General features: G+C 37.3%; 7 protein-coding genes and 2 long non-coding RNA genes across 15 annotated transcripts; 5 read left to right on the top strand and 4 right to left on the bottom strand.

Moving 5' to 3' along the window:
- Window positions 1-2295: 2295 nt before the first annotated feature.
- On the bottom strand, window positions 2296-7422 carry LOC113683427 (uncharacterized). Its single transcript, XM_027200669.2, has 3 exons — window positions 7279-7422; window positions 6055-6545; window positions 2296-4553 (listed from the first exon to the last, which is right to left on the bottom strand). The coding sequence occupies exons 2-3, from the start codon at window positions 6517-6519 to the stop codon at window positions 3276-3278; spliced, it is 1743 nt and encodes a 580-aa protein (XP_027056470.2). The 5' UTR covers window positions 6520-6545; window positions 7279-7422; the 3' UTR covers window positions 2296-3275.
- A 1340-nt stretch (window positions 7423-8762) lies between these two features.
- Window positions 8763-11168, top strand: LOC149047376 (uncharacterized). The gene is made up of 2 exons (XM_089205723.1): window positions 8763-10191; window positions 10938-11168. Exons 1-2 carry the CDS (start codon window positions 8763-8765, stop codon window positions 11120-11122), a joined length of 1614 nt encoding a protein of 537 aa, XP_089061849.1. The 3' UTR covers window positions 11123-11168.
- Window positions 11169-13923: 2755 nt separating this feature from the next.
- Window positions 13924-22641, top strand: LOC113683389 (uncharacterized). Its single transcript, XM_027200623.2, has 14 exons — window positions 13924-14352; window positions 15748-15888; window positions 16205-16455; window positions 16883-16967; window positions 17198-17455; window positions 18270-18343; window positions 18611-18784; window positions 18909-19082; window positions 19219-19386; window positions 20048-20158; window positions 20806-20989; window positions 21545-21602; window positions 21753-21864; window positions 22012-22641. Exons 1-14 carry the CDS (start codon window positions 14206-14208, stop codon window positions 22091-22093), a joined length of 2019 nt encoding a protein of 672 aa, XP_027056424.2. The 5' UTR covers window positions 13924-14205; the 3' UTR covers window positions 22094-22641.
- Window positions 18624-24817, bottom strand: LOC149047375 (uncharacterized). The gene is made up of 4 exons (XR_016186423.1): window positions 24586-24817; window positions 23122-23452; window positions 22250-22471; window positions 18624-18758 (listed from the first exon to the last, which is right to left on the bottom strand). It is a non-coding gene; the product is annotated as an uncharacterized LOC149047375 (long non-coding RNA).
- LOC113683571 (uncharacterized) lies at window positions 23258-30908 on the top strand. 4 transcript variants are annotated; one of them, XM_089205720.1, is made up of 13 exons: window positions 23258-23401; window positions 24475-24615; window positions 25197-25447; window positions 25665-25746; window positions 25921-26169; window positions 26532-26584; window positions 27240-27416; window positions 27556-27729; window positions 27921-28064; window positions 28763-28876; window positions 29327-29516; window positions 29619-29676; window positions 29805-30908. In XM_089205720.1, the coding sequence occupies exons 1-13, from the start codon at window positions 23258-23260 to the stop codon at window positions 29969-29971; spliced, it is 1944 nt and encodes a 647-aa protein (XP_089061846.1). In that variant the 3' UTR covers window positions 29972-30908. The 4 variants fall into 4 exon arrangements, with proteins under 4 accessions (XP_089061846.1, XP_027056627.2, XP_089061845.1 ...); XM_027200826.2 differs by having other exon boundaries at window positions 26532-26605; window positions 29333-29516; XM_089205719.1 differs by having other exon boundaries at window positions 26532-26605.
- A 3274-nt stretch (window positions 30909-34182) lies between these two features.
- LOC113683504 (histamine H2 receptor) lies at window positions 34183-46562 on the top strand. 4 transcript variants are annotated; one of them, XM_089205722.1, is made up of 3 exons: window positions 34183-34249; window positions 38905-38962; window positions 44568-46562. In XM_089205722.1, the coding sequence occupies exon 3, from the start codon at window positions 44817-44819 to the stop codon at window positions 45834-45836; it is 1020 nt and encodes a 339-aa protein (XP_089061848.1). In that variant the 5' UTR covers window positions 34183-34249; window positions 38905-38962; window positions 44568-44816; the 3' UTR covers window positions 45837-46562. The 4 variants fall into 4 exon arrangements, with proteins under 4 accessions (XP_089061848.1, XP_027056554.2, XP_027056556.2 ...); XM_027200753.2 differs by lacking the exon at window positions 34183-34249 and having other exon boundaries at window positions 38712-38962; XM_027200755.2 differs by lacking the exons at window positions 34183-34249; window positions 38905-38962 and adding an exon at window positions 43357-43635.
- On the bottom strand, window positions 36242-54316 carry LOC113683502 (vacuolar protein sorting-associated protein 45). The gene is made up of 16 exons (XM_027200752.2): window positions 54077-54316; window positions 53403-53537; window positions 52371-52431; window positions 51876-51955; window positions 51340-51408; window positions 50668-50805; window positions 50224-50334; window positions 49789-49881; window positions 49000-49041; window positions 48775-48885; window positions 48035-48202; window positions 47189-47347; window positions 42273-42383; window positions 41607-41728; window positions 40789-40920; window positions 36242-37336 (listed from the first exon to the last, which is right to left on the bottom strand). Exons 1-16 carry the CDS (start codon window positions 54167-54169, stop codon window positions 37228-37230), a joined length of 1734 nt encoding a protein of 577 aa, XP_027056553.2. The 5' UTR covers window positions 54170-54316; the 3' UTR covers window positions 36242-37227.
- A 236-nt stretch (window positions 54317-54552) lies between these two features.
- LOC113683580 (ER membrane protein complex subunit 2) lies at window positions 54553-56397 on the top strand. The gene has a single exon (XM_027200835.2). The coding sequence runs from the start codon at window positions 54582-54584 to the stop codon at window positions 55485-55487; it is 906 nt and encodes a 301-aa protein (XP_027056636.2). The 5' UTR covers window positions 54553-54581; the 3' UTR covers window positions 55488-56397.
- Window positions 56398-57050: 653 nt separating this feature from the next.
- LOC149047374 (uncharacterized) lies at window positions 57051-58877 on the bottom strand. The gene is made up of 2 exons (XR_016186384.1): window positions 58706-58877; window positions 57051-57499 (listed from the first exon to the last, which is right to left on the bottom strand). It is a non-coding gene; the product is annotated as an uncharacterized LOC149047374 (long non-coding RNA).
- Between the last annotated feature and the right edge of the window lie 11255 nt (window positions 58878-70132).

The following is a 70132-nucleotide window of genomic DNA, read 5'->3' as shown; positions in this document are numbered from 1 at the left end:
TTTTATATACGGTTTACAATTAAACGATGAAAGAAACTATTGAGTGTGGCATTGTCAATCCATCGAAGAACCCGCGTTTAATGGATTGAAGCATTTTTAGCTGCAGTACTTTAAGGTGATACGCTTAAATTCTCCAGCATTGTTTTATTCACACTCTCCTGTTTAATTTTCGTGCGCTGTTATGGCCAAAATTAGCATGCGCTCTTTTCTAGAGAGATCGAACAGGACTTATCCATTGGTTAGGAGAAGCAAAGAAAACAATAAATTCCGAGCTTAAAATTTCCATGTTTATTATACGTTATTAAAAATATCTAAAACAGTTTCAAGCAGATTCATTTTTCTCTAGAGAAAACTAGCCTCATTTCCTGCTCCCGACGAAAATTACTATTAGCCGCACTCGAGGCGTTGGTAGTAAAGTAGACAACTTTCCAAACTATTCTCCTTAATTCAGAGGATGTTCCGTTCTCTAATCTTCTTGAAATCCGCCTTTCTTTTACATATTTCATTTTATTTTATTAATAAAAAGAGGTACGAAGAGCATTGAGGCTATCAAGCTGTCTATGAAGCTTTCTGTGAAACGCATGGGATATAGATAAATCATATCACCAGTATCTTCACTACAGAACGAACATGTAAAAGAAAAAACGTTAGTGGCTCTTTGTTGATTGATACACATACTTACTTTACTTCAACTCTAAATACTATCCCAAAAGATTCTCGCAGTCGTGCGTATTTTTCATGTTGAATAGCAATTTGCGAGGGAAAAAAATCCATGTTAAAGCTGAAGTTTTCGATTTGATGACAAATGTTTCATCAACTCATATTTCTCTTAGATAAACGCTGTATCTATCACAGGCACCAAATAAGACTACAGTGTTACGCACACATATCAGAAAAACTCATACCAAAGTATTGTTCCAACTCAGCTCAATGATTAATTTTGGAGATCGGCAGATGATGACAACAAAAACCTGCACTTGATCTCATTGGGTGGACAAAAGTGGAAACAGATAGCCAATTGTAGAACGCTATTTTATAAGCGCTGCTTATAAAAGACTTTTTGATTGAAGCAATAGTATAAGTACAGTGTAAGTAATCGAATAAAGAGATGAGTGGACTTCGATGTAATAGGTAACATTAAACAAAACAACCATTAAAAAAAAAAGCAAGTAAGTAAAAAACATATTGGTAAACTTACTACCAATTCTGACACCAGAAAAACTCTTGAGCAACTCCTACCAGAGGATTTCGGTGACGTATCGCCGATCCGAACAACAACGGATCAATGAAGTTACGAGCGTTAATTTACAGAGAGAAATGTGCATCAAGAAACGTGTTTTCAACAGGTTCTTCATCCTTATTGCTGATTCCGTCCTTTTGTGTTGAAACAAATGGGAAGATTAGCTTCCCTATTTGGCTTGTGAGTTTCTTTTTATGTCCGAATTCTCGAGTATTAAACAATAACTTGATATGAAAAATACAGAAAGACTTCATTGTTACGATCAGATCCGGCTTCTTTCAGTTGACTTGAAATCGCTGGGAGATGAAAGAGTGCGGCAAAATAAGCTGGCAGTTATTAAATTGTGGTAAACCAAGCTGAAAGTAGTGTTTCCTTTTCTTTATCTTAGAGCAAAAATAACAAAAAATTTGGAAAAAATCTTATTATGATAGATAAAAATTCCGCATCAGTTTTTTATAGCAACAGTTCCAAGAAAACGTTTTAATCAGGAAGGAGGAATTGAAGGAAAACGAAGCAAAGATAAAGTTAGTCCTTGTTTGCGAAACGACAATGACTTCGTTAAAAAACTAGTCAGCGTTTTATTAAGTTAGACAGGATTGAAATTGTTTCGCTTTATTGCAGAAATTTTATGATGCACGTTCAATACGTGTAGTGATATAGTCATTAAAATTATCAGGAAGCCATTTTATAACTATAAAACTGGCGAAGGGTAAACGTGAGATTAGCCGCCAGAAAATCTAACTGAATGCTTCAGTTCCTCAAACTCCTACTAGCAGTTTCCAAGGGAGTGACTCATTGCTCAGTAATGATGAAAGTTACTTTGTTTTCGTTCCACTCCCAACAAACACAGTCATAAAAATGTTAATACCTTCAGCTCATTAGACTATAAAAGTAAATGCTAGAGACGAACGTTAGTGGGGCGGAACGAGTGCAAGGAGTGGTGTTTCTTCGTTCGGTCTTTTACGAAATGTTTAAATTTTCAAATCTGCGCTGCAGCTTTTCTGTTCTCCTTAATTCAAATGATGTTCCGTTCTCAAATCTTCTTGAAATCCGCCTTTCTTTTACATATTTCATTTTATTTTACTAATAAAAAGAGGCACCAAGAGCCCCTAAGCTATCAAGCTGTCTATGAAGCTATCATGAACTCGTTACATGTTCTTTTAAATTTTAACACCTCGCGATACCATTGGCATACCACGCTAAGGCCGTAACAGTTAAGGATGTTCCGTTCTCCAATTTTCTTGAAATCCGCCTCCATTTATCATATTTCTTTTTATTTTGTTATAAGAAAGGAGAGGTACGAGGAGCCTTGAGGCTATCAAGCAATCTATGAAGCTATCATGAACTCGTTACGTGTTCTCTTCAGTTTTAATACCTCCGCATGGAAACACAGTGAGCCTCTAATATAAACAAAAAATAGAGTTGCAGTACTTTTGTTGAAGTTGTTTTCTTTGTTTTTTACATCTTGATCAAATCGTTAAAAATCTATTATTTATGGAGAGTGCTCATTATTCCTTTGACTATTATTACTTAAAATTAAAGTGCAACCCTGAGCGATATCATGAGCCATGCTTCAAGTACTGCATTCTTTTTCGGAAGGAAAGAATGGTTAAATCCGATGTAAGAGTTAGGAGCCAATTTTGATTACAAAAAGGTTGCAATATAAGAATTTGTAGTTTTTTTTTCCAAATTACAATTATTTATCTTCCCTAGCTTATTTGTTTCGATATCTAGAATGCAAGGTCTAGTTATCCCGAGAAAAATTGATTAAAAAAATTAAAGAGAAAAACAACAGGTATTCGGCCTTAAGATCTAAACGCTCGACCGTCTATCCTATTTTCTAATCAAAAAGCAAATAATAAAGCAAATATTTATAACGTGCCCATATGTTTCATTCCAAATTTCCTGTTACAAAAAACAAACAAAAAAAGTATAACAAAACAAGAAAAAACAATTAAATTAAGCTTAAAAAGCCCTACAACAAAACTTAACATCGGCGAAACCCTTTATTTGAAACTTTGTTTTGAACTGTCCTTTACTTTGCAATATATGCAACGTGGGCACCGTAAGGATTTATTGCTTGCCATTTGTTGTTATTGCCTCCCCAGCCATAACGCAGATAGAACTCGTATTTGCTCTCTTTCTCCCACCGACAGTTTCTTCTTGTTCGTCTGCCCATCCACCATCCAGTCGTCCTAGTTCGACACCGACGAACTTTTTTGTACCCTTCTTTATATTTCGTGGCGACGGCTGCGTGGCCACTTTTGGATTCCACGTAAAAGCTCATCACAACAGGATAACCGATCTTAATGCAAGTCTGCGCAGCTTTCCATTGAATCCAAGACCTGTCACCTCGTCCAACGAAGCCTCTCCTTTTACGAGACTCTAGGTAGCTGGATGCTCTTGCTTTGGACCCTTGTCGAGCTTGGAACCAGGACTGGATGCGATGATGGCTGTTCACATATGTAGCGCCTTCACCATTCTCGCAGAAAGTTCCGAGCGTCCGTCGAATGCTCTCTACAAACTGTTCTACGCGATAAGTCATGTCCTTAGGTAATTCCGTAGTCTTATCTCTGTATATGTTTCCACTGAATATCGAGTTTACATATCGGTCTGATCCAAGGCTGTCGTAGTAACGAAAGATTTGAGCCCAGGCCACGGGACTGCATCCACTCACACAGCCACAACAGTCGTGTTGGTCATAGTCTGGCAACTCATCCTCGTGGGGAATGACTACGGTACTCACCCAACCTGAGCCACTAGGTTTCCACGCACTACGCCTATGCCGTTTGGAATGTAAATCCACAGAAAAGTGTTTCCTGACCACTTCACCATTGCGTTCTTTGATTTCAACAACAAAACCAATTTCTTTCCACTGTAAAGTATTTCCCACAAAGGTTCGATTCTCGTGCACCTCAAGATTTAGGTACAATAGATGATTTGGTGTTTCCTTTATTGCAGATGGATTGATGTTCGTGCTCCCGTCCGGCTTACACGCGTCGATAAGCACTTTACAAAGCCTTTCTTGCCATTTTGATTGTGAACCAGCCGGCAGGTCTGACTTGCCAATGTTAGTTGCGTGCAAATGAACAGATTGGAAGCGTTCACCAAGTGCGATTCTAACTAACGATTTCGGTGATAGGCCTTCCTCGGCAAAAGCTTGATCTTCCTTCACATTTCCTTCTTTGTAATGAACAGAGGTCGTGGCCCAGTCTGACATTGATCGCCCCTCTGCTGCTCGCTCTTGCCATAAGCTCTTTAGCCTATCGAGGCTTCTGTTAACCATTTGGTCCAGCTCACGCCAATTCCTTATCTGTTTGAGACAGAAAAATAACAAATTTTATTTCAGGTGGAAAAGCCAAGAACCAAGGGTTTGCATTTAATTCATTCTATCCCACCATTTTGAAACTTGAAAGCCGTTACTTGTGACAAAGCTCCTCCCTGCTCCATCGATCGATGAGCAGCTTGACTTCCGGCGATGATGACTTCCGTTAAGGTTATTGGCACGTCAGTCACTACTACCAGAAACAGCCCATCTCAGGACTACTCCAAACCAAACGATCAGACTACTCGATGGAACGTTATTTACTGGGTGGAGTGCAATTTGTATGGGTGATCACATGATTTCCAGTGCAATTTGGGATAAATTGGCACGAGTGACATATTTCAAAGGTTAACCAAGTAACACAGACCTATAGGGTGAGTGCTATTTGTTGTCTTCGAAAAATTTACCAGTGCCTATTTATCCCAAATTGCTTGAGAAACATCGCGTGATTACTTGTTAATAATATACATGTGAAACTATGACTCTGTTTTCCTCTTTCAGTAGTTCTTTTTATTATGTGTCATGGTCAACAGGTTCGGCTGCTTGCCTTTACCTTCTTGCTGCAGTAGTCTAGCTTTTCCCTCTAGGAATTTGGTTCGTACTTTTAAACTCTCCGTCACGAATAATCAGGCGTTTGTACTCTTTCTCTGATAGGAATTGATAAAAAACAATAACCAGTACACGGAAGGTATCACGCACTTAATATTCTTTGTCTTTTTAACGAGCTTTTGAGTAAAACTCCTCGAGAAGTTCGTTCATGGCCTACGAAACATACTTTTCAATACCCAACACTTCCAGCCTTTTCGCCAGTTTATTGATCCAGTACTGAGCTGGTTTGCGAAAAATTGGAAACGTTGTCTTACATTTTACTGCAATTTGAATGGTTCCTTTAAACAAGCCTTCAAATCTGATTGGTTGTTGTGTTATAGTAGAGCTTTCTCATCGGCTGGGCAAAAGATATGGTGCGATTCGTCGATAAATCACACTGATCATTGAGAGCCAATCAGATTGCAAGGACAAATAGTGATTTAAAAATTGATGTATTAAAGGAAATATTCTTTCCTACTCTAATTACGCACACGCAACTTTCGACATTGTTGATCCTAACATTACGCAGGAAGAATTTTACTTATGGACCTAGTATTTATGTATATTCCTGTAGAGTCTCTGTTGGCTGTGGTAGAACGGCGGAACCAGATATTCATAATGTACTGGTTATTGTGTTATGCGCAATCAAATATCGAGCAAAGCTATCGTCTACGTAAATAATTAGGAAAACAAAAACAAAAAGAGAAAAAGAAAAATAAAGACTAGAGGAAAAAAAAAACAAGAAAATAACAAAATCATAATGCAAAGATACTTCTTATAGACAGAAAGGATTATTAATGGTTAAAGTGATAAATTTGCAAATTACTTATGCCATAGAATTTGTGTCCTGGTTCCTACAAACATTTTTGATATTAAACATCATTAAAGTCTTATCATCTACCTGTGGAACATTATTTGTCCAGTTATAAGTTGCTGCAACGAACGTTCCATTGTCATTTGTACAAGCTGTCAATCCCAATGGTGATAGCCGATAAAACTTCTCACACTGCTCGCCGTTATCTTCAGCTCGTCGCACAAGCACATCAGTGGGTCTTGGATCCGGGCCACTCTCCACTTTTCGGTAATCTCCAGTTTGGCTTCCGTAAGCTAAAACGACATAGTCACTTCCCATGTCAACCTCGTAATAGGCAATGAAGTTTGGATCAAGATCGAGTCGGTAAATGGGACGAGTAGGGCCCAGGTCATCAGAAATATTGACTCGGTTGAGGTCTGCGAAGTCTGGATCGGCATCAGTCAACTCCATGATGGTGTCTAGGACCTCATAGGGTAGCTCTAAGGCGTGTGGCCTGGATGCCAAGATGATCAAGGAGATCACAAAAAGAAAAGCTTGTTGCTTTTTTGCCATTGTTTTCACGAAGCCCAGCAATTATCCTTTAAGGAATAAAAGCAAAACCACATAAATGAACGAATAGATAGATAATAAATAAATGAATAGGTGAAAAAAAATCCTATAAAGAAAGACAGTAAATAAATCAGTGAATGATTGAGGCGAGGAAAGAAATTGAGATGCAAGAATGAATGAAAAATATAAAATGAATAGAGACATAAATGGAAAATGCTGTGTGATGATTGACTGTAAAAGGGAGTTCTAACGTTAAATATTTATACAAAAGCGTAAATTGATCAACGTACGAATTTATCACCTCTCTCATGTACGAAATATTCTCTCAAATGTTGTTCAAAGAAGTAAGATTTAACCATCACTTTTCAATTGCACCAGATGGCACTGGCTGAGCGAACGTAATTTTACAAGACAGAAAAAAAATCGAAGACTCATTTTTCAGATTTATGAAACCATTCAAAAACAGCTACTTTGCTTATGAAGTGACAAGCGCCTGAAATAAATGGCGCAATCTTGACTTGACCTTAACATCTCAAAAAATAGACTAACGTATTTTTGCAACTCTTTACAATTCTACTTTATCGATCGGCAGACAGACAAATTAAATATTGTTGAATTTTGCAAGACGAACCACTGAAAATGTTTTACTAGCAGACTAGAATATCTAATTGGGTTCATATTCCCTCGAGGTAAGGAAGCTAAAAGTTCTTCTTCGAGTGCGTTGTCTATGATTGTATTATTTGCAAAAAACTCAAAACGTACCTCAAATCTCCCTCTTAACCAGTTAAATATCCTGATGTCCAGCAGAAGCAAGGCAGTGACTTCTCGCAGATCTAATCTGGTCTATATGGATAAGGCCAGGTGCTCTACTTTATAGCTGCCATCGCACAAAAATAGAGTCGAATTATCCAATGTGTTCCTGTTTTCTCTCTTATTATCTTTTGTGTTGAAGCAAAAGGAAAGATATGTAACGGAAACAGTTTACATTAGTTTCCATTCATCATTGAATGCACGCCAACCATAAAAAATACGTTACAATGATTGATGAAGGAAGGCTACTTCGATGGTGAAAAATGAAATACCACAGTGAAATGAAGAGTTTGTCTTTAGTGGCAAAACGAGCCAAAAGTGTGGTTTCGTTTAAACTTTTCTTTGAGTAAGTAACTTGCAGCGGAATTCAGACAGATTTCGAGTCGCGACTAAAATGGGTGATTTTTATTCGAGGTCGGCTAGGCTAAAGTTGCAAAGAAAAGGTCCTGTTTCCAAAGTTTCCATTTGCTATTGAATGTACGCCAACCATAAAAAATGACTGTTTAAAAAAAGCTACTTCAGCTTCCTTCTGTCGATGGTGAAAAATGAAATACTACAGTGAAATGAGTGGTTTGTGATTATTGGCAAAACGACCTAAAAGTGTGTTATAAACCCCTCTTTGAGTAAGTAACTTGTGGCGGAATTCAGACAAATTTCGAGTCAGGACTGAAATAGAAGATTTTCATTCTGGGTCGGCTGGGCTAAAGTTGCATAGAAAAGGTTTCCTAAGTTGGAATTTGATCTTAAACAAGAATTATTAGGTTCCAGTAAAATTCAGTCAATGGAAAATGAAAGAGTCATGACCGATGAAGTGGTTATTTCAATACAAGGCGAAGGCAAACGTCACGCCTGACGAAACCTTTCCAGAGGAAATAAGCGCTATTAAAAGTCACGCCGAAGAACAATACGTTAGCGCCCTAGTGCGCTTCCATCAGCGTAGACTTGTTAGTCACAAGAACAAACTTGAAAAGGCTAATATTGCCAAGTCTCGATCGCAATACAATGTAAATACACGTGAAAGATCACGTTCGCCCTTGAGGAACACTGTAAATGCTGATGTCGACAGGATAGACAAAATAGAAAATCAGCTTTCAGAGCTGAAAGATCTTATATGTACACGCTTTCAGAGTGATAATAAACATGTTGAAAAGTACAACAGTGTCATCTCTGAAAAATCAGTCGCCAGACCCATTGCAGCAAAAAGGCTATCCAAGAATAATAAACGCAAAAAGCGTAGAAAAAATACACTACACAAGCGAGTGACTACAGAAAGGGAGAAAAATGAAAAATACCTTAAAAACCTTTCAGATAATACATTAACTGATCACCAAGTCACCGTGTTAGCAAAAGGGCTTAAATTTATTGAAACACCCGTGACAAATGAAAATAAGATCAGGCAACAATTGTTGCGTGACTTGGAACAATTCGCTAGGCGAATGAGACTTAGATATATATTCCACGGGAATGACAAGGAACCACATCCTTTCCACGTCAAATCAAACTGGATATCACCAGTACAACCTTCTATTGCCCTTGAACGCTACTTCGAAAATATCAAGTCAAGCCTTGCTGAAATAGAAATAACAAAGCCAAAACACAACCTGTCATACAACGAACACAAAGCAGTCAAAGAACTGCAAAACAATACTGCCATCAACCTTAAACGTGCTGACAAAGGCATCACAACAGTGATTCTCAACAAGAGGGACAAAATTCAAGAGGCCCAGGTTCAGCTCGACAACAGAGACCACTACCGACCTCTTGAAAACCCCATGGTCACTGACACATTAAAAAAAGTTAATGAGCTTATTGCTCAACTGCACAATGGCAAACATATAGACGATATGACAAAAAAGTGGCTTTCACAGACTCCCAATCCGCCCAGAATACCGATTTTCTACACTTCAACAAAAATCCACAAACCTTTGCCAGTGGGTAGACCGATTATATCGGGCTGCGAAGGACCAACTGAAAAATGTGCATCCTTTGTGGATCATTTATTACAGCCTATTGCTCAAAAGCAAAAATCGTATCTCAAAGATACGACTGATTTCATCAACTTTATAGAAAAAACGCAAGTGTCAAATGATACTATTTTAGTATCAATGGATGTAACAAGCTTGTATACAAACATCCCACAGGAAGAGGGTATCACAATAGTATGCCAAGCATACGAAAAATACCACAATAACAGCCCTCCCATTCCGTCCCACTACTTAAAACAAATGCTCGGGCTTATACTGAAAGAAAATTCGTTCCAGTTCAACGGAGTAAACTATCTCCAATGTTTTGGAACTGCCATGGGAACACGAATGGCGGTTGCTTTCGCCAATCTCTTTATGGCAGAAATTGAAACAAAACTGCTTCACCAAAGCAGTATCAAGCCGAGAGTATGGAAGCGTTACATTGACGACGTTTTCTCCCTGTGGGATGTTCGTAAACAAGACATTGATCTATTCATAGAACAAGCTAACACGTTCCATCCAACTATAAAGTTCACGGCTGAAATCTCAGAGACTGAAATCACATTCTTAGACACGGTTGTCTACAAAGGTGAAAGATTCCAAAACGAAGCTATCCTCGACGTCAAAACTCACTACAAACCGACCGAGACCTTTCAATATACACACTATTCATCTTACCACCCGTCAGGTGTTAAGAAAGGCTTTATTAAAGGAGAAGCTATCAGACTTCTCAGAACAAACTCCTCGGAAAGAAATTTCCAGGAGGCCATGTGTAACTTCAAAACACGACTTGAAGCACGTGGTTACCCAAAAAGCCTAATTGAAAAAACGTTATCTGAGGTCTCGTTTGCCGCAAGGCAGTCGACACTTAAAAAACAAACCAAAAAAACTAGGATCATGTGTACTATAGGTGGCCTCGGTCGACATATCGGCCGATACATCAGCCGATATATCGATCGACTATCGACCGACTATAGGTCGACTATCGGTCGACAGTCGACCGACTATCAGTCGATAGTCGACCGACTATCGGTCGATAGTCGACCGATAGATCGGCCGACAGTGGACGGATATATCGGCCGACAGTCGACCGATAAATGTGCACATATCGGCTGATGTATCGGCCGACAGTCGGTCGATATATCGGTCGACTATCGGTCGACTATCGGTCGACTATCGGTCGACTATCGGTCGACTATCGGTCGACTATCGGTCGACTATCGACCGATAGTCGTCCGATAGATCGGCCGACAGTGGACGGATATATCGCCCGACAGTCGACCGATAGATCGGCCGACAGTGGACGGATATATCGCCCGACAGTCGACCGATAAATGTGCACATGTGGGCTGATGTATCGGCCGACAGTCGGTTGATATATCGGTCGACTATCGGTCGACTATCGGTCGACTATGGGTCGACTATCGGTCGACTATCGGTCGACTATCGGTCGACTATCGGTCGACTATCGGTCGACAATCGACCGACTATCGGTCGATATATCGGCCGACTGTCGACCGATAAATGTGTACATAACAGGTGATGCATTGGCCGACTATCGGTCTATATATCGGTCGACTATCGGTCGATTGTCGGCCTATATGTCGACCGCGGCCACCTATAGTACACATGATCCAAAAACTAAAGGCAAAATATTGCCTTTTGTGACAGCATACCACCCAGGGGTTAAAAATTTAAAACAAATACTGATGCAAGAATGGAACCTCATCCAAAATCAGCCACTGCTGAAAACAATTTACAAAACGCCTCCGATTATATCATACAAAAGAGGTAAATCGCTCAAAGACATACTCGTCAGAGCGAAGCTTTAATTAAAGGCTTTTGCGTCGCAAACGTAAAACCACACAGGGGAGTCTGTGTAGGGCTGTCTATGACCTTTTCAAACAGTCTTTTCAATTCAATTAGAATTTGATCTCCATGCGGAAATTTTAAGTGTGTGTCAGTGTTCCCGGGTAATCTCAGTTGACCGTGTATGCTCGAATACAACGTGCATACAAAGCACTTAAGTCGTTTTATTTTGTTTAAGGGAGTTTGAAATCTTCCTTACAGCGGTTAAGGGCAATAAAGAATGAGTGAAGCTCGCCATAGATGTCTCAATTTCGGAAGAGGGAGAGACTAAGTTGGAATTTGATCCTAAACAAGAATTATTAAGTTCCAGTAAAATTCAGTCGATGGAAAATGAAAGAGTCATGACTGATGAAGTAGTTATTTCGTACTCCCGAGCAACCACACCCTACAGAGCTTGTTCACCTTAAACTTTCTAAATGGGATTTAAGTGGTTTCAGTTTGTTTCAGGAACTCAGATAGGTGCTACATTGTAGCACTAACAAATGGCCAGGGTTGCAGTCAATACAGTGCAATAATAAGTCTGCAAAGCAAGACGAACAAATACAGGGTATTCAATTTAATTTGAATTTGACCTCCATGCAGTGCAGAAATTTTTAGTGTGCGTCAGTTTTTCCGGGTAATCTTAGCTAACCGTGTATGCTCGAATTAAACATACACAGGACTTACGTCGTTTTATTTTGTTTAATGGGAGTTTGAAATCTTCCTTAGAGCAGTTAAGGGAATAAGGAACGAGAGAAACTTGCTATAGATGTCTCAACTTTGGAAAAGGGAGAGACCGAAGAGATCCTTCAGATTGGCTCTTTTGTCAATAATTACCATAGCTAAATCAATGTAGGTGTATGTCTTTCGTGGGCCCACGGCGGTTCTAGTGAAATTTGTGTCATATTTCAGCAAAATGTCAGTCGAGTTTGAGTTTAATTTTCAGCAAACTTGTAGCTATTTGCTTTAAGGCAGATCTCTATTGCGTTACCTTACCAGACCCATACAATTGGTTGAGGGACAGTCATCAGCTCTTCAATCTGATGCCTTTGTCAATACCAAGGTTGTTGTCATTGTTTGGAAATTGCTGCCTTTGAATAAAGGGCTCAAGCAAACAAAGGAAAAAAGCGATTTCTATTTGCAGCCCATGCTAGTCTCGGAAAAAAATGCACTGTTGAATAGTACAATCAAATCTAAATTCACACCGAATACAGCACAGTACATTGTTGTAAATTCAGCGGCTAAATGCTGTTCCATGCAATACGAGGTCATAATTTTTGCTTTCTCATTTCTGTAAATCTTACAAAGACTTAGAATAAAACATTCAAGGTTAGCGCTTCTTTTCTGTCCTTTCTTTCCTTATCGTTATTAATTTTTTCGGCTCTTCCCTTGCTTGCGCTAAGCGGCTTACTTCCCTATAATACAAACTTTTGTTATTGCTTTTTTTATTATTTTTATTTATTTCAACCTATATTACGACGACATTAAACTTCGGTGTAGCTCTCTTTGCTAAAGGACGTATTTTTCCTGACCCCAAACAGAAAAATTTCACGTTGTATGCAAATATGAAGAACAAAACGTGTTGTCGAGGGAGATTTACATTAACGAGTGTATCAATGCGTGTGAATATTTCATCGTCTGCCATGCGCAGCTCAGCAAATCTGAGTAGGTTTGAATTTTTTGGTTTTTGACACTGAATTTGGGTTTACTAGATATTCTCCACGTTTGGATGCTGTTGGTATCACTGGAGGCGAGTGACAGCAAAAGGTCATCGAACACTTCATATCAGCCAAGATTAGTTTTATAATGACAATGAATATATAGAAATCATATTGTGACTTATGGTATAAGAAATGAGTAGTCAAGAGACGGTACGTCGACTGTCGTAAAGATTTAAGATTCACTGTATTTACTTTCACTATCAATTAGTGTATCAGCTGAACAAGAAAACGTTCTCAGTCCGCTTTCGTGAGATTAAAAACATCACTGTATTCCTCATCGCTATGATGCTTAGCCTACCAGCTGAATAGATCGAAAAAAAAAAAAAGAGAGAGAGTTCACTTTCATGAGAATTCATTTCGATACCAAATGTTCAGATACTTTTCAGCATAAGATAAAAACAGTTAGTCGTGAGGATACGAAGCTCACTGCATTCAAATATATCTATAAATAATTAGATTTAACAATTTTTCACCTCAGTTTCGATGAACAGTGATGGATATTTACCCAGCCGCGAAGCGGCGAGGGAAATATCTACCACTTTCAACGAAACTGAACTTAATAATTGCTCCAGTATATACTACACAGATACACAAGAAATAAGTTTATTTCTTTTAACATACAAAAAAATGGTCGGAAATTGAACTCTTGACGCGTGATTTTGTCTGATCGGCTACTCGGAGGTGAATAGTACTTGCTATTCACCTCACTGCAAACTAACAACCAGCGCGCGAGAAGCACTATTCACCTGTTTGGTATATATTAATATAAAAATACTTAAAAATGTTTTTCCATGATTAAAATGCATTCTATGATTCATAAAATCAGCGACTTGTTTTTCTAGATCAAGAGAAGGATATGATATGTTTCCTACTCTTACACATAGCAGTAATCAGCAAATCATATACTCTCTTTACATTTTCAAAACAGTATACTAGACGGTTTAATTAAATTAGAAGAATTATGTAGTAAGACGAATAGTTTTTTTGTTTAACATAGAATTTTCATCACCAGCCCACTAGGAGTTGCATGATTATCATACGGGGAAATTACTTTTAGACCGTAGAAGTTTAAGACTTAACAACAGAGCTCTTGGTTTTTATGGAAATAAGGGACTGATTGGCCTGAGCTGTGTTCGATTGTGAACCACTACCATCAAGTCCGCTTGATTCTCTAAGCGCTGTTCCTCAGCTTAATCAAGTTTTGCTTATCCAGCTGGAGTAAGAGGTTGTAGAAATCGTCTTATTTCTGCTGAAAACAGTGAGCCACATTTTATGAGCTTTTTGTTACTTGAAAGATAAATGATTTATGAACTGATGGTTTTGTGCATGTGTACTTCAACTACAAAATGGAACGCAGAATCTCGCCTGACGATTTAATTCTTCCAAGACCAACCTGTGAAGTCGCACAGAAAGGAATCGTAAATGGCTTAATTTTCTCACAATATCGGCAGGCAGTAGCCATGGAGGACCTAGATGAAGCATTTTATGAATCGGTAAGTCATAGCTTTGATCCATAAAGAACGTTGGTCTCTTATTAAATCAAATCAAAGAGGCTTTTTGCTCGATATGAGCAAGGGAAGCCTTTGTAAAAAATCACTATGTTTTGTAATATCTCCACGCATGAAGTAACTTTCTGCTTGCTTGCTTGAACCTTCGAACATTTTTTATCAATGTTACCAACGATGCCGATCAACATGATTCTCCCGGTTTTTCTTCCTTTTGTTTTGTTTTGTTCTCTATTCTAAGACTCAAGCTTTAAACAGAACACTTGATCAAGTCAAAGCGTGAAACGAATCTTGTTAGGTGCTTTTTTTTTCAGTTTTACTCATGAAAGGCAGCACTCAAAAAATCATCACTGGTAGAATCATGAAAAAACACACAAAAAAACTATTTCTTGTGGTTAAAATATGGGTCGCAATTTTCGAGTTGGATTATTAACTTCATTTATATTTCATGCTGCGCTAGCAATTTCAGTTCATTCTCATTATCTTTTGGAGGGAGAATAAAATTGGGAATGTTACACGTGGAGATATGTAATGACTTTTTAGCCGTTATCTTTTAAAAATGAGAAACATATAGTAAAGCTAAGTAATACATTGGTCAGACAGAAAACAGACGTACAAACGGTCAGAAAAAGTTATATCCTCACGCACACTAATGAAGTAAAGTTTTGTTTGGACAAAGGAACACTCTTAGAGAACAATTGAAGATAATATAAAAGATATATAAATATATGTACATAATTTATGTTTTCTTGGCTGTGCTCATCTTTTAAGTTTCTCTTGACCCTTTAGAGAAGGTACCAAATTGAGTTCTATAAAAAAAAAATTAAAAAAAAAACAAACCAATATTTTTCAACTTATAAAAAACGGTGAAATTGAGTGGAAAGACATAAACAAGACATGACTGGGACATAACTGAAAAATTAATTTGTCTTTGCTAACAATACCTTCCAATCTCAAGAAATTTACCTTCCCTTGTTTTGTAAACAGTGTAGTAAATTAATTAAAAACTGAAGGACCTGTCTAAGAGCTCATCTGCATACAGGTGTCTACTAATATGGCGGTAATTCGAGTCAAGTTCAGGAAGGAAAGATTGTGAGCGCATTTTTCCTTGTAGGACCTCATGATAAACAAGAACATTTGAAAAAATATTTGTGAAACTTTCTAGCCTAATTAATAAATCAAACATTGAGAAGATTTCACTCCAGACGAGGGAAGAAAACGTGTTTTATTTCATTTGAAATAATATAAATAATAAAACAAATAATAATGACACAAATAATAACATTCCCATTCCTTTCCTGTCATTTTCCCTTCGTAAATACCTCCAGTATGGAGTTGATAGTTTTAATAAATGTATCACTCCCGAACGCGGTTGATTTAAAGGTTTCACAAGAAATGAGAGAACAAGGAATCGAGAAATCTAAGGCCATGGACTTAGTTCGAATAAAGAGACTGATAGATGCCTGTGACTCAAAAGAAGATACAGCACTTTATTTGCTTGAGGAATGGAATTACGAACCACAGGTGAGGTTTTGTACTTTGATTTTTGTTTGCTCCTCTTAACCTACTCCGAGCCATGTACTATGTATGATTTTTGAAATTTTTGCGTGTGGATAGCAATCGATTTTATTCCCTGTACCTATGGGTACAAATTTAGGAATATCGTTTATAATTTATTGACATCTGAAATGATCTATAGATTTTTGTTGTTTTTGTTGATGTCGGTGCTTACTGTGTTATTAAATTAATTTATGTCTTATGCAAGGCGATTTGAAAAAGTCTATCCCGTAAAAGACCATTCAAATAATTGTCCGGGATGTAATTAAAACATTCTTTTAAGGTTTCAAGATTCTTACGGCTACTCAGTGACCTTGGCGTAGACTTTGAAAGTGTGAAAGACTCTCTCCAAAATACTCCTTTACACATGGCAGCTAAGAAGAACTATACCTTGGTAGGCGACTATCTAATGGACAGATTCCCTAGTATGCTACTGACTGCTAACGCTCAAAATGAACTTCCGATCGAAATAGCCATAAGAAACTATCAAGATGACATGGCAGCATTCTTAATTCGGAGAATGGATCATAGAAGGTAGGTAGTGGTCGCTTGGTTGGCGTTGCAGATATTTTATTGCAGAAGTAGATAGCTTGGATTCCCGGCAGTAGTTGCATCGTGCAAAGAAGAGAAAGGCGAAAAAGTCAGTATTGTAGCCAAGTGGCCCAAATAACGAGAGATTATCCCCAACTGTAATGCGTGAAGTGACTAAGGGCACTGCTTATCCCCCCTTGGATAGCATGTTATCCTTAGCAGTTCCTCAAAGCTCGCCGGTACCCTTTTAAACTCGTGGGTATAGCTTGGTTCAAGCATTTTGTACAAAGACGACACCGCTCAGAGAGATTGAAACGACAAAAAATCAATTTTCATTCATTTCCTAGCTTTACCTATTATTTCTTATCATGTTCTGCCCAAGAAATGGGTAGGTAATGTGCATTTCGACATTTGTGCCTTTCTCTCGCAGGGTTAAGGACTTGTTCAGTGGCATAAAACAACAAGGAAAAGATATAGTGAGCTTTTTGAAAATGACAAAAGAGTTTAAGATGCAGGTTTGTAAATGGAGAATTGCTTCCCTACCAGCTTTTACTTTGAAATATGTGGGACGTTCGTAGCGTAGATTTGTTTAAGTGCCACGATGAAAACTACTGTATTTAATTTACCAGTAATTGTGTCGCCCCTAATTTGTCACTTGTTTAATTATTCAGTGCCTTTTCACGGGGTGGTTTGGGTCATGAATTTTGACACACATATCTACATACTTTTTTAATGGCATTTAAAGAAAACGATCGTGGCCGTGTTGGATAGTCTCATTTCTCCTCGTTGGCCACATCCGCCGAGTCTGCCGTCCGATATTCTACCGTGTTTATCTTGGGAACAACTACCAGAGACACCCACTCATTATTACGTGGCTTACGACATTTTGGAAAGTGATGACAATGGAAAATTCCCAGATGACCCTAGTTATGAGCATCCACACCAGTCTTGTCTGTATAACTTAGCCAGTCATTGGCACAAGAACCTTGACGAGACAGCAGAGGTAGGGAGCTTAAAAAACTCTATCATGATTAATCTTTTGGACGTCAAACTGACCTATAGCTTTTTACATATAATAATAGAGTGCGTGAGGGCTGGACATGTATCGCGGCGGAAATACACAACGAGTTTAAGAACAACGGAGAACGTCACTAGTCTCTGGCACAACAAACAATGTGGACCTTTCATCTTGAATTACTGCCTTATAGCAAGATGTAATAACCTACAATACATAATGAAGATTACATTGCGAAGCGAAACTCGAAACAGAAATTATCTAGCAACTTACCATAAGATAAAAAGACGACAGAAGCAAAAAATTCTTAATTTTAGCGTACCGTACACGAGCGCTCTAACGCGCGCGATTGAGAAGTGAACAAGTTAATGAAGCATTATGGTCTTACGTAATCTTTATCGAAAAATCCTGAACCGCGGAATGAACTTCACCTTAACGACTTGTTGAGGAATAGCCTCAACAGAATGGGAAGGGGAGGAAGGAAAGTGATGTGTCTATTTTGACTTTGGCCAAATTAGCGTATGCACTGCTTTAATTTACCTTCATATGAATATTTTTTCAATATGTTAAAACTGTGTAGTTCTATTGAGTCGCAAATTGGAATATTCTCAAGCAACTTGAGCCAGTGAGCCACATACAAATATGTGCCCTTTTTGTAAGGACAGGAAATCTGCTATTCAAAGGCTGTTTGCCTTTCTCGCCAAAGTTAATGATAATTGACTGCTAAGGAAACGAGATTTAAAGGAATCCAATAAGTGACAGTGAGAGAGATAGCACATGATCTGCGATAAATTCTATACAGGGAATCATCAATCATGTTGTCATACAGCTGTTGACCGAGAGAAAGTGGCGGAAATACGCCTCATTTTGGTGCAGGTAAGCAAAAAACACCTGTCTTTTATTTTTTAATTCTAAAATTAAAGTTAATGTCATGACCGTCTACTTATTTTCAAACCCTTCAGTCTTTTTATATATACTTTGATATTACCCCAACTGCCCTAATGTTAGTGATGAAGATTTCGATTACCCATCAACAAAGAAAAACAGTTTCCTAGAAGCTAACTTCTTCAATCATCATCATCAACCAACCAACCGAACTTTTGTACCATCCTGAACTTTTATATAAAACTTGCATATTTTCAGGGTTCGTTCCTACCATTACATGTTCTTTGTTTGTGCACTTGGAGCCTCACTTGTGTATTCGGTAAGCCTTGACGAGCCTCTTGATTATGGCTCGTCCTTCAGAGCAGTTTTTGACGTCTTGATACTGTTCACCACATTCTTCTTTATGCTGGAGGAAATAATTGAGCTCAAAAGGTGAGGTTGATTTTACCTGAAATGCAGGTCTGCAACTAGTTTGTCTACTTATGCATGAAGCTCTGCTTACGCATCAAAGTCAAAGCATTAACCTTAGTTTGCTCTTTTCCTTTTCTTTTTTCAGAGAACCATTCATTTTTGTTAAAGATCCATGGAACTATTTGAACGTTAGTGGATACGTTCTTATCTTCTTGACTTTTGTGTACAGACTCCAGAAGAGAAACTACCAATGGACCTTTGCTTGCTTTGCGTTCTCAATCAACAGCCTGGGTATTTTTAAACATACTAGCAGAGATCGGTAAGTAAATGTAATATGGCGGAGGTCATGCTAAGCCCTCGAGTCTTGGGTTGGACATGACGCGTAATCCAGCTCCTCATATCTAACGCGCGTCGTATGAATTGTCATATTGTTAACTGTTATCCTCTCTTTTTAGATATATAGGTGAATACGTCAAATGCCTTTACAAAGTTATCTACAGAGACATGCCTAGATTTCTGTATGTGTTTGGTATCATCCTCTTCACTTTCACTGTGTCGTATTACTTGGCGCTTCAAGCTCATAAAGACTTAACCTTATTGAACGGTGAACTGGTAAACAATAGGTACGTCTTCACTTAAATAGGAGTCTTCCATGGACAAAAAAAGTTCACGCTAATTATGACATTTTAAAGCCGGTTGTTTAGGAAGTTCTTATCGTAGGCCTCGGCTGTGGACAATCTATGTTATTATACATTAGATTTAATTTGAAAACTGATTGTTCGAGAGCACACAGTCAGTAAACAATTATTGGATGAAGTTTGGTGATATCCAGAAAAGTCAAGGTCGAGGTAAGGGTTATCAGCCGAAGCCAACCATACCAAGACCTTGATAATTCTGGTTATTGCAAAAACCGAATCTAATAATTTTTTCATCGTACACTAAACCAAAAAAAAAAGGGTCATGACGGTAGGTGGAACTGATAATTTATTTTTAAACGGGTAAAAATATACAAATCAGCAAACAACACAAAGCGTACGAACTTAACATGATTATCCTTAGAATTCATGCACCGCTGTTATACATGACATGATTATCCTTGAGTGTCCTCGACATCATTATCGTATAATCAGCAGCTAAATGATGTCCCAGGCGCCCTGACCTCACCCAAAAACTGTGGCCGCAAGGGTTGTTTGAAGTAAATGCTGTTTGTTTAGAGTTTGCGTTTCCTCTTTCGATCCTTGCTCCCTTTGTTTTTTCAAAAGGTTGCATTTTTATGTTTTTTAGAACTATTAGGGGTGACATATCGTGTACTGGTAAAATATGGTGCGTGATGTTAGCAGGACTGTTTGCTTGGCTGGAAGGGACTTTCGTCGTCAACACTTTTGAAGATGTTGGGTAAGCTAAATACCTGGATCAAGTGCAATTTCTAAGATATCACAGAGGGATTTGAAGAGAGAATTTCTAGAACTCTAAATCCCTCTCTTTGGTGGCTAAACGCAACTGTCTTTTAATCAATACATCTGCGTTTCATTCTGCTATACTCTGAGTGGACATCACCCCTTCGAGTCAAAAGAAGCGTCTAGGCCATCTCATGACAAAGAAAGAGATACATAAGGGAAAGGAAAGACGGTGGGAAGAAAAAAGTTAAAAATGGGAAAGTTGGCGGAGGAAGTCAAAGAAAAGTTATATTAAATCTACATTCTAATTTGTGTACGTAGCCTCACAGAGAGGAACAATTCAGATGATGGCCTTACTACTCAACTTGAAAGTTATGAAATAATATTTGTCTCGATTTCGGCATACTGATGGCATTTATCTATATCATTTTGAAATGTTATTTTCTTAGTGCTGATTTAACGTAACTTTTTTTTTAAAAGGAGGCTTGCAAAGTTCTCTGGAAAACAAGTTATAGTGTTTTTCAATTTTGGCACAGATAACTATTTTAAATTATGGTAAAAAGTTCATTGATCGAGATTCTAATTTTTTTCAACCGTTTCTGGAATCACTGACCCTAACGCAAATGTTGTATACTTCTTTGTCAGTATTTTTGGAGGATTTCTGATCCTTGCTTTCATGTTGAGTGTGACTATCATCTTGCTGAATATTCTGATTGCTCAGCTGTCACTGACTTATGAGACTGTTCAAGAGGAGTCACAGCATACGTTTACTGCGATGAGAATGCAGGCCGTGGCTATTGTCGAGTGGGGAAGTAGGTTTAGATTCTGGGTAAGTTAACATATTTTTTTTGGAAAGGAAAAGTCCTTAAATAAATATAAAAATAGAAAGACCTTAGCACTGTTTGAACGTTCGTTTTCGGGTATAAGGAATATTACTTTAAAAAGAAAATATATTCTTCACTTCATCATTGACGTCAAAGTTTAGAAATCATTCGATTTTTATCTCTGCTGTTAGCAATTGAATACAGGTTACAATATCTACCCAGGTTTGAATTTCCAAAGAGTTACGTAACCTCCTCTTTCGAAAACGTGGGACGCCGCCATTTTTTTCCGAAAGGGCCTAGTTCATCTCGTTGAGCGTTATAGGACACATCCCGCGATAAAACCCCTAATACAAAGAATTGGTGGCCGAGCTATAAATTCTAAAGTTACGTCAGCTACAACTTCACTGACGGAAACCAAAAAAGCAAGAAGAACACAAAATCTTAATTACTGTAGCAAAAAAGGAGACAAAAAAATAGCAAACAAACAAAGACAAGAGAAAAATGCCATTTATAATGTTGTGTCAATACGGATTTCGATGAAAATGATATTTTATATTTAGAATGTCCGGAAGAAGTATTATGTGGCAGGTGAAATTAGGCCGAGGGAGGAGATTGAAGGTAAAACCTTTTCTGTTGGAATTTGATTTTTTTCTTTGGTTATTGTTTAAGACACTTTGAGAGCCTTACATGTAGTTATCTTTAAACTTCTTTCTCATGAATGTTTTTTTTTAAGTCTTCTCTCCTCTTTTTTGTTCACCAAATTCATAGCAATGCTGCAAAAGTGTAGAGAAAGGTCAGAATCGAACAAGTCAATAACCGATCATCTCAAGGAGATCTGGGAAAGATTCACGGCAATGGAGACAAATCTTCAATCGTTGAGGTAAAGAGCGAAAAACAGACTCCTCGGTAATTGTCATGCACGAGCTGGTTTTTTTTTGGAAGTTATTTTCCGGTCAAGGAAATGATAGCTGAAAGTATTCGTTTGTTGTGTTAGTGGTAAAAGCAATGTTTTCTATCTGTTATATAGATGTGAATTAGAGTCTGTCATTCAGAAAAGACAGGATGAAGTAAACAAGCAGACGACTCAGGGATTTGACAAAGCTGTGTAAATTCTGTTATTTTACACACCATTTGATCATTTTTGTTGTCATTTTTTTTCGGTAGAACTCGGCTTGATTCGAGTTGTCTTAAATACCGCAAAAGCTGGCCTTTAATCCCTACATCCATTTCACTGATAGTTAGATAAATAACTTGAGTTTACTTACTTTTCGTTTTCTTGGTTGACTCAGCTGATATCTTTGGTTCTGGTAACTTTTGCTTTTCGACTCTTTGCTGACTCCTCACACAATATTTTTTGGAGGTCTCCCAATTTGTAATGACCACTTTTTTATTTTTTTCCTGCAACGGCGTCTAGTTTTAGTCTTGGGGAACGTACCAAATGGTTCTCCGCTTGAACAATCTGTAAATGTGATGAGTCTTACAAGAGGCTGGTGATGGATGTACAAAAAAAAAAAAAGAAAAAATGGAAACATTGTTTTGAAATGTGTCGGATCAGAGCTCAGAAATTGATAACGGTTATAATTTAGCAAACTTTGCTATCTATCTGTGGCGGGAAGATCGTTTATAAATTTAAAAATAAAATGGTCGATTTGTGAGAGACATTTGAGAATTAGTTACTATTACTTATCAGCATTACAATTACCCCGGATGGGAATATTTAGATACGATCGAACACATGACCATTGGGAGTTATCACATCCCCGTGATCACCTCAAATCAGGGTAAATTGTTCATAAGAGATAAATCGGTTATTTGTACGCCGCGTAGATGGGAAAATTAAAAAAAAAAGGCCATATGACTGAAGTAACCAGCCAGACATCTAAGAAAAAGCTTTAGTTATAATACCACACAAGAGAATGATGCTTTACGTCCACACTGATTGGCTAATTCGATAGTGATTAGCTAGCATTATTCACCTCCACATCGGTGAATTATTCAAGAGGAGGCCACCTATTGTGTTCAGTTTTGTTTGGCACGAACACGATAAAGTGCTTAGAGTAACTGATGAATCAAATGAAGGAATAAGGCGTCACATGACTTCTGGCCTGATGTCAAATATAAGAATAATAACAGGCACCTGCTGTTCATGTTCAAATCCAGTAGTTTTATGTGCATCACATTATAACGCCAATGCCCTCAAGTTCTGTGGCGGAATAAACGCGATTTGCGCGCCCTTGAATATTCAAAATCTGATCGCGACCTGCCGTGGCAAAATGATTCATCGAATCTCGGCAGAAGACTTGATTCTTCAGAGAAGTGCTAGTCAGCTGGACGACAGTTGTTCAATAGCCAGCTCTTTTACTCTTCAAGACCGCGTGGAGGCAATCCAGCAATCCAGTGAGGAATTTCACGAAATGGTAGGTTGAAGAACCATTGCACTTTCTCCGAAATTCTCTTATGTTATAAACCTATGAAGGAAGGATGGAATTCTTTTTAGTGTCTCGCACATTAACTAATGAATTTTCCTCAAAATGGTTTTGGTTACGTAATCCCCTTACTTCCACTAAGGAGTCAATTTTTTGATGAAAGAGGAACCAGTTTCAAAATCTTAACTTTGAATCCAGACGGGTTGAGCTGCTCCTTTTACGTTCGTTTTTCTCCGAAAAGTACAAGTTTAAATCTACTAAAAGCCTACTTTATCATTTACTGAAAAATTAAAGAACACACTGTCGGAGAGCGAATCGTCTTAAACCATCTCTAATTTAGATGTAAATTTGTTGATTAAATTGATGGAGTCTACGGTAATAATGAGCTCTTCATGTAAACAAAATTTAAGTGAATTGAAGGAGCAAGTGCACTTTGGGGCTTTTCATCTTCAGTAAGGTCTCATTTTCAAGCTTTAATAGATATAAAAATGTATTTTATTGACATCGTTGCTCCGTGCTACTGGTTCAGAGCCTTTATCCGGCGACTAAAGAGAGAAATCAGAACGTTATCTATTATATTTGCTTTTGATAAAAAGTGCTGTAGTTGCCTGAGGATTAGAAATACATTTGCAATTTACTTACAACGACTTTGTTGTGCCCTTTTATATAAAAGCTTTTTAGCTCTTTTCATAAGCTCACTTTGTTTCCACAAGAGGTTTTATTATTCATGCAAATTTATTTTTTTCAATTTCACAGTACCGGAAAATATCCAGAATCTAGAACACCTCTTTTGTTCCCTTAAAAGTTTATTTACCTAGTGATCTTGAAGGTTTTTATTGAAATGCTTCCTCTATTAAAAAACTCTTTGTCAGAACAAAGACTTCATAATAACCTCGTCTCCAGGGTGAGGCGACTGGAAGCTTAGGTTAACGGTACGTAGAAGGAGTCGAAAACAGTTAGACTGAACCTTAACTTAGTGTTAATTACATCTCGATGAAAAATTTTAAAAAGTTTAATGGGATTTTACTGAAATTACCAAAACAAAAAGTGATTACTTTCCGTAGGTCAAAAAAGAAATGAGAGAAAAAGGCATCGATAGAAGCCAGGCAATGGACTTAGTTCGCCTTCAGAGACTTATAGATTTCTGTGATACCAAAGAAAATACAGCACTCTACCTACTGCAGGATTGGAATTATGAACCTCAGGTGCCGTAAGACCGTTGCCATAGAGAAGAGATGAATATTAACGTAGATGCCTTCCTCACGTAAAGTCTTGATCTTCCGTTGCACCTCATCACAGCTTTATTTCCCAATTTTTAACCTAAGAAACAGCCAGTAATTCTTTGCATTTAAAAGCCTGCAGCTTTTAAGCAAGATAAAATTTCACCCCCTTGTTAATTTATGTCATATTCTTGAGAGCTACTTAATTTCCCCATTTTCATCTCCGTCGCTTCCGTGATTAGAAGTGATAACATCAACTCAATTCACGCGTCATTGAAAAGTTAAAAGAAAGGCAACAGGAAATTTCTTGTTGACCAATAAACATTAGCGCACAAAACCAATTATCCAGAGGAAAACGAAACGGCCAGTGAATTGATCTTTGAACAAACAAGATGCAATCAGCAGTTCTCCATTCCATCCACTCTAAATTTCCTCATAAACTAGTCAGTTATGTTCTAGAGAACTTTGCGTTTGTTCAATATATCTTTCAGTAGATAAGTGTCTCAATTTCGGTATAGTATGTGTAAAATTCTCCTTTACCTCGTCATTTATTCAATTTCATGCAGGTTTGCAGATTTCTTAGGCTTCTGTGCAGTTCTGGGGTGAATTTGAAAGATGTGGTAGATTTCCTTCACAATACACCATTACACATAGCTGCTACGAAGAACTTCATTTCCCTCGCCAAGTTTTTGATTGACAGCTATCCTTACATGCTCATGGTCATAAACGGACAGAGCGAGCTGCCAGTTGAGACTGCTATAAGACACAGTCAGGATGACGTGGCAGCATTCCTTATAAGGAGAATGGATCATAGAAGGTTAGCGAGTTTTTGTTGTTGTTTCGTGCAAAACGGGCCTCAACTTCAAAAAAGATTTTTTGAGTTTGAAAAGAATAAAGGAAAAGGATGGTCGATGATGGAGAAAACTCATTTGTAACTCATGTAACGACACAATTCATTTCATGCCTTTTTGTTAACGACGTTAGCTTTAACCCTAAGTAATGCATGGTACGGCTTGTTTGTTCCCTATTTTCAGAGTCAGAAACTTGTTCAAAGCCAAGAAGGAAAGAAAAGCTGCAATAAGTTTGGTGAAACTAACCGAAGAGTTTAGGATGCAGGTAATTAATTTGTGATTATTAAAGAAGGAGGTTTGCCTGTCTCGGATGTCTTACGTGAGCCAAAAGTTTTACTTTAATGCAAAAACGTCAAAGAAAAGAGCCTCCTATATGCTCCCTAGAAACCTTCCCTAGTGACAGCCATGCTTTAATGTAGTTCCTTTTTAATTCCCTAAGAAAACAATCTTAGCTGTTTTAGACTGTCTTATTTCACCCCGATGGCCACACCCACCCTGTTTACCGTCTGACATTGTGCCATGTCTGTCATGGGAACATCTACACGACAAGCCTACTCACTTTCACGTGACTTATGATATCCTGGAAAGTGACGTCAATGGGAGATTCCCGGATGATCCAGACTACGAATACACACCAAAGTCTTTTTATTATAACTTGACAAAGCACTTCCAACAGGATCTAAACAAGGTAAATTTTGATATTTATTCATATGCCTGTTCATGATATACGACTAATGCAATAATATAATAAGATTTAATGGTCCTATTGCTCAAATTTCAGCTTTACAGACCGAAACATTTATAACAGAAACGTGCTTAAATTTACCGCATAGTTTTATAGAATCAGCGTTCGTTAAATATTTCTTTTAGACCTTAAAACGGTCAATAAAGGCACAAGATAACGAGCTTGGCTGTGGACGATTGATTGACGAAAGATAAAGGTGGTTTCACCAGGCCAGCTAAAATTCATGCGAGTAGGCAAATCTCTGGGAGAGAAACTCATCTATCCTCTAATTTCAAATTAACGACCACTACTCTATTTTCCCACAGGAAATTTTAAATCACGTTGTAATCAAGTTGCTGACGGAACGAAAGTGGGAAAAGTATGCCGCGTTTTGGTTCAGGTCTAGTATCTAGAAAACATGTTTTGATTTATTATTAAGACCGATTATATATTCACTTGTCATCAATTAATAAACAACTTTCTGTTTGTGTGCAGTAAACGCTTAAAACTTTCCCCTTCGCTCCCTCCCTTGAAAAAATCCTGCCTCTTACCCCTCCCTTTGGAATTTGGAAGTGCTCACATAAATTGTAGTGTGAGCGATATGTGACCCATATGGAAACGTTAGATGTTACTATTTGTTACGAAGATTTGACGCACATGACGGGTAAGTAACGCTTTAGGATAAGTTTCACTTATTTGAAAGCCTGTAGTGGTTTCCGTTTCCAGTATTGTTAGTGTTTCAAGCAATTGAAGCAACCGCGTGCGCATTCATTATTAGCGTTTTGGCTCCTCACGAGCCCGTCATTTGAAAGGATTGGGTATTAGGAAGCTTCCGGGCGGATATATTAGTAATACGGTTTTCTTTTAATATTATACATGAACGATTCATGTTGCTTCTTCGCATGTAAATGAGTTTTGGGTTTACTTCAGGCATTAAAAACATTCGTTAAAGACACAAGTGCAAGCTGCAAGCCTGATTCAGACTGAATTTCGTGGATATTTCATCACTTAAATGTGCTGTCCGTTGATTACAGGGTTAGATTTGTCAATTATTTGGTTTTCCTGGTGGCTCTTTCTGCGTCCTTCATGAGTGCTGCAACGTCAGACGATCCGCTGGATTACAAAAGTGCTCCTGGTAGAAAAAGTCTGGAGATATTGTTGAGCTTGATGACATTATGGTTCATTATTGATGAAATTTCCGAGTTAAAACGGTAAGTTAGCTTGTATCTGACTTCATTTGCATGAAGCTATGAGAGTTTTTCGTATCCTCCCTTCGAAAATGATTTACCACCTGCTACAGTGGCGTACATGGATCAAAAAATATCATCCCTCTCACCCTTATATCTTTAGAGAACCACTAGCTTACGTCAAAGACTTCTTTAACTACCTGGATCTGTCTGGATACTTCTTAATTGTGGCGACATTTGTTTTCCGATATCCCGGAGGTGATGCACAATGGATCTTTGGTTCTTTGGCAATAATGATCAACTTTGTAGGGATCTTCAAGTACTCAGTTGGGGACAGGTACGGTCGCAATATTCCTTTCATTATAGCTTTTATTGTGGGCATAGGAGTTGGGGGTAGGGCGAGAGCTAAGGGAAAGGATTCGCTAAAACACAAGTCTTTTTCTCTTTCACCTCTTTTTAATATAATTCTGAGTCCAATGCACAGTTGTGAGGCCAGTGCATTGATTTATTTTCTTCTTGCCTTTGAAGATACATCGGTCTTTACATAAAATGCCTTGGCATGGTCATCTACAAAGATATTCCAAGGTTTCTCGTTGTGTTCACCATCATCCTGCTAGCGTTTTCAATCTCATTTTACATTGCACTTAAGGCTGGCAACCTCAATCTCAAAAGGCAAGTAGAGTCTGAATTTTTTTTTTTTATCTTTCTAATGTGTTCATGATGGATGAACCAAATAAGTAAATAAATGAGAATTCGGATTAAGCGTTGAACATCCGCTAAGTGTTTGATCTTATCCATTGTTTTTAAGTTTGCCTGGGCTGTACCCTATTTCTCAGCTTTTGTTCTGAGCCACCTATTACATAACATGGAGATATTTCAAAAAAGGGAATGGGGATCACACTGTCACACCTAGAACATTTACCGACCCTCATTCGACTTGACCTCCTCGCTGTGTTTTACTTTGTAACAAAGTTGCCATATAACGCGCATCCTGACGTCATGACACAGAGTAGTGGTGGCACGCCATCGACTGATTTGTACAATTGCCGACGAATTCCCGGACTTCCCTCTTAGGATTTTCGTTTACGTTTTGTGTTTCCCTAGCTACAATGCTTTTGTGGCCGCTTTTTGTGTGTTCTTCATCAAAACAGAGGAAGCAGAGTACAGTCGAGGCTTCTTATGTTATCTAGACGTCACGTAGATACTTCAGATCGCGAGTTTTAGTCACCTGAATGACATGGTTTGTGCGTAATTGAATTCGGATTAAATCATCTCCTAAAGAGCAGTCCACGGCTAACACAAGAACTTCCCTTAGCTACACCCCTGAATAAACCTCGACTTAATTTACATTTCTTTCTCTTTAAATTAAGTGCGCTGGGCAGCGAATTTGCACTATGTAAAAATGGTGTAGGATGTGTGATGTTGGCTGGTTTGAAAACATGGCTGGAAGGTTCCTCTGTTGTACGTAACTTGCCAACTGCTGGGTGAGTTCAGCGACTTTAAGTTTGGAGGCAATCAATTCAGTGTTCTTTACGTTTGAAAGTGTTGTAAGTTTTTCTTCCACGACATGGTGAAATATCTTGATATCTTGTGATCCTTTTCTATCCTTTAATGCCATTGGAACTTTTCTACACGGAACCAAACTCAATATAAATGCTTTTTGAGACAATAAATGACTAAAAAGAGGTAATTCTTGCGTTATTGTTGCTTTTGAATTTATTCAAAGCCATCGGTGTTGACGGTGCATCCTTATTTTTTTTACTTACTCAAAGCAAGTCTGAGCCAGTGGTTGGGATGCAATTAAACTGTTCTCCATCTTTTTCCATATATGAAAAGAAAAGGTCTAACGGAAAGAAAAAGACTCTTCCGTATTCCCTGTGTTCAGCTTTTTCGTTATTAACACACTTGATATCTAATATTGCTTCTCTTTCGAGATCCAGTTGGCTTGGGGCATTACTGGCAATATTTTTCATGATGAGTGTCGTCATTATTCTTATGAACGTGCTGATCGCTCAGCTCTCGTTGACGTATGAGATGGTTCAAGAGGAGTCGCTTCTTTCTTTCTCTGTGCTACGAATGCAGTCTGTGGCGACTATTGAGTGGCAGAGCCGCTTTAAATACTGGGTGGGTACATAGAAAAGAGTATTCACCTATATTTTTGGTCAAATATGTGCTTTGCCGAATCTTGGCTTGAAATAAAAATGTGTTTAAACGAATTTCTTGCAGAATCTCAGAAAGAAGTATTACGTACCCGGGGAAATCAAGAGCAGAGAGGAAGTCGAAGGTAAAGTGTATTAAGATGACAAGGCATTTCTTATCATGCTGTGAAAATAAGGAAATCTAGAGAGAGGCTTCAAAAGTGACGGGCCACTGGGTGCGTAAGAACTAACGCGGTTTTGTAACTTTCTACAGAAATGATGAAACAGTATCGGGAAAGCACGAATCCGACATCAACCACGGCCTATGAAAAGTGGCACGTTCAAGAGCCGAGCAAAGTCCACGTTTTTTATGAAGGCCCTATTGAACATAAAAATCTCTTCACTCCAGTACTAAAAGAAACCGGATCACTCCGACATTAATTAGTAACTCGACTATTATTTTTTCGGAATTTTTCTGTAGAGAGTCGAAGATCATCCAGGGAATAATCGTGCTAATCTCTTGTCCAATCCTCGGAAGTGCATTTCTTTAAGTTGAACTTTTGCGATGGTTTTCCGTCATATTAACTTTAGTCTCGACTGGCACTTTGTTTTTGTCAGTTAACGTCACCTACTTAAGAAGCGCCAACGGGCTAAAAAGTTAAAAAAAATTCTGGAGGGAAATAATACTTAATAATTATAATCATCTCAGTAATGGTTTAAAGGGCCTGACTTAAAATAATCGGTCCTTTTTTACCGAACCAGCAAAGGCGGCCCAAGTTCCAGCTGTGAGATGATCATTCTGCAAAATACAAGAGTTTATAAAGGAATATTTACGACCGCTCTTAGGATGTAAAAATACAGTCAAATTCTCCATAACAATACCTTACTTTTCTATCACGATGTGTTGCTTGTTTTGTGACCACTTCCTTTGCTGCGACGAGGCCGTTTTAGCGAGTTATCCATTTCTTGGTTTACTCTCTCTCTTAGGAGTAGTAAACCTAGAAAGGAATAACTCGCTAAAGTGGCTACTTTTCAACATAGTAAACGGCGGTCAGATAACAAGCGATGCACTGTGGAAGTAAGGTAAGGTATTTTTATTGAGAACTTCACTCTTTTTTTACTTCTAAGAGCGGTCCTAAATATTCTCATACAAACTTTTGTATTTTCGCCACGACTCTTAATTCACAAGATGATCATCTCACAGCTGGAGCTGCCTGTGAACCGATTTTTTTTTGTTGGCATTTTTTGGTTGATAACTTGTAAATTAGCAGTGTTCTGTTTTTAGTTTTCAATGTGACCCGTGCGATGCGGGCTATGTAAGTTACACACGCGGACATTTACATTAACGAATAAAAAACGCACCGAGTGCATTGTTAAGTTTTATAAGCACGCGAGAATTTTTTAAGAACACTCTAGGAGTGCGAGAAACACCTTTTATAAGAACTTTAAAGCCAAATCTTAACGTGCAATCAGACTCCACTCGGGCAAAAGTATTTTCAAAATCTTCGCACCCTCTGATGTTAATTCTTCGCGCCAAAATCGCTTTAAATGCTGCAATAGGCTTGATATTGTATATTTTACCTTGGTAATGGCGTCATTACGACTCCGAAACTTCGGATTTTATCGTTCGTTTTTACCGTTTTCAGTTCTGGTTGACAGCTGTATTGAAATTAGAAATAATCGACCTTAGCGCTTAGCGAGTTCTCCTTGACCACTTTTTTGAGCATTGAAAGTACGATTTAGCGGCCAGAAACGCAAAACACCGCAGGCGAGAAACCGTCTTTGTTAGTCTTCGTCGAAATCTTCATTTGATGCACGTGGTTCTCCTTCGTAGGGCTGAACCGTACACTTACATTTCTTCTCTACTTCTTGAGTACGATGTATCACAACTCTCGGTAGAGCTTGCTGAAGGTTGGTATACATTTCTATGTATATGTGAAAAAGTATGTCAACGCTGACTGATACAAAATTACAAGAGAAGTGAGAGATATGTAAGTGTCAACTAAGAGTTTTCACAGTTTTCTGCGTCATCACCCGCTAATTCGTCACCAGTCCACGGGACACTTTTAAGACAAAATAAGAGCATTTTAGGGCCCGGAAAAAACCGAGTTTTAAATTTTTTGAAATTTTTATTCTATCGGAATTGGTTTGTAATATGATAAGCTTGATATTTACGCAAAAAGTTTTTCGTGCCAAAGGCACTTTTAAGCCATTCGTACTGAATTACTTTACATTCAACTCACTATCTCTTTTCTGATTGGCCGAAGCCTACGTCGAAATCTACGCCTGGGACGTCATCTAGCTGCAGATTATACAATAATCAAGTCAAGGACACCCAAGGTCACGGGTAATCATGTCATGCAAGACTGCGGTACAGGTATTCTAAGGCTTATCAAGTCACGTTCGTGTGCTTTGTGTTACTTGCCGATTTGTATGTTTTTACATAAATTATCAGTTCCACTTTTTTTTTCTTTCAAGGGTTATTCTCGATATCACAAAGACCTCATCCAATATTTGTTTTTATTTTTTCTCAGAGGGCACGGTAACGAATCCTGTTATATGATTGGTTCTTCGCACGGTCCGTATTTTCCTATCTCTGCCCAGGGGCAGGGTAACGTTTTCGTGAGTCGCCGAGTACATCCCTACCTTCACTACCATTTTTCATAAATATATCTCGTTTTTCCGGCTGGGCAATATTTTTAAGCAAAGACGTCGGTCACAACCTCAAGCCGATAAATAACTTATCATTTCTCTCTTTTCTCTCTCTCAAATCGCTTTGGTTGTCAGAATAATGTTTGTTGCAAAATGAATTTGTATAAGCAAAAGTGTCACTTGATTGGTTGACAATCAGCCTAAAAACCGTCTGTAATTAATGTTAATCATTCACAAAAAGTACCTAGAAAGTTAAAACGAGAGGTATTTGGTTACAATTGAATTAACGATGGAACTTTTATTCATTTAATATCTGAATTCTCTCAGACTTTTTGTCTGTAGTGAGAGGGCGAGCGAAGTTTTCAGTTCTACTACGAATACGCTTTCGGTGAGTCTTTCCAAGTCCGTTCAATTTGGGCATTTGTATCGTAAATTGCACAAAAGAAACTGAAGGAATTCAATGGGAAAAAGTCGCATTAAATCTCCTTGTGTCTCGTTGAAGTGCTTATTCGAATTTAGTTTTTGTAGAGGAAATTAAAGACCAGGTTTACACACGCCATTGTCGCAAACAAACGAGCAAACTCTCACAACTTCAAAATAAAAAAATTTGATTTACTTACAATTAATTTCCTTGTTATTTTCTTTATGAACAGAGGTAAATCTTCGTACGTTAATCAATCGTCGATGAGAGTGAATAATCTTCCCGTAAGATCATTGACTGTTTTTGAAGAAAACATTGTCGTGACAGTCCTTCTTTCAAAAGTGTACATGCGCTTTTTTTTTTACGCGCTCTCTAAATTACCGGTGTCAAATTATGACAAATACTCGTAAAATGATGTTTCAAAGTTTGTCTGGAAACCTTTTCAATCACCTTTATCATTACATGAAAATGAAAATGTTTCGGTGAAGTCTCTCTTTAATTTGCATTACCTCTATCTTAACTATCATTTACTCGTTCAATAATTGTTCAGTTTATGGAAGATCTTGTAGTAATTACAGCCCTAAATCATTCGGGTTCTTTCGAAAAGAATTTCTTTAAGACCTCTGCACAGTTTTTCCTAATACTGACCTCCCGGCTGGCGAATAACATGTATATAATTAGTTAATAGTAATCCGACAGTTCCAAAGTACAAACTTCAATAACAACTGTACTTGTAATTTTAGCCACCCGTGGGAGGGATATGATTTCCTTCCGACGCAAAAAATCAAATTTTATCTCTTCCTCTGGGCATGTTTATTTTTTGAACGGTGTTCAGGAACATATGATCTTGACATTGAAGAACGAGATAGTGTTATACCTGATATCTCTTCAAAACACCAGTGATTGGGAAAGTAACTATAGTTAGCTTCACTTCCTGGAAACAAAACTGGAGAAGAATCAGAGAAAAATCTGAAATATAATCAAATAGCGTTGTAGCACCTATTGGCCTCTTCATCATTTATATTAGCTCATCCAGCTCAGAGATCAACCAATAAGTTCTCAGCAAAACAGAAACAATTTTTGGTCATAAAATCTTCGCTCGTTCAACAGCGGCAGTTTGCCAATTAAATTATTTGTGAGAGCACCCCAGGTAAACTATAGTATTATTAAAGACATTAGGGCAAAAACCTTTTGGCAAATTTATCACATTAAAACCTTCTTTGTCCTAAAGGGCACTTTATAAATCACTGATGCTTTTGAAATCTATTCTTCTGACAACTGAAATAATATTTTCAATTTTCAAATTTCAAATTCTCTTTTGATATTCATTTTTAAAAGATTCAAATTGTTTGAACTGCGAGTATTCAGACTACTTCCTTTAACTTGCTGAAGACCAATTTTTAGAATAGATACTTGATCTGTTTTAAAGTCAAGAAAAAAGTCCTTTTTTCCTCTCTCACATGTACCATGACCATTTTGCATTAATTTCGTTAATAGCCGCAAGCAACGGAAATGATTATTTGGATTTCCACCTATCTAACTCGGTCCAGTTTTAATATCGACCATAGGGGCCAAAGCGGTCACTGTTCAAGCCAACGATCACAGCAGAATTTGTCCGTGAAGAGTCTTGATTTCTTCTGTTCAAAGTAAGGTTATAAAGTTGTTATGAGAGATCTGCCGCGGCTTTACTTTAACATGTCTTTTTCCTTTTTTTCGTCATTCTTTTTTGACAGTGGCTTGCTCGAAGCGCGCAATATTTTCTAGTTGATCCAGTTGTAGTCTTTAGAATATGCGGCAGCCTCTCTCTCGTACTGGTCCAGTTTATCAAATCTAAACCAGTTCTTGCATAATATAAGGCACTTTTCTATCATGTTTCTCTTTGCTTAAATTTCCGTACGTTTAATTTTCCGAGTTCTATTTTTCCAGCTTTCTGAGGTTTTAGGAATAAGGTGACGAGTAATCTTTAAAAAGTGCTGACTGTGATTCGAGTTTATGCACGTCTTTAAATCGTAAAGCGTCAACAGAAAATTACGCTACATAAAGCTGAAAGCCTTGAATGAATTCTAACTGGAATTGCGGCAAACCTCACTGTGTTTCTTAAATAGCTAGACTCTGTATTTCAACCAAGTCGCTTTCTCGTTTGGGGTCAATTTCGACAATGCTGTACGTGACCAGGTGAAGCGAAACAGGGAAGTATAGCCAGATGAATCAGATTTAAAAAGAGCAGGAAGTGCAATGATAGCAGATGGGTTGATAATTCAGAATAAAAAGTATAACTTAGAATCAAATACGATTTTTCACTTAAGAAAAAAAGAAAGTTTCATTTTGAGAACGATAGCTGAGGGGAGAATGATTTCTAGTTACTTGTGCGAACAGCCTTCGATATCTTTTGTTTAAATTTGAAATACTAAACTTGTACCGTAAAATGCATTAAGAGAGAATCTTTTATCTGCATCAGACGGCTTCTGAGCAGCGTCACAGTGGAAACGATATCAGCCAATGATTAATCAAACATATAAGTATATATCTCACTGACACCACAAGATGAGAATCCGTCTCCGAAACCGACACCAAGCGTAAGTCTCCAAATACTTTTTTTTCAGTACGTGGGGAGATATCATCTAATGGTCAAGTTTCTCTTTAATTTCATTATCAGCCCTTTCTACGACATGTTGTTACCGTCTCTATCGGAGGCGCTGAACATTTGAAAATCTGCTTGATGGCTGCCCTTTCTAAAATCGAAGGGCAAACTAGGCTGGTAGTCTAACTCAAACCCATTGTGCCCTCGGCTACTTAAAATGAAGCATATGCATTTGCGTTAAAGCAGGAAAAAGCTAACTGCCCTCCGGACTAGCGGTCATTTTTAGCCACAGATTTGCCACAGAGTGACCAATCGGAGAAGAGATAAGCCAAATGAAGACATCCGTTTCCGAAAATTGTACTTATCACTTGAAAACTCTCTAACAATCTTGAGGTTTCTGCTTCTGATATTGATGGGTTTTTTAAAATTTTTTTTTATTTAAGTATTAAATCACAAAGGGAAGAAAGAATCACGATGACCCCATTGACCATAAACACGCGTTTTTCGACAGATTGTAGGAAAAAGTAATGTCAAAATGTATGCCTTGGCGACGTAGCGACCCTAAGCAAACCATAACGGCGACGAAAACGAGAACGTGACAAAAAAAAAAAGGATCTAATGAGCAGGAAAATAGCTCGGTTCGTGCGTTTTAAAAATTTTGTAACTTTCTCCACCATATTCTGCAAGACAACGACACTAAATTACCAAAAATTGCGTGGTTCGAGGACAAAACCCTCATAGAAAATTGTTCAAGTTTCCATTTGGAACTCAACGGTGTTCAAAATACGTTAACCCTTTAACTCTCATGAGTGACGAAGACAGAATTTCTCCTTACAACATCAATACAATATCAACAAAATAAGTGATGAGAACAAAGAAAAATACCAATTTGGGGATAATTAATTGATCCAATACTAAATTCTCTGAACTAACATAAAAACAATTATATGGTTGACAGTAAGGAGAATTACAAACTTGATCTGGGAGTTAAAGGGTTAAGCTGAAGTTGAGGTGTGGCGTCGTAAAAGACGGTAAACATATTCAGGCTTTCGCAAAATTCTACATAAGAATAGAAATTCCTTTTTTAATCAATATCTTCCACGGCCCTTTCATTCTGACTACTACAGGTGCCGATCACTGAAAACAAATTTCTAAACTTAGCAAGTCATCAGACGAGTTTCCCGATAACTCTACCCTTTAATTGTACAATGAAGCCACTTGAAATGCCTAGTTCCTCTTTCAACAAATTAAATGAAACGATACAACTTCTGGCATCTGTAGTATTTTGTAATTTCATATAATAGCTACATAAAGGTTGGACGTAAGACAAGCCTTCTGATTTTTAAAAAAAATGATTTTCAGCTGAAACCGTTCGGATTTGAAACATAAAGTGAAGAACGTTTTAAGCGAAAAATTACCAAAAATCAGATACACTGTAGGGGATAAAGTAACCAAACATTACATTCTGATGGTAAAGCATAGATTAAAATGTCCTTTTGAGAATTGGAGCAGCTCGACTAAAGCTTCTAACTCAAACACGTGACGCTTCTTAGCGATTGGTTCAATCTACTTAGACACTAACTTTTACGCAACATTAACAGTTTAACAGTATAAGTAACTCTCCTTCTTTCGCCTATGAATGACAGGAAGTCCTTTAAATATAATTTTTGTTGATAATGGCTTAAAAAAGTTGATTTAACTACATTAATAACTTTGTTGTTTTACGAGAGGGGATCCTACGATAGTTTTATCGTACTTTTCGGTTGTAATGTCAAAAGAATCCGGAATTGTTTTGGTTTCTCATTCTTCTCTCAATGATTGGTCTGGAAGACTCGCGCCAATCTTTTAACAAAAAATTAGTAACTCAAATAAGATCAATCGCTAATCAGGCAGCTACATTTTCGCGATTCAGTCAGCAAGCTTGATTTTATTTAGATTTCTTATTAGCTTTTTGTAATATTGTTTATTTTCTGATCGGCTGTTGCGATTTATACGCTAGAATAAAATGCCATCTTGCAAGAATTCATGTGTTGTCGGATCACTTCAGAAAAACGAGGATGAATATGAAGATCTGTAATGTGCTCCACCAGAGGAAGCCCGGGCTCTAGTAACAGCGCCTTGGCCAGTGGAATGACTTACTTCTTCAAGAAAACTGCGAAAAAAACAAAAGTGAATATTAAATGTTAGACGTATCAATCATGACATAATAGCTCTGTTTCCACTAGAAGAGAATAACTAATAAATTTGAAACTCAAAAGACAGAAATTTAGGTGACGTTTTCAGGAAAATGAGAAAAGATAGATCACCAAATGCGGAAGTGCCAGTATAGCTAAAACGAAAGCAATAATTTGCCATTGAAACGATAGTGGTAAATTAGTTGTCGAAAAATGCCACATTTAAGGCTATCCGGTGTGGTTGCTTATTTGAAGTTACGTCACTACATGCAGAAGAACGCTGAACGATTTGTGGTTAAATTATTCCTTCGTTTGGAATGGTTAACAACTGTTCACCATAGTGAAAATGAATAGTGGTGGATATTTACTTTTGTCTCTTAAAACTTGGCGACCTAATTTACAATTACAGGCAAATTCAAACAATCCGGCTTCTAAACATGTACGAATAATTATAAATTGATCTTTTTATCCTTTTACTCAATATTCCTTTCAATCATCATTTGAACAATTTAAATCAAACCCTCTACTTTTGACTCCGGCCAATATTTTGTAGAACGAACAAGCCCCAATTTACGACAGAAAAGAAAAATATTCAAAAAAGCTTCTCAAAAACTTTTTCATTCTTCTTTCGTTTCTTTGCCTATTCTTCTTCCTAATTATTGTGGATTTGGTTACGTGAGAGAGGAAGCAAAGTGATCATAAAATTTTCCGTCTCTTTCTTCGTGAACATGAAAGCTGACAACTATTGCCGTGACTTTGGTTTGTAATCCAAAAATAGCATCCTAAAATTCGCACGGATATTAAAGTGTATTGGAAATGATCCAATTTACGTGGTTAAGTTTAAAAACTCCTTAGAGGAAGGTGCAAATAAAAGTGTAAATCAATCTAACGTTATCTTTTCCTTCAAGGTACTAGAGTTACTAGCGCAGCAAAACGAATATATTGTTTCCTTGAGGACAAGAGTGGGTGCGACTGTCACAAATGGATACAATTTCATTATAATTCTAAATAGAAGCCTGAAATCCTTGACCAACAAAAAATTATCAAAACTAACAGCAAATTTTATGCTATGGGCGACCCGCATGTTTTAAAACTTCGAACGAATCTTTCATCGAGAAAGAAAGAATATCCTCACAATAAAGAGGGTGACAAAGGCCTTATACGTGATGCGTGATCGAGGCCAAAATCAAGATGTGATAAGTGAATTTTACGGAAAGGTGAGCACGATTCCTGAATTTATGAAACAGTGTGTGGCGGGATCTGGCTCCTGAAATACGTGACCCGTAAACTTTTCCTTTCAATATCGTTTTCGCGATATTTGCGCTCTTTGAAATTGTTACGAAAACCACTGAGCGGAAGATCCTGGAGAGATATTACATATTCTGTTGATTTAGAAACAATTTCGCATCCACAAGAAATGACAGTTGTGTCATAATTTTTCCGGAATGGTGCGAGACATGCACAAACGAGATCAGTTTGATGTGTACAGTGAGTACGTCACGAGAGGAGATATTAACAACCTGCCTTTGTTTTTTATCAATCACAGATGTCGTCAATACTGAGTGAGACGAGGAAATTTTAGGCACAGCTCTCACGTTCTCGAGGTAAGAATCTTTAACTTTTGTCAATAAGATACGGGCAATTTTGCTTCGCACTCTGGATGCGCAACATGAATCGTTTACCATAATTCTAAGGGAGTAACTTTTAGCTATTCTTTCGTTCGTACATTTACTATTTTCAAGAAATTCGCTAGACAAGAGAACGTGGAAACTTTGTAAAACGTTCAACGGCGCCATGCACAGAATTGACTTACTTTATCTCCAGGATTCAGCCAACTCCCAAATCTGGCGCAGTTTCCCACAAAATTAAAAAATGGTTCATTTCTACGATCATCTAGTTCTGCGTTTCGGTAAAAGGCTTGTGCAAGCACACAAAGAACAATTTTTTGCTAAGTATCATTAACGCTTTTACATCACTATCTAAATGTTGCATATTTAATGAGAGTTCTTGTTTTCGTTTCACTTTGCAACGCCAATATTAAACTAAGATTTCTACGTCAAATTACGGGGCATAATTAAAGGGTAGGCTGCTCATATTCTTCCTGGAAAACCAATACACTCAAGGTTGGATAAAAAAAGAAAAACATCAACAACAACTCAAGGCCTTTTTCGGGTTACAATGATAATTTTTCCACGGGTTACTACTTCTGCATGCAGAGGGCCAGGTAAATCTCAAACAACTGATTCAACATGGATTCTGGACAAATGCCATAACAGGGGAAAATAAAACTAATAATAATAATAATAATGATATAATAGTAACAAAAATAACAATAAAGACAACGAAGGAAAAAATATGGTCTAAACCTTGCTTCTACATCGTGATTTCAATGATCATAAAATTAACATAGAGAACAAAGCTGAGAAGAGTCTCTTGGATGCTTGAAGTGTTCTGATCTGCAAATTTACATTAGTTAGGAACGGCGCCTTTTATCCATTGGTCAAAATACAATGAGTTAAAGTGTTATTAAGTCTCCCACTTCAACCTTAGCAGAATCAAAGACGTATTCATTTTCGTACGACTATAGTGATGTCGATCAAACGCCGTTGAAAGTTGTGTATCTTAGTGTTCCCAATCGAGATGACAGAAAGCTTGAAAGGTAATTATGATCTTTGAGTTCGTGAAGAAAGAAAATAAACGGGGTTTAAGTAAGTCTCAAATCGAACACACCGTACATAAAATCAAAGAAGGCTCATATTCACTCGCAAAGTTAAAAAAGTATTTACTGAGAGGTGTGGAATACTGTATATAAATCGAAGTTAGCGAATGTTTACACAGCTGTTCCGACTTCGCATGTATAAATTTTCGCTCTCGGAAAGGGACAAAGGTTATAAAACACGTCAAAGTCTGACTCTGTCGTCTTCGTTGTTCACAGTCACAGAGCCGAGTTAAGCCAACCAGACTTGACACTTAAATTATACGAAGATAAAAGGCTATATTTTGAACGCAAGGTGGAATACAGCGTTATCGTATTATTTCAGATAGGATAACATCTTTTAGCTATTTCATGGTTATCATATGAGTATTTATTTTAATATTAATTTTAAGGTATTTGGAACTATTAATCATAATAGTTATGAAAATGATGATGATAATAATAATAACTAATAACATCGATTAAAAAGACTGAATTTTGCAGAGATAATTTATGGCTTGTACTTAAATCTGCGATTCTCGTCGCAGGTAAACGTTAAACAGAACCAAGTGCCACTTTAATTCTTGCCCTCACTGTCCTAAACGAATTTACGAGCAAAGCCCTCGAGGACAAGTTCATTGCAATCACAGCTGAAGAAATATAGTATTAACTTACACAGCGCCATTTATCGCTGTTATTTTAAAAGATTGGGATAGAAAGAGAGGTTAAGGGTACCTTTTGCAGTTATGAATTGTGGTTCCTCCAAGAACAATTTTCACTCCAGGCAATGTCTTGTTTAAGTTATAAACAGCATAAGCCTCCTCGTAAGTTGCTCCACCAACCATAAACAAGATAATTTCTTGGGGCCTTTAAAATAGATAGTAGTAAATCAAAATTCTACTCAGTGAAAAAGATTGCAGATTCCTAGCTCGGTTGGATAAGATATAAAGAATTTAAATCTTAGTTAGAGTACTCGCGGGCGACAAAGAAACCCTGGAGGTTTTTCCCAAGAGATAAAATCCTGTACAATTGAGATTTCGTGATCGGATGCTATTCCAACCTTTCTATGGCACTGGAAAGGAGAATTTGTTTAACAATTAAAAGCTTCTTCCGTCAGCGATGAGTCCTTTTATTCTCATACTGTACTGATTGATTCAGCAACGATACTGTCTAGAGAAAAGGGCTCAACGTTGAAACGAACGCTTTAAACAGAGAAAACCTAGGACTCGGTGTTTTGTTATTGTTTCATTGTAAACGAGTGTTTTGTCAATTCAAGGGTTATAAAAACCTTGGTGACTTACCAAACAAAAAGAGGTTCTAGACACTACACGTAAGTGTGATTGAATGTATTGCATATGCCTAAATCCTCACAAATAAAAATCTCAATCAGCAAATTTTCAGAAAATCAGTTCTCGGACTAAAAGCTTTGCACTGACTTGCAATTGTACTTGTACACGAACTCTGACTTTTTTGGGGGTTAATATTTTGAACTTCAAGGCTTTTCTAGATGAGAGTCTGTAAAAATTTGGTAAAGAACTGTAAGTGGTTCCTACCTGTCTCGCAGCACTGACGAACCAATGTATGGGAACTGCGTGTCCTTTAACTTTCCTTTCGCTAAGCTGTCCAGTGTTTCAGAGATCAAAGGAGTATGCTGTGTGTAGATGTTTTCGACTCCCTGAAAATACAACAGGATTACCGGTTTCTCTTGCAATCAGGGGGAACTAATCAAAATAATCATGAAAAAAACCTCATTACATCAAACACTGAGGGGACTATAGAAGGAATCCTAGAACAAAAGATCATTTGTTTGCGAGGCTCAAAAGCGAGTTTTAATAGCTGCCGCAAATCACTATTTCGACGTAATTTATTTAGTTCAGTGAGTACTGTTGAAGAGACTGTGTTGTTTCCCATGAAACGGGAAATACCCCTCATAAAGTCCTCATCTCCTGGGCCGAGTAACGAAAATTCAACACTGCACGCACTTGTCTCCAAACGAAAATCTATTTTTATTTTATTTTCCCTATTTTTCCTTCTCGCTAATCATAATTGAAAAGCTATTGTCGGGGAGCCACGTCAAAAATCTAATCAACAATGTCCGTTTCTTTGATCTTTCGTCGTAACCTTCTCATAAAATACAAAGCATTAGTTTAACAAACAGCCCAGGTTTGTATTTTAAAGTCATGTCCCTCCATCGTAATCAAAAACACTAAAGACGCTACCTTTAATCCCTTGAAGAATCTCCTCGTCAAAGACATCGGGGTTTTATTTTGCCCAAAGAGATCACTACCCCTGACACTCCTGCCGCCATACTGGATTAGAGCCGTCACCGTCTGAGCATACAAGACAAAAAATGTTTGCTAAAACATAATCGTTTTAGTCTATTTGTTTGTTTATCGTTTGTGCCGCACTTTTTCAGAGCTTATAATTTGCATTGCTGTCTATTTTCCATTCCCATTTTTTATGTATTGAACATTCATAACCCAGTTCATTATCAAAAAAGTAAAATGTCGATATTAGGGCACTTTCGTGATAATTGTTTTTCGGAACTTTCTAAATGCGCGCAGTTATATGAAAGGTGCATTATTCGCGACTCTTTTTTGAACGAAAATCCTTAAGTAATACGTTGTTTATAGAACACATTTTGCAAAAGGAAATTTTAGGGATATTGATCTTGATATACAGAAAGTATAGTGAGTTGTGGACTGCTGTTACCAAGAATCATTTAGGAAACGCCCTGATTATACAAAGACAATATGAAACGCTTTTCAAGGCAAGGCAAATGGTCTTTAAATGACTCTCCCGTTTTGCTGATCTATAGGGACTACAAACACTTTATTTGATTTGGACTTAGTTGGTCTCTTTTTTAGAAGTGGTGATCCGGACTTGTCTCCTAAATTGTTTATTTGAGTCTGTCGAAAGAACAGTATATAGACGGTTATAAGTACGAGTGTTACACGCTTGAATCACTATATTGGGGCATGACTGACAATATAGATCCAAGTTCCGGCGATTTTATAACATTAACACTATCAGTTCTAAACCGCAATTTCACATCGTTTTCTGAAAGCTCTTTTTCTTTTGTTTATCTCTCAGGGCTTTTTGAAAGATTCCTGTAAAATTGATAATGCGAATTTTATGTCTCAGAGTTTGTCTTTCTTGGGTTCAAATCACACACACATCGAGGACCGAAAAATAAATACAGCAGGGAGTGATGCTAATGTTGCGATAACAATCCATTTGCGATTTGACGTGCCACTACAAAAATGGTCCATAATTAACATGAAAACAATATCACTCCCACACAATTAAGCCCAATTCATGTTTTTGCTAAGGAAAATTGAATTGGTTTATGTCACAGTCGCTTAGCTTCCTTTGGTTCAGCAAAAAATGTGTTGGTTTCACTCTAAGCTTCATTCTATTCCTTTGCTTCTACAAAGAAATTATACTTTCTTTGTTGCGGAGAAGAAACAGCCCTCCGAAAAACATCGCCATCTGTTTACACAGACAAAACGACTGAAACAGATCAACACAAACGACGGTAAAAGCCAGCTAGCGTTTCCTTAATAGGAAGGGCAATTTCAGGTGGGAAAATCGAGAGAAATTTATTTCCATGTGTTACGCCTGTCAGAGTGTCACAATTATACTTTAACCATTTGTAATTAATTTCCTATTTCCCTCTAAAGCAAATAACATCCCATTTCATTGAAAGCTTACAGGACGCAAATATCTGCTTACATTGTAAAAAAAAAGGTTTTAACTCACGACATCTATTTTATACACAGAGTTAGCGCATTACATATTAATTTGGAAATTGCATTGGAATATTGGCAGTCGAAATTTTTCATAGTAGTTTGTAAATCGACTCTTAAAGTATACTAGAATTTTAAAGAGCGGATTCGTGAAATTAATTTAACCGAAGCTTACGCATTTTAAAAAGAGGGCGAATTACGCAATTTGCATGAAGGTAACAACCCTTCTGGTAATTTCCGGTAATCCTCAATTTGCAAATTACTATATTTGGGAGTTTGTCCTTTATAAATTACAACAAAAACTTTTGGATATTCTATCGGCGGCAGGCAAGCTTGTGGGGAAACACCACACCAAATTGCGTTATTAGATTCAATACTCGTTTTGGAAGTGGAAAAGACGATTTACGTCCACGAGCTTGCTGCTTTTCAAAAAACTGTTCATTTTGGTAGGTTTTTCATACCAAGATCAAAAGATTATATTAACCAAGTGTCCCGAGAAGGAGTCCTACTAATACTGATGATCTGAGCACTCTTTCATTTAAAAGACATCTCATTTTTTTTCTCTCAATTTTCAATAATCTATTTGTGTGAGTACCCTTCCGTATTCTTGTCGGGCGGTTGGAATTAACTGAAAATTAATAAGTACCTTAGTCAGCCGTCAACTTCTTCATAAATTTTCCATTTCAATACCGCATTTCTTTTTTTAATTCAAAAGTTTGCCTAGCTCTAAATAATCAGTTTTCTAATAACATCTTTTTCTTTCAGTGGAGCGAATTAAATGTGTTACAATTGAGGTCAGAAGGCGACAACTTGCAAACCGAAGGAAGACGAAAGTATAACGACTTTACTAGCCAGGTTGAGGAAGTAGAGAGAGTGTATATCTAGAACTATACCAAACAAGATTCGTCGGGGAAAGAGGAAAAATTCAAACAAATCTGGAAAGAAATCTACGGGAGAAAGCATCTGTGCTGAGGCGAAGAAAGCTTTTTAAGCGAAGAGAAGAAAGACAACGACATGAACCACATCAATGACAGCAACTCAACTGACAACAATGGGAAGGAAGACCCGTTCAATAGCGACCCGACAGTGCCGTTCATTAACTACGGCTTGCTCTCGTTTTTCATCATCCTCGCAAACAGCCTAATCCTGCTGCTCATCTGGCGCAAACGGCGACTGCGCACCACATCCAACATGATTCTTACAAGTCTCGCAGTAAGTGACCTTCTAACAGGTTTGATAGCGGTGCCAATGGTTATTGTCTGCTCAGCCGTTAAGCGTTTCGAAGTATGTCTCCCTATGGATATCTCCAACCGCTTTCTGGCTTTCTCGTCCGTGGGCCACCTTACTTTCTTATCTATCGACCGTTATATAAGAGTAACCAAGCTTCTGCAGTACCCGTCCATCGTAACAGAAGAGAGACTTCGTTGTGCTCTGGCTTCTGTCTGGATGTTCGCGCTGCTGGCCTCAATGATACAGCTTAGCTGGATTCTGCACCCCACGATGGCTGAGGACACAGTGAATCGTTTTGACCTCGGATACGACGTCTTTCACATGGCTGCCCTAGTCGTGGTTCCCTTACTTGTGACGAGCGCCATTTATACCAAACTTTTCACTTTCCTTCGAAGGCAAAGCAACGAGATCCACAGCGAACTTACCAAGGGCTCGGGATCTCAGGTCAACAAAGGCAGACGACAAGTAAACGAGAAGAAAATCGCAACGATCTTCATCGCCATGATGGCGGTGTTCATCGTTGGACTATTTTTCTATTTTATGTGGGCAATTATGAATGATCTGCACGCCATAGGGCAGCATAGTATGTCGCCAAAGGCAGCTAACGCAATAGTCGCCACTATCGTTTTCCTTCGCTTCTTGACAGCGTTGTGCAATCCGCTCCTCTGTACTTTCATGAAGCAGGACTTTCGCGACGCTTTAAAATCTTTCGTGACTGGACTAAGGCGCTCGGATACAGTGAGACTGAACAGCTTTTCATCGAGAGCGCGTGCAGTAAGTTCAGTTTATAGTAGTAGGGAGTGATTGAATGGGGAAATTTGTGGTGAGTGCAGGAGTCAAGTTTCGAGCAAGAAAAAAAATAATAAAATGTATATCACACATAAGTAAATCGTCTGGGTATTAATGAGCTATGATGGTAAAGAAATGGTTGACGACAAAGACAATCAAACAAGATCATGAAAAGCGGTTTGACAAAGAAAAAAAAAACAAAACAAAAACCAAAAAACTTGGATAATCTTGTCAGTCTTTCGTTATAGACTACTAGGAAGTATAGGTGTAATTTCATATCACAAACTATGAAAGGATTCTTACGCAAGTTATTCGGCATAATTTGATAGATTCTTTTTGAAATGGAAGGTTTCAGTATGTATATATATATATACAAATACAAAACAAAACAGAAGAAACACAAGAGTGGGCGCATTTTCTTACTCTGTCGATTGCTTCGAAGAAAAAAAGAAGTCAATTTACCTTAGAAATTTACCCGTTTGTTTTCAAGCCTGAGTGGTATGTGTCTCGCATAAATATCAGATAAAATACCATGTCAACACGCGGTAGACGAACTTTATAAATTACTGGTTGTATTTAAAATAATTTACATAGCTTTAAGAGTTGAAATGAATAACATAGAACGACCCTTTTATAAGGTAAAGCATATTTAAAAGGCGTTACATGTATTACACGAAAAGGGTAGTCACATTGTAAAAAGACATATGGGAGAGAGCCATCAATAAAGCTGAGTACACACGATTCTAACGGATGCTTTACATTTTGAAGTTGTTTTAGAGCTTAAACTACTTTATCCATTTACCAGCTCTTTCGACAAGGGGAATGCAGTCTTTTTTTCTGGGTGGAGATGAGGGGCGTTAATGAGAACGAAAGCGAGGAAACATATTTTGCATATAATATGGTACCACGAAAGCATTGGCTAGAAAACGATCTGATGTTCTACTAAATTTGGGGTTCGCCTAAAATTTTGTTGCGCGCAACCAGAAAAATTTTCACTTAAATTCTTAATCAAAGGAGTCCACCAGAACGGTTTGAATACGGCCCTGCAGAAACAGAGCCCTTTTTTTGTGGGTTTAAGGATGTACAATTTAGGTTTCGATTTTCGACAAATTGAATACCATACAACACCAAACTTACTGCTGTTGCGCTCTAAAAACAACTGGAGAAAATACATGCTCTTACAAACAGAAGACGGAAACAGGTGAACACACATGGTGGCAAGAACCGCGAGCACTTCCTAATTCAAAGAACATCACGATCGCATTTGATTGGACAGTTCAATTAGGTTACGCAAAAATGTAAGCCTAGGAGATCCGGAAACTTCTACTGTAGTTGCTAGAAAACCATACAGCTCTAATGATACGCACCTTCTTAAGAGGTTCGCTGACCCCTCTTCTTGACAACATGTTCAACAGGCCACCCACGTCATTGCTGCTATGTTTTTCGTAACGAAGCGCGTACAGGGACACCATCCTAACCATGTCCAGCTCAGACACATTCTCATTGGCGAGTTGCCGACGGACATTCTGTAGAAATTTATAGTACGATGAACTGAAAATCCAACTATAAAAACATACACTTTTCCACACTTTTTTTTTAATCAAGAAAGATTTTTAAAACGATACTATTTTATTTCTCAAATAAATCACTCAAACCAAACTATTAAACCTTTGTATCCAACCATCAGTATGCATATTCTCCAAACTGTTCTCTTCACATTTTAACAATTTACAGCTTCTCTATTTGATGATTATTTCCCCTTTTCACGTGATCTTGATGTGTAATTTAGGGGTGATATTGTATGGAGAAATTACATGCTGGTCACTCTTAGAAGTCAAAGGCTTAACACTGACTACGGGTTAACATTGGGTTAAAGGTTTAGCATCGCTTTTCCTTCTGATGACTTTCCTTACTGTGGTTACGTTTATAAAAGGTTATTTCTCAAACATCATACATCACCAAAATGACTTCATATTTCAAATAAAAAAAAGCTTTTCGAAAATTACGGAATTATCAATCTTTATCAAACAACTCTGTTTCACTTCGCTACAAAACGTCTATCTTAGTATTTCGAGGTTTGATTGACTTAACGGTATATGCACTTGTAATTCGCCAGTATTTCAACAAAATCAGTTTGATACGAAATAATAAGAAATGTCCTGCAAATTTCAGAAAAACTTGGCGACTTCCTCTAATTTAGCAAGGTTCTGTACCTGTAAGGCAGATGAATGGTCGTTCTGACAGGCGAGATCTTGTTCCACTTCGGAGACATCCAAAAGTGACTTGTCTTGAACTAGACGAGACAACTCACCAACAATAGTAACATGTTTAGACACTGTTCCCGACATCTTCTTAAACTGAGGATAATTCTCAACAAAAGCCTATTGGAAAAAAACACATACAAAGCCAAACAGTTGACTTTTGCAAAACACCGAGTATATCTAATCGCAAGGAAGAATCATGAAATACTACAGCTAAATTTATTTAGCAAGTTTTTCTTGACAAATAATACACATTTATGCCTCAGCAAGGATGGCTTGTCAGTCACACGAAAAAATGAGCTGACGTTGTCTTGCTTGTCCATGTTGTCAAGGAAAATACTGGCCAAAGTAGAATTGTCCTTTCACCGTTCACAATTGCCGTAACAAGTGTCGCTGTCAAGTCATCTACACTTGCAAATTTTGTACTCAAGAAGTTATTCCTTCACACGTCTCGTGCCGCCAGAAAAATGTTTCATATTCTTTCCGCAAAACTGCCAAAACATGTTTTTGTCGGTGTAAATAGGGAAAGCACAGAGTTACTTCAAAAAACGTCGTCCAACATCAGTAGTGTACGCAGATGACTATTTGGGCGATGACAGTTTAAAGCTGTTTGACCAAAGTTCTTGTGGCTTTATCACATTGATGTACTTCCACATTCGAGTTAGTTCTTAGAGATATACACTAAGACTTACCTTCATATCGGAAATGGACTCTAGACGCTGGTTACTCTTCACGTTCTGCTGAAACTCTGTCATCAGTGTTTTGATGTTTTGGCCAATTTCTCCAAAATTGAGATACATGTTCTGATTAAAAAATAAGAAAATAAAAAAAAGTGTATGTTAATGAACGGATTTTTTTGTTGTTTTTCTTTTGGAAACAACAATGTGCTGCTTGGTATTTTGGAATTAAAAGCTTACCCGTTGATAAAACTCGTCGTGTTCGGCTGATAAGACGACTTCCTGTTACAAAACAATCATGAAGAACATCATTAAAATTATTCCACCTAAAGCTGGGCAAACTAAAAAGTGCTGGGGGCGCAGAAAACAACACGAAGCGGTGCACGCTAAACACTACATCACGAAAAAGGTGCAGAGAACGAATTTTTAGACTTTTTTTGGTTTTAAATTTTTTGACGTTTCGAGCGTTTCGTGTGGACAAAGGGACGTTGCGCACATCGTAGGCTTTTCAAAATTTACTACGGCAGTTTACCTACCTTCCACTCAGGACGCGGGATGCGTGTCATACATGATCATCGTAATGATGACGCTCATGGTTGAGAATCTGAGCGCGGAATCCGAAGGTCTGAGGTTCGATTCTGTCGCACGCTCTTAACAACACGAAAAGCAAATCTTTCTCCACTTTAACTTATTCTTATTCAACTTACTCATCCTTAATTTTCTAAACACATCTAAAGGGCCTGATTCGAGCGCAACCGTAATTGTTCATTGCTCGTTGTTTAGACTCTTTATCAACTCAGTGGCCGGGGTATGAAAACATACCAGCAAATTATGGGCGTAAACAGCGATGATCAACAAGTAAAAACCCGTCCCTGTTCTTTTTTAATTCCTGCTGAGGAAATCGAGATAAACTTCGGTAGTTGTGAACCCCCTAAAGCCTAAGTCTAAAGTGCGTCATCGAATGAAGAGTAAGATCAGCATAATATCTATGAACTTTCATCCTAAGGGCAGAAACGCAAATTTTGATACCTGAAGTTCTTTTGTGATGCCAGGGCACCTGGACAGATCCACTCTGTTATTTCTCAAACCAATCAGTTCATGTACCATTGCCTGGTAAGTCCACTAAATGGAACATAAATAAACGAAAACTTGTATAACGTAGATTCTCACCTGACAGTCACCCTGAGTTTTAACCAAACAAACACACCGCTAAACGGAAAAATCGCGGGGAATTGAGAGTCAGGGGGGAATGGTTCGAGTAAATTCTCTCGGCAAAGATGGTATGAAAAGGTATTTTCATCGAGCAAGTTGTCTAAAATTCTGAGCGATCTGTTGACTACCCTTGGCGACGACAACAGCGAGTACAAACGCTCGGAATATACCTATTACGTAGTTTATTCTACACCACACGGCCCTTGGTCAAGGTATGTTAACTTATCTGTAGATAACAGTGTAAATACCCACTTGGTTTAGCAGAGGTGTTACTGGATCATCTCGTCTGTCTAAAATCAACAGCACGGGAGGAACATCAGTTCTTCTGAAGTCAAACAGTGAAGCCTCCTCATTTATCTTGTGCTAAACATAAAAAGTCAATTATAAACGAAAGGGTCTGGTGAGCTCCATGTACATCTGACGCCTAACATTGAAATCAGGAGTCCAACTGTATAAAATATACTTAGGCCAGAGAAAAAAATCCATATGAGATTGCTACAGTATTTATGCTATCTACAAGAAAGTAGAAAAGAAAGATTCCTGCAACCTTCTACTTATTAAGAAAAGGTTTGTTATTAAATAGTATAACAACCTGCATATCCCTTAATTGCATTAAGACATCTGTGAAGGATACATTTATTATTTTGATCAAATAATGGTGATCAGATCAAACAAAGATTCCATTACAGTTCTGACCTTGATATTTTCAGCAAGTCTTTGAGCCATCTCAGAGGACTGTTGATATCTTATCAAAGGGCATTTCTTTAATGACAATAACACAGCCAAAATACCCTGGCAGGAGCGATCTAATGCCTCACCATCCCAAGATCCACCCTTGGAGAAAAAAAATTTGTAATAACAATGTTAATAGGTAAAATCTTGTGTCAGGATTCAACTCATAACAACACTGCTGATCACAGTAGTTTGCAAGAAAATTGTGACAAATGAAACTTGCCTCCCTCACCAACTAGTGTTCAGAAGATTATAGATTTATGTAGTATTCCTGTGTAATCTAGGCTAACATAATAGTGTGCACTTGTGAAGTATAAAGAAAAAGATGCTCAATGTTCAGCGAGTTCACCATGTTTTTGTAAATAATTTAAAAGTTTGAAATGAACATTACAGTTTGGACAAAAAAGAAAAAAACAGATTATGTATTACTAACCATTTATCTTGGTAAACAATTAATTTTCTGCAGTTCAGATGGTAGAGAATCAGCTCACATTGGAGGAGAATCAAATCCACTCAGAGTAATCAGACTATTTTGTTACCCTAAGCTTATGACAAATGGTCTACCTATTCCATTTTTTCAGCACATTTATTCTTGTAAACTAGTGAATGTAATATTTCCAAACAAGAAACACCCACCCGTGAACAACTTGGAAGGTTTAGTGAAAATACATGTGGACTAACAGCAAAATAGTCAGAGTAAAATTCCTGCCACAAATAAAGAAATAACACACAAATAAATCAGTTCCACCCCTCCAGGGTGAAAGAACAAACAATACATGGGGAGGGGGAGGAGTGAATAGGGCAGAAGAGCTGGTTCACCAGGGGTGGAATCTTCTGTGAGGAATAAAATATGAACAAACAAAAAAAAAAGTACACAAACATGCAAACTTCTAGAACAAAGAAATGCTATGGAGCATCATTAATGTCAGTTAACAGGACTTTACATCATAAGAGAGATCTGTGTTAAAACCTTGCTTAGATTGTATATAAACCCTGAGAATGCAGGCATTTTCACAAAAAAGATGTTCAAATCAAGATGTGTGAACACATCGGGACTCCAGAAAATGCCTAGTTACATGTAGGGTATGGGTTGCCATAGAAATGAATGTATTTGAACCATTAAGAGAATATCATTATTGCCAGTTATAATGTTCTTAAAATTCTAATATCACCTGGACTTCTCTTACAACTTCATGATCATCTGCTTCTGCAATTGCTCTGATACTGGGCTTGACAATGAAATTGGAAAAGTCTGAAATACAAGGTACCCAGTAATAAGTCTAGGAGAGTTCTGAAGAAAGGCATTTATTTCTCCAAGTCACATGAACGGAACTAAAAAAATATGTGAGTCTCCATGAGGAAGGGGACTCAGAACAAGTCAATCAGAAAGGTCTGGCATGCTAAGTGAATTGAAGACGAAACAAAATACCGTCCAGTAAGTTTATGACTGAAATTAAAAATAAAAAAAAAGAGACATGGACATTAAATGGACATAATGCTATGTGAGACAGAACATTCCTCATCAATTCATTCCTCACAAGACAAATCTCAGTGTTAATATCAGTACAATCAATGTCCAGAGAATTCCTGACTAGTCACCCTCTCAACTCTGTTTATTTTGCAAGTAGAATTAAATAATTCACTATTCAGATTTTGAGAATACTCACATAGGTAATATGTTCCATATTTTGGATTTTTTAGTTCACTGCAAAGGTGCTCCACATTCTCCTTTTTAAATAAAAAGCAAAGGGTAGAGAATATAAGAGAAATGTTCAAAGCCACCGTAGTGGCAAATATAGTTAGCATACCTCCCTATTGTAGGTAGTTGACAACCCTCTACTCAACACACATACAAGAAAAAAAATTTTGCAACTCATCTCTAATAATAAAATATCTTGAAAGTCTTCCTCCCACCCCCACCCCCCCCACCAAACAAAATTGGGAAAAGGGGCAGAGGGAGAGAAAAATAAAAGTTAGAGAAAACATTTAAAGGTGGTAGAGTGTTGCAAAAATTTTTCCTCTTATTCTAGATTAGAAACAACCCATGTTTAACTGCCACAGCAAAACATTACTTTTTGCATGCTAGGAATCCAGGATTATTTTAAGCCTTTAACTCCCATGAGCGACCGAGACAGAATTTCTCCTTACAATATCAATGCAATATCAAGCGGATAAGTGACGAGAATAAAGAAAAATATTTGGGGATGATTAGTTGATCCAATACTAAATTCTCTGAACTAACATTATAAGAATTGTATGGTTGACAGTGAGGAGAATTACAAATTTGATCTGGGTTCTGTCAACCTTTCCCAGAATTTTTGTTTGCAAATGGTTTGAAACCTGTGGTAACATGTAATGGTGTACATTATAGTTTGATCATCCAGGTGAGTGTAGTCCTAAGAAGGACTGTTGCAGGAATAATCATGACACATGTCTCAATAACCTGAACAGAAATCATCATCAGAGTCAAGTGACTTTAATTCTTGGCTCAGACTCTTGACTCTGGCTCTGACTCTGACTCTTGACCCTGCCTTTCACTGACAGTTAAATCTTGACTCTGATGACGACATTTGTTCAAGTTGTAAAAACATCACTCTATTACTGACAAAATTGTTTCTCAGGACTGCTCTCACCCAGACAGTTGTGCTACACTATCACAATTTTGTTCCTATAATTAGAAGTTTGTTTCACCACTGTACCTTTGTTGGTCTCAAGAAACAAATAGCCTTTAAATGCTTCATTGTTTCTCGTCCACTGGTGTCAATTCTTTCAAAAAGATACACCTCCTTTTGCAGCACCTCACTCTGACTGTATACCATACTCACCACACCTGTCTATTAAAAAAAAAACCAAACAAACAAAATTTTAAACATTTGTTTTGTTCAGGGAAAGACACAGCTGTAACTCACAGAAAAAAAAATTCAAAGAAAATAATGACTTATAACATGAAAATGGTTCAAGCTGATTTTATTTCACCCAACCATTAGTGCTCCTGGTAGAGTGCCACTAAGGTGAATAAAGTGCTCATGGTAGCTGATCAAGAGATATTAGGGTGTTCATTGCAAACATCTTGAAATCCTTTGGTGAATTTCAAAGACTTTCACAGCTTAACATCCTCAGTGCTGTTTCGCCCTCTTGATACATTAAGAATGTTAATTTAGATTTAGATTTACAGGAATTATTTACATAGTATTATATGCCGAGAACAAATTTACAAAGGCCACTTTAAAAGAAAGGTTTACAAAGCTACAATAAGGAACTTCCAATTATGTAAAATTCAGAAATAAGAGGCAAAAAGAGAATGGATAAAAATATTAACTCCACAGGGTCATGCAAACCACTCATCAATCTCAACTGGAATATTGTCGCTTACTGTTTCCTTGTCCATAAGAAGAACTTTCATTCCTTGCCCACTATCTGCGATCATCTTTGTGACGTACTGCTTCACTGCCAAAATGACATTCATGATTTTCCCCCTAAAAGAGCCCGTTGTTTAGTATCTGATGTGAAAATTAACATTAACGGCAATCTTTCAAGATATCGCTTATGATCTTCAAATCACACAGCTGAAGACGCCATTTTTATTTTCATGACAGGTCTATACCAATCTCTCTCGTCCAAGAAAGCACCAGGCCCTATAATTATGTCAGGGGAAGGGTGAGGAAGTTAATTACGTTTGGGGAGTATAAAAACAAACTTCGATCTGCAATTAAAGCGCACTGAAACAAATAAAAAACATTCAAATACACATTTTTCCATTCCAATTAGCGATTTTTCTTTTTTTTTCTGGCCAAAATATTAAAAGCGATGAAATATCGATTTTTCCCTCCCTACCCTAGACAAAAATGATAAGCGCCACTAACAGTTGTATTTTCAAGATGGCGGACGAAGTAATCGACATTGAAGTCGCCAGGCAAAAAATGAGACAATGGCGCGATGAACCTCTTCGAAACAGTGAAGAGGTCACTGAATTTGGCGAATGTCTTATTTTAGAACATGGAAATAAACTCGGAGACGAGCTGTGGACGATCTATGAGCAAGTATTCTTGGCTTCGATCGACTGTCGAAAAATGGATTTGGCGACCATATGCTTGAGGGAACTCAAATCACAATTTCCTAATAGCGTACGAGTCAAAAAACTCAATGCAATGCGCCTGGAATCGTTTGATAAATACGACGAAGCCGAACAGATTTATGAGAAGATTCTGGAGGCCGAACCAGCGAACGGTGCAGTCCGTAAAAGGCTGATCGCCATCCTCAAGGCGCAGAACAAGGTTGGGGAAGCAGTTAAAGAGTTGAACGAATATTTGAAGAAGTTCATGAGTGATCAAGAGGCGTGGAATGAGTTAGTTGAGCTCTACATCTCACAGCAGGATTACAAAAAGGCGAAGTTCTGCATGGAAGAATTGATCTTAATAAATCCTCACAACCATCTGTTCCATCAGAGGCATGCCGAAATCCTGTATACCCTTGGGGGAAACGAAAACGTGGAAAAGGCAAGGAAATACTTCGCACAAGCTCTCAAACTCGATAATAACAACATGAGGGCTCTGTTTGGCTTTTTCATGGCCTCTGCTCATTTAGCAAATGCCTCCAAAGATGCTAAGGCCAAGAAGGAAAATTCTAAATTCACTGCCTGGGCGGCAACACAGATAAGTGAGAGGTATCAGAGTGTGAACCAAGCCCACGAAGAGGAGGATTTTTTAGAACTAGAGAGCATGCTAGAATCTCTACAGATTGCCATTCCACAGAATATTTCTTCACAGCGACTTGGTGACAATTAGATTTTTACAGGCAGATACATGGTATGTATCTACATGAACATGCAAGTGAATATTGAGGAGTTCAAACCTATGGAGCACAAGACTTAAATATTTCTTTTACAATTGTTGTTTGATTTGAAAATCTTGAAACTGAGTAGTGAAAAGCCCATTTGATGGGGATATATGGCAGATTGTTCAATTTACATGTAACTTACACGTATGATATTAAATCTTTAGGCCACAATCATCAGCTTTTGTCAATTTATGCTATCTTCGTCATTCTCCCTTATTTTTGGTCAGTTTATTAAAAAAATTTAACTCTTGTATGATCTGAACTGACAAAGTTGATAGCTGGGTTGAATTATGTTTGCATAGTTAGTAGAACATATTGCTTTGCCCTTCTTGGAGGATCAGGGGCATGCTTCCACGCTTGTGTAAGGTGACAAACACAAAAAGCTGGACTAAACAAAATACAAAAAACGTTAGTTCAGGATAGATATTACCATGGGTGAAAATTTTTTAGATGCTTAAATGATGCACAGGTACACGTAGCTCTTTTAAACAAGTCTAGTGTGATTTAATTAAATACTTAAACCCAATGTATATGCACATGAAGCTTATTTACAAGCAAAGGTATTTGTGTGAATAAGACTCTCTTCAGTGTGAATAAGCCTCTCTACAGTACTAACTATATGCCAATTTTCCAAGCTATTTTATTTTGGAGTAGTAAAGGTCAGATAGAAGCCTCTTATATTGTGATAAAATAATGTTGGACATATTGTAAGAAGACATAGAAAAGCTGTAAAAAGTATGCACATAGGTGTACTTTGTACATGTGTACCTATCTGATTTCTACATTGAAACAGTAAGAAGAACATTGTGTTGAGCAAGTGCTTATGTACTAAATAAAGGATATACAGCATAAACTTGATATTGCAGTAGGTCTTCTTTACTTACCAGTATGTTTTGTAATAGGATACACCACTGCCAACCTAAAACTTTGTCAAATGTTATGTACACCCCCCCTCCCCCCCCAAGGAAGAGCAAGAGATGGGGTTCGGTTGGAAAATTGAGGCATGTCTGGGTGAGGATGTGTAACTGTATTTTCAAACCTTGACCTTACATGTGTTTCTAAGACAATCCATTGATAAACCTACTTTGTTTAAAACGAAAAGAAGCTATGAATTATGGAAAATTGACTTTACAGAACCGCATCTAGTATATTTACACAGAATATTTAGTGTGTTTGGGTAAACTCTTTTCGGATTCTTTCACTCTTGACCCATTGGAAATACAAACCGTTGATGGCCGATTTTATCGTGATTCCAAATCAGGCTGACGCTAAGGACACGGCCAGTTTACCAGCTTGAACAGGTAGTTGGCCTTTGTAACACGGAGAATGATTCAGTTTGTGAGAGAGTCAATCACTCGGTCAGTTCCACTTTCTCTCGTCATTTTTTTTTTTACCTGGTTTGAAGTTAAAGCTTGAAACCAAACCAACAAAAGTAAACAATTTTTCTAAGATACCGCGCGTAACCCACATGTTAGACGCTGGAACATTAATATCATGAGACTTTGAAGTGCATTTTAAAATCTCTTTATCTTATTAAAACAACCGGTTACAAACTTCATCGAATGAGCACTTTACAGTATTTAACAATAAAAATGTATTATTTTTTAGCGGCACAACGACAGGCAATCACAAAATTATCGGTGTCTCTAACGGTTTCACACATTCCAAAGGACTGCTGGCTATGAGAATCTGTTTTACTAAAACAGTCTGGGTGCTCTTCCTGGCATTGAAACGTTCTTCTTCCATGCAAGACAAGAATCTTTTTAACACAACACCTGTCATGAGTTTGACGCTTGACACGTACACGTACACGTACTGGGATGGAGCTAGTTGCTGACTGTTTGATCTCTGAGCTATTCCAGGGTGACAAGGTGAAGTGATAGACTTGCCTTCCTAGACCTTGAGGCAAACAGGTTGCTTCGTGAAGAAAGAAGAAAACAATAGCGAAGATAGTAGCCCTCTGTAAGGAAAATGATGTTTCGTTTGGTCACGTCTGAGTTGGGCTTTCGTAATTCATTTATAGAGAAAGAATTTCAGTGGACATAAATGGTAGTCCGCCAAAAAACTCGTAAATGTGAGTTTGGTTACAAAGTGTCGATTGTATAATGGATAAACAAAAATACTGATGGCTGGGCTTCAACAGTAAGATAGTTAACCCTTTGACCCCGAAGAGTGACTAGCATCTAATTTCTCCTTACATTCTCACCCATGAATCACATATTGAAGTCACGAGAGTAAAAGAAATGATCACCAACTAAAGACGCTCTTGATTTTCAGACAAATTCTCCTTGTTAGCACTTAAGGAGATGTATAGAGAACAGTATGGAGAATATGTATGCTTACATTAGGATGAATGCTATCAGGGCCTTCTTTTCACTACTGCTTAAGTAGTGTTCATAACTGCGAAGATAACTTTCATATTCACGTCTTTATCCGCAGTTTAAATATATGACTCTCATATATCCACAGCCGTTTATTCACCGCTTCACGTGTTTATTTAGAACCAACACAGCAACGAGCTCCTAGCTGGCTTGTTAGCTCAGTTGGTAGAACACTGCACCGGTATCGCAGAGGTCATTGGATCTAAATTCGTACAGGCCTGAATTTTTTTTCAGGCCTTATTTTCACTACTGCTTAAGTAGTGTTCGTAACTGCGAAGATCGCTTTCATATTCACGTCTTTATCCGCAGTTCAAATATGACTTTCATATATTCACAGCCGTTCAAAATATAATAGTTGGCAATTGAAAAACTACTGTGGCTTTTCTATCTTTTTTTAAATACTATAGCGAAAGAACTTGAAGATATCGTTAACATAAAAAGATTATGCATAAACATATTCCAAACAAACACTCATAAAAATTACTACATTTTCCTGTAAAAACAGCATCTTTGGCGGTTCATGTATGTGGTTATTTGTTTGTTTTTTGGTACCGAAGAAATGCTAAAGAACACCACTGATTTAATTCTTTTGTCAGAGTCAAGCGCAAGTGTCACGGTGTTTCTGTGTTAGTTGTTTCAGATAAAATTTACTTCTCAAAAAAACAAAAAGAAAAGAAAGAAACTATACTTCTTAACGTAGTAGATTTAGTGTTTTCCTTCACAATTTTTGATAGAAATTAGTTAGAGGCATCATACAACTTTGATTCTTAATTGAACGTACGTACCATTTTTGTCCGGTTACAAATTGACCTTCAGGTGGTGAAAGATATATCTAAGCTTGTTGAGTTCAGCGTAGTTACTAATGGGTGTTCTCTGTGGTGAATCTGTTCGCTTTGTACTTGAACGTTAATGAAGAGAGAAAGTTCAAGTTCGTTGCACCATCACAAGAAATAATTTCGTATCTAAAGTTTGTTTAAAATATCTTCAGGACGAAGAAACAAGGGACATTGGGATTTGCGGTGATGCTCGGTAAAGTCCCACATCCTGCGGTGATCGTTTTTTTGTTGTTAAAGCTCCAGAGTAAGGCTTAATTAAACGAAATTATTTGCGTTGAAGTGGTTCTGTTTTTCAGTAGGGCCACGCGCATATGTCGTTAACCGCATCGTCTTTCTCAGTCACAACTAAATTAAATTCAAGCTCTCCAGCAACTATAATTAATTTTGTAATGATTATGGTTCAGAAGATTTCAGAGACAAGGATGAAAAACTTATAATTAAAGGATTTGAAAACAACAATTAAAAAACAAACAAACAAACAAACAAAACAAAACTTAACATTAGAAAAGTAAGCAAGGACGATATAAACTCAAGACTGCCAGCAGTGAATCGACTCTATTGATGATACGTGCACGTATCTAATACAGTTTTGATATTTGATCAGCTATGTGTCTAAATTTCTCATAACTATCAGGTATATTGCGTAGCCGGCGTTCCTTCAAGTTTTCATGCGGTTGTGCGGTGTTTTTAAGTATTTCTTTGCGGTTCTGCGGCAAGCAAAGGTTTCTTATGTTCTCTGCAGAAAATTAATTTTTCCCAGAAACAGTTTGACGTAAAGACATCGCAGCAATCGTTATAGAAGGCATATAAGACCTTGAATCTTACCCTTCCTAGAATATAAAACTTGAAGCTAACTTTGGAGTGCTTTGTTATGACAAAAAACAATTGAATATTAAACTGTAAAAACTAAATTTAAATTTAAATTAAAAATTAAATTAAATTTAACTTTCACTTTATTTGAAAGCTGAAAGGCTAATGACACTTAAAGCAGTCTATCTTGTAAAATCCTTAGTAAATAAGTGATCAGCATTCTATGATCAACACTGTTTCTCTCAATTTACGGGGGTGGGCTAAAGTAGGACAAATAGTGTAGCGCGTTAGATGAAATTGTTTTGAAATCGAGAATTCTAATATAATAATCAAAATTATTTTGCAGTCTAGCAAGTCTAGCACTCCACTACCAATTTAAAGCTACCTTTTTTTTAAATTGAAGTTATTATCTTATAGATTATAATTGATTCCCGTGTTAGTTTTCTTTTCTTTTTGCTAAAACTACTTCCTTTCAAATATTATTTTGGTCTGCTGAAACATGAGTGTGATATGTAAGCCTTAAGGATGATGTTGTAATTTCTTTAGCAATCCGTAAATGCATATTTCAGACAAATCAGTTTATTGTGACACACTGTACGAAAAGCAAATTTGTTTCGGAAGACAATGTTGTTTCAATAAACTACAACCAGTTAGTTCTACGTAAACTCAATAGTGTAAACAGAAAATTATAAAGGGCATGTTAAGGTATCATTCAGTGGTATAAGCTGTTTATTTTTAAACCTTCTTTATATTCATGAGTGCGGAACCGGAAGGTAAAAGAGGAGCACGCTTAGTAACAAAGAAGAGAAAAGAAGCTATTAATACCTGTTATAGTTATTCTCTTAAAACACACATATTGCCTAAAACGTCATACCATCTATTCGTGAATGAAGATGAATTTGAATGAAAATGATTTTTCTCTCTTTGGATCTTTTCCGTCAGCAGTGAAGCCCACAACTAAATTCATTATCAATGAAAGGCCCTTTTTGTTGCGTTATTTTATTTTGTTAACTTCTTGGGATTGAATTAACCTTATAGATGAATAAACAGGTACATAAATAAACAACTAAACAAACAAAGGACCATGATTCATTTGCTTGACAGAGATTGTTTGCGTAAAATCTCATATTGTTCAATCGATTAGTTGTATCAAATACTACATGCGTGTTTGGTGTAATAAATCTAGAGTAAATGAAAACCTTAACAACTCTTTATAAGTGGCTTACGAGGGACTTTCTTCAGATCGGAAATCTTGTCACTCATCCAATTTGTTGATAGACGTTGCATTAAAAACTTTTTTTTTAAAGCTATTCTTCACCCTCGTGAACAGAAATATACTTTGTTACCTGCAAAGGGGAAGATGACTCAACTAAGAAAATTTCATGACCCGAAATTTAGCAAGTGAATGGGAATCAACCTATAACTCTATGACGTAATAGGAGACCTTTTTCCCTTGTAGTGCTTCTATGCTCTTCCAGGTTGTGGATGTGAGAAAGGGGAGGCCCCAAGGTGTTACATGTTCTCTACAACGATTGTTAGTATGTTCACGTCAAACCGTTACTGGGACTTTGAATAAAAATATCCTTTCTCCGTTCAGACCAAAATGATAATAACGATCTGTAAATCTCATTATGTCTTGTAATGGCGCAACTTGATGAATATAGGAAAATTTCCCTTTATAAGAATAGCCTTTCTCTATTTCCCTTTTTATGTTAAAATTATAAAAGGTATGCACTTTTGAGATGCCCATCAAACTCAGAAAAACCGAGAAGTACCTTTATCAACAGTGCAGCAATCCTATTTGGAACCAAAATGATTAAGGTAAGTTGAATTTCGAATTCAAACTTCAAAACACCCCTTTACTAGTTGAGTGATAATTCATATTCTTTGATCAGCAAAATACCTCAAATTTTTCTTACTAGAGTTACTTTCACCCACACGTAATTAACCTGAAGAACTATAATTTTTGCAGAGGAATTCGATGACATTCCTGCCCATATGTTTTCAAAAATCCTTGAAAAAAATTTGGGAAAATATCAAGCAATGAAAAAGATTCTCCCGTAAAGAAAATTTGAAAGTGTTACAAAACATCCTGAATAGAGAGCGCGGTAAAGCTTTAAATTAAAATCGATAAGGAAAAACCAAAACTTCAACCCAATTTTCCTTTGCTTTCAGAAGGCTGTCATCTTTGCCTTTATAGTTTTCTGTTTTCTTCACGGAACAACCTGTTGGCCGCAAGGTCTGAATAAGGAAGTCACCAATTCCATCCAGTTCCCTCGGAATATGACAGAGACCAAAAGTTTTATTTCTCAACGAGTCAAGCGTCAAGTCTCTATTGATGACTGTTGTGTGAGGAAGACGCTTATCTACAATGGACGAATCACCTATCAGTGTCAAAGTGAGCACCCTGATTGTTTCGCTGTATCTGATCCCGGAAGCAAGTTATTTGGGCAGTGTGAAACTGTGAGGAACAGTAAGAAAGTTGTAATTGCTTGTCGATGCGCCGCTAGGATATAGCCGGCTGAGAAAGTTATACATATTTCTATAGAAATGTAATTGAATTTTTCTCCCCTACGATTGAGATAAATCATATTAAAGTACTGTAAAAATGCCAAAGAAAATAAGAATAAAATGAGATCATGAGAAAAAAAAAGACTTCAAAGACTCATTGCTGTGTCGATTACTTGTTCATTGTTCATAATTATGTTTGAACTCTTATGGAAGAAATTAAAGCCTCATGAAAGTCTGAGATAATTATGAGTTAAGATGAACTGAACGGCGTGCGCAATTCATCAGTATTCTCTTTTTCTTTAAATTTTTTTGGGGCGATTTTCCTCTTTTACTACAACTAACGATATATATAAGTTCACCATGCTTTACAACAGAACAGAACACAGTCAAGGCTTCTTTATTTGTTAAATAAAATTTTAGGTAAGCATAGATAATTGAGTTGCAAGATTTCTGACTCGGTAAGCTCTGGATTCCAATATGTAGAATCTATCAGGGTTTTGCCAGCCGTCTGTCAAGCCAAGAATGCAAGTATTATATAAATTTCAAGCTAAGCGCCTCGGCTAAGCACTGAGTGAGTAAGTGAGTGAGACAGAAAGTATGAGGGTGAGCGAATGAACGAGTGACTGTTCTTATACCGAGAGGCCGCTCGCTTTGTTGTTAAAATTTCCCAAAAATAGTAAATCCAACATAGTGTCCGTTGCACTAATATAAGACACAATGTCATTCTTCTTCCGTGCAAAATAAATATCTCACGAAAACATGCCAACAATCGTTATATGAAACCTGGTTTCTTCCCCTACTGCGAAATAAAAAGATAAATTTAGGCCGAAGTGGAAAATGCTTTAAGAAAGCAAACGAGACTACATAAAATTATGAATGTTACATTACGAATTGATTTCCAAGCGCTGGCCAAGCTATATGAAGAAGCACGTTCTTCTTCTTTGATTTGACTTCCACTTTACTTAGAAGCTGAAAAGCTAATAATAACAAAATCAGTCTATCCGGTAAAATCTTCAGCACAAGACGTGATCTCTAAAGACCAGTAGGCTGAAACATGGGAGGAAAAAATTACGTCTTTTTTTCTGTTTAAGTCGGACATATTGAGTGGCGGATATCACAGGTATAAATTTTACTAAAATTGAAACTCTCACGTTATATCTCAAAAATGCTTTTTTTTCTCACATCTGACTCCACTTTACTTATCCGACCTGCCTATCTTGTAATTTTTATGCTACGTGCATTCTCGGTTCAATAGAGCGGGTAAAATTTTTTAGCTACTATATACACTGAATTCCAGAGCTCGTCAATTCGGAAATCTTGCGACTCATGCTTGCATAGTTTAAATTTCGTTAAATGATATTATGAAATGGAAGATGTTGCAGCTAATACAGCATAGCTCTATCGAAATGTACATCCCCATACTACTTCAATCTAATTAATGCGACTTTTGTTCTGCTAATAAGTATTGAAAAAACGTAGCCATTTAAGTTACTTTAGTATTGTAAGCAGTGATCGTTCTCTGATTAAATTGTAAGTAATGTTATCATCGAAAATAACAGTATTATTGTAAAAAAAACTTGTGGTTTTGAAAAACAGAGAAACTTTACCTTGTTGATAGTCATAAAGATTTATTTTGTTTCACGGGAACTCTTACCGACCGGAAAGGCTGTTTGTTGGTATATTCTGTTTTTTAACTGTTTAGTAAAAGAAAATATAAACAATGAAACTTGAATTTAAAACGAAAACTGAATTTGGTATACGTGTATGATAACTTATATCAACTGATGAAATGGTCACTTTTGATTAAAGTTTCTCTAAGAACTGAATTACCCTGGATTTATTCCTTTACAAGTTTCATGTTTGGGAAAAGACCCAGTATTAACTTGCTTTCCGTAACGTTCTGTAACGATTGTCAATTAATTTACGTCAAAAATGTACCCTGATTTTGTTAAGAATAACCATTGTTTAACCGGACGTCAAGTTTTTAATAAGTGGGAGACTTCTTGTCTCACTATGGTGCCATGGATGGGATACTAGTTCCCTGATTTGATGATGAAGTATATAAGGGCCACCTTTTTGGACAAGAACATCATTTTATACTGACGCTTTAAAGAGAAGAAGTATTTTTGCTGTACGTGGAATAATTCTGAACCGCACTAAAATGAATAACAAGGTACGGTGTAGACTCCAAGATGTCATGTCGCCCTTGAACTTATTTCAGAGTTGGAAAAAAATGCTATGATTATTACAACGTTTATAATGTCAGTTATTCTGATTTCAGTTCGTGTAGCTGAGATGTTTTGAGGTGCTTTTTTTTCCCTTTAAACTGCTTTCTTATTGTATTTTTTTAAGTGAAGCAAGTATACAGAAAGTATGGTAATAAGCAAGTAAAAATACTCCCACAGCCAAGAAATATTTTAACATTTTAAGTAAATTCAATGGCGAAACAGAACCGATGAACCCCTACGGTTCCATTTAAATGCTTCAATCCTCCAAAACTCGAGATAAAAATCGAGTTTGAAGAGAACTACAAATTCTTAACCAAGCATTTCCTTGTTTTCAGAAGACTCTCATCTTTACCTTCGCTGTTTCCTGTTTTCTGTACGAAGCAACTTGTTGGCCGCAAGTTCTGAATGACGAAGTTACCAACTACTCCCAGCCCTCTTGGAATACGACAGAAACAAAAGCTACAAGAAGATCTATATTGCAACGCCTCAGGCGTCAAGTCTCTTTTGATTCCTGTTGTGTGAAGAAGAGGCTTGTCTACAATGGACGAATTACTTATCAGTGTCGGAGCGAGCATCCTGATTGTTTTAGTAAATCTGACCCTACTAGTCCACTATTTGGGCTGTGTGAAACTGTGAGAAACAGCAAGAAAGTTGTGATTTCTTGTCGGTGCGCCGCTAGAATATAGCTAAGAAAATGATCAGATTTTTATTGAAATTTGACATTTCTCTCCTTGAACTAGAAACTTGTCTTTATGAGTGTAATTGCCCTAAATGTGCCAAAGAACTGTTTTGAAAATAAAATCAAACACGAGAAACTCCAGTCTCAGTTCATTGTCAAATAGTGAGGTCATCTCATTTTAAGGAAGTTCGTAAATATATTTTCCTTAAGTCTGAGTTCCTTAAGGCAAAATCAATGCCGTTGAACAACCAAAAAATGGAAAATCAAGTTGAACTTACAAGTACACATGATTTGCCATGAATTTTCCTTTTAACAGCTCTTTGATTTCCCTCTCTTAACTTCTTAATGGACAATATACTTATGATTATTGCGCTAATGTTTAAAACTTCCTGAAATTGCGAGACATGTCAGACATATCCTTTTCAGGTAAATTAAGACTACGTTCATCTGCAGTCATGCCCGTATTAAGATTGTTATCAGTAATATTCTGACAGAGTTAAATTTTACTGTGTGTTGCAGGAAAACTGTAACAATAGTGAATCTATGTACGTAAGTATTTTTAACTAAAAATGCTTACGTGCTTACGACCACTGTTTTAAGCTAAAACTGTGGCCCCAAATATTTTTCTCACCTTGCGCAAAAAAATTTCAAATTTTCACAACTTCGCTGTTCCTGTTCGTATGTCCGGCCAAGCCTTCATGGTCATTGGCTTCCGGATAGCCGCTAACTATGGCTTATAGATACATGTGTTTAGTGTTAACTTGTAAAACTCCCTGAAGAAGTCTACGGCAGTTAGATGAAACGCGTCAGGGAATAAGAAGTTGTATAACTACTGTTCATAAAGAGTGCTGCTCACTAGTCTAGTTTTAGAAAATTACAACTGCCAAATTCGATTTAAGTAGTAAGTATAAACTGTAACTGTGCTAAACTATGAACACGCGCAAATATCTTAGAACAAATTATTATGTTGCGAGTGCAGTTCTTGTGACTCAAGTGGCTTCAAAATGAATGAGAAAAGGAAGCAGTTCCTCATCAAGAAATCGATCAAGAACCTAACGCGGTGCGTCAAAACTTGGGGTGAAAGATGGATCGTCTATACCGACGCATTTATCAATTAACATGGTTTCATGACCACGACACGGAATCGAAAAAGACGCAAGGTTTTGAAGTGTTTACGGGGAACCTATTTAACCGTTTTCCCGGTGCTTCCCATGCAATCTGATTGTTTAAGCAAGTGCTGCTCTCCGTGGTGGTTCATCATGTTTACTCTTCGCCAACCAGCCAATTTGTTCCAAAACGTAACCATTTTCAAAGCGATCCGGTCTCGCCCAACGGCGAACAGAACCGAGTCGTTTTGGAAATCCTCCACGTTTGATAACGTTTTCAAAACGAGTCCGTTTCAGTAGTGGTCACGATAGGTGTTGTGTAAACGAAAGGCGTAATGTCATCGAAAGCTATGCGGTTACAAATGAACCCTGTCTGTAAAAACAGTGCCCAAGGTATGCCCTCTCTACTTAGCCACTTCCGCTTGGTCCAATTACCTTTTTACCTTTTCATTCACTGGGAAAAAAGGATTGCTTGTATTCTAACCAGTAACATCAAGTTTTTATGATACCTTACTCAGAGGGTAGATCACGTAATTTATAAACTCGGTTTCAAAACACACGGATATTAAAGATTTCAAGAACATTATAAGGCATTACTCATCAAAATATCTAAGCTAAAAAAGTGATAGAAAACGACTGAAGACTCAGTGGAACAACGCAGACCTTAAGCTTAGTACACAAAAGAGGAAGACGAAAGGTTTAACATGAGACTGAAAATAACGAAATTAAATCAGAGAAAGATAAATTTTTTTTCCTTCAGGGCATGTCACTTATCAGATATATCCTCTTATGTGCCTTAATGCCATCAATCCATCGTATTTTGTTAAAAAAAAAAAAAAACACTTTGTCACCGAATACTGAAAATGCATATTTGCTACAAGGATGCGTATTTGCTACGAATACGTTTTCCTAAATACGAAAATGGAGGCAGTTCTTCTTTAAAAGCGCAAAACGTATGGAAAAATATTTTATTAAAGGAAAGAAAGGAGTTTCATAAGGAAAAAGGATTCCTTCATCTTCAAAAAAATATTTAACTTTAAGGCTGAGTTTACCTCAGCCTAAGACAGGATTTTGTTCAAAAATTGACTTGGGAAAGAATAGAAAAAAAATTATTTTAGAGGGCTTGGGTGGAAACTGTTTTTTCGTACATGACCCTCGTAATCTGCAGAATTCTAAAATTTATTGTTTTTTGAGGTCTTTGTACCCACGACTGAGTATTTGCTATACGTTTATCTGATAAAACGCGCGCTATTACCTTTACAATGCTCGACATTCTCTTCAGTTGAGTGTTGCCGTTAAAAAGAAAGTGTAAATTTGTGTAAATTTGTCAGAAAGTGACGGAGTAAGTGAGAAATTAAATAAGTCATCGAGTAAGTTGGTGAAGGAGAATGTTAGTGAAAGAGTATGAGTAAACGAGCAAATGACTGAGTGGGTAAGAGACTGAGAGAGTGAGCGAGGGCTGAGAATGCTTCGCTGTTCATAAAAAATGAAAGATGTTATATTCTACCCTTTGCGCTATTGTTAAACATCGTGTTATTCTTTTTTTACCTTATACAAACATCTTATTTTGGACAAAAATAGCCTATTATCATCAATTTAGGGTATAACCGTTTGCCTTAAACGAGCGTCGTTTAAGGCAACGGTTATACCCTGTCGGTTATATCCTATTCAGACCTAGGGTCTGAATGGGGTTAGCCGACAAGCTACAAAGGGCGAAAAGTACAACTGACTCCTGACAAAAAGCAAAAAGAAAGAAATCCGGAATCCGATTAGCGACAAGGAAATATTAACAGATAACCAAAATTGTTCAACAATATCGATATTTGTACACAGATTTTCTGTTCATTTTCAGAACAGAGTGCGGTACTCGAGCTCACGAATTAATTAAAGGATATGAATAAGTAACTTGCATTAACTAAGATTTACCGACTACCGACAGAGATAGCAAATTTAACCAACCACCGAAAAAGAAAAAAATTCTAACCGACAACCGACATGAGGACCCCTCCCCCCCTCTCTCCCCATTCAGAAATTCGGAAACATTTCATCTCATCCAAACTTTCGTAAATTGTTGTTTTAAAATTAAATGGCAGATTTTAATGACCAATACATCATAATCGTGTACAGGAACATACATATACATCCGCCATGTAATAAGCCCCCTTGAAAGCTGTGAATATTTTACAAGTAACACTGTTAATGAAGTTGTTGATGTCGAAAAGGCTTCATCTAGCTCCTTTAAACTTAAAAACTATTATAATGTTTATAAAAAATATTTTATCGCAGTTTTTTTTTGAGTTAAATGTTAGTACCGTACGTCTAAACAATGGTGTTTAAGTAGACAATTTGTGGTTTTCAGTTAAAAAAAGAAAGTTATCTTAAAGTTATTTAGAGTTAAATGTTAGCACCGTACGTCTAAAAAATGGTGTTTAAGTAGACAATTTGTGGCTTTCAGTTAAAAAAAAGAAAGTTATTTTAAAGTTATTTCTCCTACGGAACTGTATCTGACTGGAAGGTTTCTTTTTATTCTATTTTGCTTTTCGGCTGTTTCGTGACGGGAAATTCACACAAAAGAAACCGACTGAAAGACGAAATTTTGGGCAAGTTTACAAGTATACAAATCAATCGATAGCATACAGTCATGACGCAGCTAAAATTTTGTCTTTGTTTCGAACAAACCTCGTTTTAGCCTTTTGCAAGTTGCATATTTAGGGACGTGGGGAGTCCCCAAGTCTTACATGCTCACTGTAACGATCTCATTGCTGGCTTATTTCAGTCAAACCATTACAAATCTTTTTGATAAGAATAGCTTCTCTTTGTTTGGACGATGCTTATATATGATCAATGAAATTAGATGTCTACAGTGGATAGAAAAACTATATAAGGGAACAGCTTCTAGGAGAGGTACATCATCTCATACTGCAGTGAAATCAGAAGGATCTTTACTGTCCTTGGGTTAATCAAGTTCAGAATAGGACCAAAATGCTTACTAAGGTACGATGTGTTGAAAATAGACTCTAGAATTTCAAGACTCTCGTATGAAGCAGGTGATAAGTCAAGTTCAAAGCACAGATGCTACCTGCTTCAGTTATTCTTACTGCAGTGAGTTTAATTACACATTATTTCTCTGAACAGGTGAATGATTTCTTTCAAAATATCTTAAGCGCTTTCATGCCGGCATTTTGTGAGTGAGGCCAGTGAAAAGAAGTGTGATAAGTCCTTCCACAAAAACATCTTTAACTTGACGAAACAGATTTGATAAAATAATTCAGTAACAATTAGAATGTTCCCCCTCCCCCCCGCAGACTCGAAATAAAAACCAACACCTGTTCAAGGAGATACACTTAACGGAGCATTCCATTTCTTTCACAAGGTTGCTATCTTTGTCGCTGCTGTTTGCTGTCTCCTTCATGAAAAAAGTTGCTCGCCGCAAGGTCTGAAGGAGAAACTACTCAACTCCACCCAGTCTCCTTGGAATGCCACACAGATTGATGCTGCAAGAGGTTCTGTTTTGCAAAGAATCAAGCGTCAACCATCTAATGACGACTGTTGTGTGAAGAAGAAGCTTATCTACAATAACCGGGTCACATATCAGTGTCAAAGCGAGCATCCTGATTGTTTTAGTAAATCTGATCCTGGTAGCAAGTTGTTTGGGCAGTGTGAAATTGTGAGAGACGGTAGAAAAAATGTGATTGCTTGTCGATGCGCCGGTAAAAAGTAACTGGAAAAGTTTCTTGATTTGTGTGTAAACGTGCTATGATTTATTTTTTTACATAAACAGATCAATATTATTTCTGGCAGCCGAAATTACAATCAAGTATTTAAAATGATTCAAACATAAAGGTATTATTAAATGAGTGGCGTTAAGACATTACTGTTGCAGAGTGTTTAAGGATTGTGAAATAAAGAGTTGAAATAAACTTCAAAGTCTACTGTAAGTGCAAAATAGCTAAATGCGTCTTGGTACCATAATGAATACCTTATTAAACAGTCCTTAATTTTGAAAAGTTGCCAATAAAATCACAACCATATCACAAACCGG

The sequence above is a fragment of the Pocillopora damicornis genome, chromosome 4 (assembly GCF_964200805.1).
Source record: "Pocillopora damicornis chromosome 4, jaPocDami1.2, whole genome shotgun sequence".
Classification (NCBI taxonomy): domain Eukaryota; kingdom Metazoa; phylum Cnidaria; class Anthozoa; order Scleractinia; family Pocilloporidae; genus Pocillopora; species Pocillopora damicornis.
This window is presented reverse-complemented; position numbering and strand designations above follow the sequence as displayed.

Coding starts and splice junctions, on each gene's coding strand:
- LOC113683504 (XM_089205722.1), top strand. CDS start 44,817: ATGAACCACATCAATGACAGCAACTCAACTGACAACAATGGGAAGGAA.
- LOC113683580 (XM_027200835.2), top strand. CDS start 54,582: ATGGCGGACGAAGTAATCGACATTGAAGTCGCCAGGCAAAAAATGAGA.
- LOC149047376 (XM_089205723.1), top strand. CDS start 8,763: ATGAGACTTAGATATATATTCCACGGGAATGACAAGGAACCACATCCT. Junction 10,192..10,937: donor CAAAAAAACTAGGATCATGT/GTACTATAGGTG, acceptor CAAAAACTAAAG/GCAAAATATTGCCTTTTGTG.
- LOC113683427 (XM_027200669.2), bottom strand. CDS start 6,519: ATGGCAAAAAAGCAACAAGCTTTTCTTTTTGTGATCTCCTTGATCATC. Junction 4,554..6,054: donor GGACAAATAATGTTCCACAG/GTAGATGATAAG, acceptor TGTCTCAAACAG/ATAAGGAATTGGCGTGAGCT.
- LOC113683502 (XM_027200752.2), bottom strand. CDS start 54,169: ATGAATGTCATTTTGGCAGTGAAGCAGTACGTCACAAAGATGATCGCA. Junction 51,956..52,370: donor ATATGGAACATATTACCTAT/GTGAGTATTCTC, acceptor CTTGTATTTCAG/ACTTTTCCAATTTCATTGTC. Junction 41,729..42,272: donor GATTCTTCAAGGGATTAAAG/GTAGCGTCTTTA, acceptor TTGTATTTTCAG/GGAGTCGAAAACATCTACAC.
- LOC113683389 (XM_027200623.2), top strand. CDS start 14,206: ATGGAACGCAGAATCTCGCCTGACGATTTAATTCTTCCAAGACCAACC. Junction 14,353..15,747: donor ATGAAGCATTTTATGAATCG/GTAAGTCATAGC, acceptor GTTGATTTAAAG/GTTTCACAAGAAATGAGAGA. Junction 16,968..17,197: donor CAAAAGAGTTTAAGATGCAG/GTTTGTAAATGG, acceptor TGGCATTTAAAG/AAAACGATCGTGGCCGTGTT.
- LOC113683571 (XM_089205719.1), top strand. CDS start 23,258: ATGATTCATCGAATCTCGGCAGAAGACTTGATTCTTCAGAGAAGTGCT. Junction 27,417..27,555: donor GAAATTTCCGAGTTAAAACG/GTAAGTTAGCTT, acceptor TTATATCTTTAG/AGAACCACTAGCTTACGTCA. Junction 29,677..29,804: donor GAGCAGAGAGGAAGTCGAAG/GTAAAGTGTATT, acceptor AACTTTCTACAG/AAATGATGAAACAGTATCGG.